Source organism: Colius striatus, chromosome 2 (assembly GCF_028858725.1).
Source record: "Colius striatus isolate bColStr4 chromosome 2, bColStr4.1.hap1, whole genome shotgun sequence".
Classification (NCBI taxonomy): domain Eukaryota; kingdom Metazoa; phylum Chordata; class Aves; order Coliiformes; family Coliidae; genus Colius; species Colius striatus.
The window spans coordinates 65,299,001-65,369,876 of record NC_084760.1 but is presented as its reverse complement, the minus strand read 5'-3'; the positions used below and the strand labels follow the sequence as shown (position 1 = coordinate 65,369,876).

Sequence of the window (70,876 nt, the reverse complement as noted above, 5' to 3'; positions counted from 1 at the left end):
GTATCTGCCTAAGCCTATGACTCTGCTTAGGCACCCACAATGTGAATAAGAAAAACAGCCATTTAGTTAGGTTGGTCTCCCCTGGCTGGCTGGACCACTGCTCCTCTCAGTCACCTCTCAAGCCTTAGTTTAGTTGTAGGAGGTTCACAGGGGCTTGCACAGACTTCTGACTACATTCAGCACTGTGTAGCATAGAAGGTAGCAGAGTGGAGTGAGAAGCCACTGCATGCACAGTGCCACAGCGACAAGAGCTAAACTGGCAGCACTTCATTCTCTTAGAACCTCTTAGCAAGATGATAACCTACCACAAAGTAGGATCTGCACTGTGCCAGGTGCTGTACAGACTCCTGATAAGAAATGGCCATTAGCAAAACAAGCAAAGTGGGGGGAAACTGAGGCAGGGACCATCTGCAGGGTCACCAACCTCTCCTGATCAGTAGTTACGAGCGAAAATGTGGCCTCCAAGTGGAAATGAGAACAAGGTGATTTGAAATACTTTCAGAATAGTTTAGGAGGAGGATAATCCTTCCCTCCAGGCTGTGCTCTAAGAGAAGGTTCAGAGCTAAAGGGACCTTTGCTCTGGGCATCTGTTTATCACATTTGTGTTGGAGGATTTGTTGTTACTGAGGTAGTTGGCCTGCTTTCACATTTAATTTAAATTCATCAGTTCATAAGTTATTGCTGGATAGATGCAACTGCCTGAGCCTTGATCCCTTTGAAAGTCACAGGTTGGGATGTGGATGAGCTACAGAGCACCTGGCAGAAGAAACAAGGAGACAAAATTCTTCAGTTGAGGGCAACCTACCAGTGTCAAACCCTTAATTCCTCCTCTACACGCTATTGCTGCCAAGTGCGTGCACAGACCCCCAGCTCTGGCCACCACTGCTGCCTTAATCTTTCCCAGGGACATGCGCTCTCAACTGTCTTCCTCCATTCCTTGTATCCCATTAAACTTGTTCAGCCACATGCCTACTCAGAAAGGGATCAGTGTCCTGTGCCTTATCTAGGTGACCTTGTGCTGTAAAGCTGCTGCTATATGAACTGCATGGTTTTCCACTTACAGAAGATGGGCTGGCGAGGTGTTCCTGCTATAGCAAGGCAGAGGAGCAGCTGAGTCCTCACTTAAACTCTTTATCCTGATCCTCCTTCCTCGGTCTGAGCTTTCTCTGCAGATTGACATATTTCAGCACCTGTAAAACGCAGGTCTCCAGCATGGAAGAAGACATTGTGCCCACCTCTTTCACCTCTAAGGCTTAAAGTCTGCTCTTGTCACTCTGCCAAAGTAACACATTTTCCCATGTACTAGTCTACCAAAAGCTGAAGTGTGATTTCTCTGTTCCAGATGAGAGTCAAAGAAACATCCTCTTGCTCAGATCCTACATTAAAGCAAAGACAATTAAATTAGCTGCCCTGGGGACCAGATTAAGGCCTGAAAAATGTAAAAATAAATCAATAACTGGCCCTACAACTATGGACACTGCTAAATGGGTCTTAATTGCTGTTTCCAAAGCAAAGGGTGGGAGAGGGAGAGAGCCGGGTGGGGGGAGGGCTGTGGGTGCCGTGGTTGGGAGCCTACCTCCCGTGGCTGTTGGCACTAGAAGGTAACTGACGGTGCTGGAGCCTGTACTTGGCTGGTCCAGTAACCCTGAGAGCATCGGGAGCAGCCTCTGCTGTGTCACCTCAGACCCGAGTGCTGAGATTAGGGGGCCCTTGTGTTACTGAACCAAGTTTGTAGTTCAGAAAGCTGACATTAGTTTAGTACAATGCTAGGTACATGGGGGGGATGTCTCATGCTAACATGCACACCCAAGTTTCAAAAGCTTCATGGACTTACACAGTTACAGGATGCATACCCACACAATTCCCAAGAATTACCCAGATATTTCCAATAAGCCCAATACATATGCAAACTACTTATGCAATGCATGTCATGTATGCTCAGTTAAATGAGGAGGGGCCTATGAGGAGTCTCTGTGGTCATTGGGAGAGATATACCCTCACTCTTCTGGCAGCTTCTGGTTTTGTCACTCTTCCCACAGGACCAGCATGTAGATCTCAGATAGTGTGTACATCTGGTTATTATAACTTGAGTCTCTGTTTCACTCCAGGTGTTCATTGTACTCAAGTTACTTTTCTTGATATGCTTTGCTGGAGTAGCTACTTTGTTAATTCTGTGCTTTGCTGATATCACTGGTGTGGAGCCTCTTTCCCTGTACAGAAGCCGAGTGCAAATCTCACATGGAGCAGAGTTGTCCCCAGTGGCGTGGGGACAGATCCCAGGGGAGCAAGTTTCAGCTTCATCCAAAACTAGCAATGCTCTGGGCTCTCTCCATGCTAAGGAGGTTGCTTGTGGCTTTGACGGAGCAGCTCGTGAGTGCCTGATGGCTGTTGGCCTAGAGCAGAGAGGCTTGTGCTTTTCTCCCAGGAAGTAACAGAGTGCTCCCTAATGAGCAGTAGTATTAATAGTGCTAGGTACTCTTATGGAAAAAAACTCTCTCAATTAACTGAGAAATGATAGCAAACACCACCAAGCCCACCCTATACAAATACTTGCTACTTTTCTTTGGGAATTGTTGTGGTGTGGAGGAATCTGTGAGTGGAAACTGGGACTGCTGTCCCTTTGCCATGTCTCATTCCAACCAGGTACCATCTCCTGGGACACTGCTTTTCTGCTCCAAATCTGGCTGCAGGAGAACTGGAGCAGCATGATGCCTCATCTGGCATCCAAGCCTGGAAAATGAGTCAGATCCTTTTCTCCTTGCAGAGCCCCTGGGGTCACTGATGGGAATTTCATCCACTTTCCCTGGAACGCACGTGTAGGTCACTTCCTTCAGATCAGTACAGATCTGGTATGTGGGGCACTCTGCAAGGCTCTTCCTACTGGCTCTGCTCCACACAGCCCCCTTGGGTAGGTACCCGTAAAACTCCCTATCTCTCTCCCCTAAACCTCATATCTCCACATCAAGGGATGCAAGACAGTGAGTCCATCTTCTCCCCACAGACACCCACATACAAGTCAAGAACATCCTGAGGGGTCAGTGCCCATTTCTTAGGGATTAGATTTCCCCCTGAATCTCCAAGCACATGACTGTTACTCTCCCAACCTCCACACCACTTCCCAGTGTTACATCACATACTTATGTGCCCATCCTTGTGGGCAGTTCCCACGGATCACGGAGCAAAAGTCCCTGTCTGATGCAGGACGTATGTGGCTGTCACTGAGCCAGAGCTTTGTGGCTGGGCTTGGAGATACGTGCTCACCCTCATCAGAAGACAAACTCTGCATCAGAGCTGTGATGATTCAGGGGGGTTTTAGGGTGATTTTCATTCTTTCCTCCCAGCCAATAAGAGCACTCAGAGGCACATCCTCCCAAGCAGGAAGCAGGACAGTCCCTCCTCTCTCTGGCAGGCTCCTCTTCTGAAGGGGCTGAGATGGCAGTGAGCTTCACCTGCAGCTTCGCCGCACTGTGCTGTTTAGCGCTCTGGAGCTTCACCACGACTTCAGGTGGTAAGAGTGGCAAATCATTTCTGTTTTCTTTGTGGTTTAGGTCCTGAGAGTGCTGCTTTGTAACACATTGGTAACTAAGAGCCCATCCCCAACTGCTGTCCATGCTGGCTCAGCACTGCAGGGTTCAGGCTGCAGCTGCAAATCCAACTGCTTAAAAGACATTAGGCCCTTGTAGCAAACCGTGTTATCCAGAGACATCATCTGAGGATTTTAAAGCCAACTGATGGTTTTAACTTATCTGCCAGTGTTTAAACTCTGCATGACCTTGATTATTAAATCTAAAGACTGTGGGTAACAATTTGACTGCTAAGTACAGATGGGCACTTGAGTGCCTATTAGCTGACTTTAATGAAACATTACTCGGTATCGTTTCTTTCTTTGCTGAGCAAGGAAACTCTTCTGATTGCAGCTGGCCTTAAATCTTTCAAATGGGAGCTGCAGACAGGAGTGTTTTCTCTCTGAAGGTTTTAGTTCTTCAGTTGTACTTTGGCTCCCATACACAGAAAGTACTAATGCACTCAGGGATGGTGTTTGGTTAGCCAGTAGCTTTTTGTTTCCACTGCGGTTTCCTTTTTGGGTGGCAGAGGCATGCAGGAACCCTGCTGTGTCTCTACATTTAAGATAAAGCCTAGCCTTGCTCCTACTAATGGGGAGGAAGTTGCAGGCTGGGAGAGGGTATCCACAGGACTGCACTTGCACTGCAGGAACAGGGCCCCCAAATTGTCCCTCAGTGAGGAAGACAATGAGAGCCTCTTAATATAGCATTCAACTTATCTCTGCAAGAACAGCCTTCTCTTCCTTGGGAACAGGCAGTTGCCTGTGAACTCAGAGCAAGAAACTCTCATCCAACAGGAGGAGGGTGGACAGATTTTCCTCCTCTCTCTTCACATTTCCAAGCCAGAAGCAAGGATGGAGTTTAATATACACAGACTCTGGCCCCAAGCATCTCCCTGTAGAGCCATAAGAGCTGTTTTCCCAGGTCATGAGATTGCATACTTCGGGTCTCTGAGTCTTCTAGGTGCCTGGCCAAGTCATGCAGTGCCTCTGCCTCCACCCAGGCCTGGATGACAAGTGTTTCACCAAGACTGGCATGCCTAGAGTCCTGTACCCTTATCTAACCCTCTGGACCATTCTGCTCTGCTCCTGGAGTGGGGGCATCGCCCGACACATGTTCAGCTTTAAGGTAATGGCCCTCAAGGGCCAAGCTAGGGAAAAAGCTGTCAAGAAAGGTGCCTCATAGCAGAGAGCTTCTGGGTTTTGGAAATACAGTGGTGCAAACTATACAAAAACCATGCAAAACTGATTTTGGGCCAGTGACCACCTTGAAAGAGAGTCAAAGCACGTAAAGAAAAGCAAATCGTAGCCTTGAGGAATCAGAGGAAAACAGGGAGGTAAAGTTCTCTCATGATGGGCTCAATAGATTTTTTTTTTACCCACTTTGCTGTGGTACGAGTCATTTTCAATACCGAGGTGCAATATTTCAGAGGCCTTGGCTGGATCTACTAGGCACTGAAGTCAGGAACAAGGGCATTTTAGACTCTGAGCCTTGCTTTGCAGAATATATTTCTTAGTTCTCTGCCCATACACAACAGTGACTTCAGCCAGCCTCACTCACCCTGCCACCTATGCCTCAAAAAGACGTCATTGTCACTCAAGAGGTGTTGAGGGCTATTAAGCAGCAAAGAGACTTTGTGTTAAGATTGAAAAATCCTGTGGTTATCTCCTCCTCCTACACAAGACAGTATCTACTGTCAACACCCTCACCACTGACACATCTGGTTTGCCAACAGGCGTGAGAGAGTAGAGTCAAGCAAAGTTCTGGAGAGCAACCAGAAGAGCCCAAGCCAGTGACCTGCTCTCAGCCTGACGGCCTGTCTCAGTTGCTAGGTGAGCTCAGAAAGAAGCTGTTAGGTTGGTAATTGATGGTATCCCTGAAGAAGACAACAGCTCGCTTTATGGATAAGGCCCAAACCAAGGCCTTGTTCTGCCTCAAGCTTCCAAGTTCAGGCAGGTCCTGCGTGGCCCTCTGGTATCTCCTGTGGGTCCTACTACCTGAACTCCCAGGCAGACTCACTGTTCAGGACAAGGGAACAAATAGATGCTTTGGAAAGTCTTAACCAGGAGCTGAGCACTGGATAAAATGTGCTGCCTGAGAACTACCTGCATTTTCATGAGTTTCTGTGACTCTTGAATCTCAACCTTGCTGCAGGGGGGAAATATCATCCCATACAAAGTAGTCTCAGGACCTGTAAGTGGATTCTGGGCTGTTAGATGAGAAAAGAATTGCAGCTTGCCCAGCACTGGCTGCACACACAGTCCCAACTTAAATCAGGGACATGGGACAGGAAGGCTTGTCACCTCCACACCAGACACAAGGCTAGTTGCAGAGCACCTGCTCCGCTCAGGCACATGGCCTGCGCCTCTCAGCTCCCACTTGCAAGAAAACATGGGGATCATTAAGGTAGCTGGTCTCTCAGCCAGGAAGAGGTGTGGATTTGGACATCCTTGAGTTGAGATGGGTCTTCTTGTCTGATCAACACTTCTAAGCCCTGTGAGGTTTTACAAAGGGGTGCAGCAATCACCACCTGCAGGGGCTGGATGCAATACTGTAACAAGGATGGACATAAGCAACTCCAAAGCTGAATTCTTGCAGCCTCCTGTACTGACAATGGCATTTAATGCTTGCTTGGCTTCCTTTAAATAGACTGGCAGGCCTTGGCATCAGCAGTGGCTGCACAGCAAGTTGCATGGGTTGAGGAAATTTTTTTTGGCTCTTGTTTGTCTTTCAGAAGTGGGAAAATGGAGGAGAAAGCAAATGTAAAAGAGGAGGAAAGAAATGACATCAACTTCTTTTAAATTATTGAAAAAAAACCCCAAGCAAGGTATGGGGAAATTAGCCACACACAGCCTAGTAAGAATATACAGAAGTAAGGGCTGTGTGGAAAGAAGTGCTCAAAGTTGAAAGGTTGTGGATTCCCTCCTTCACCTCCCAAGTCTCCATTTCCTACACACTTTGCTCTTCCACTTCTGGGCTGTGGTAAGACAGTCCTTGGCATTCGGGTCAGGGCAACAGCATTTCAGCATCCAAAGCAGCCCATTCTGCAGGACAGAGGGGAGTTAGTCAAAGTGTGCCCCAGGCCCTTCCCTGCCAAGCTGGAGAACAGGGACATTATCTCCTTTGTCGTCACTAAGGAGGGTATCTTCCCCCCACCTTTACCACTACCTACATCCCCCTGACATAAAAACCTCAAGATGCCATCAAGAGATTAAGGGGAGGTGGGAAAGACTGATGTCTGCATGTTAAACTTAACCATGCCCACTAAGAGCAGCAGGGCTTGTGCTAGCCAGTGTTTAATGTATTATCAAAATTATACTGTACTCAGAGAAAAATATCTAGATTACAACTAGATTCAAAGTTGGGCTTTCTGTGAGGCAAGAGACATTCTAAATAATATTCACAATACCCTGGCTTCTTCTAAGTTACTTAGAGATCTACTACTTCTAGCAGCATTTGTTTTTATATCAGTTCCTTCCACAGGATCATTTCACCATTTTCAACATAAAAAGGAAAATGATTTTGTAATGGGTGCAAGCAGAGTCCTGCCAAAGCACCAGCACATTGGATACATTAGAAAGCTTGGTATTGTAGGGCTGAAGCTGCCACCCTCTCAGGCACCTGAGGTGTTTTGCACTCATGTTTTGTGTTGTTTCAGCTACATATGTACCACCACCACCTCATTCGACCACGAGACCTGGCTTCCCTGTTCCGATGAACACTGACAACCCTGGCGTCCGCAAGGCTGCTCGGTTTGGGGTTTACAGATACAACAACAGTTCCAATGACCTCTTTCTTTTTAAGGAATCACAGATAAACAAAGCCATGGTTCAGGTAAGGAGCCCAGACTCCTGGTGGGCCTCCAAACCTTTTACCAGTAGACCTTCCTACAGAGCACCCAAAAGATTGGAGCTCTGATCCTCCTCAGGACTGCTGCATGTGCACATGCCTCTATCCCATTCAACTGCTGCACAGGAATGTTCTGCCCACTTCCCTTGCAGTAGTTCAACATGAAACACTGCAATCTACACCACCACACACAATCCACAGACGTAGCTCTTGATTCCTGGCCAAAATTTTGGCCCCCATATTCCCTGACTTTACTTTAAAGGAGGAAACGACTTTCTTTAGATTGTCAGAGGGCTGAAATACATGCTCCACGTGGAAATCAGACGCACTGTGTGTGAGAAAAGAGAGCACTCCAGCTTGGACAGCTGCCACTTCCAGAGGAAAAAAAACCTGCAGCAGGTATGTATCCAACTCATTTGGGGTACTGCAGTTGATTCTTGGCCACCTCCAGCTGTATAGTCACCTTCAAAGCAGCTCTGCCATATCCCCACAGAGGTACAATCCTCCTCTGTGCAGAGCCTGCTGAGGTGAGGCAGTTATCAGTATTAAGCAGCATGAGCAGTTTTGCTGCATCCAGAGCCAGCCTGGGTCTGCAAGGAGCTGAACCAGGCACGGCCATCTAGCCCATATCCCTGGGTAACCTGTGATCATGTGCAAAAATGGAGTAGGTGCCAAATAGAGAGATTTCCTGGGTGGGGGATATCTTTACATGGGCTTTCCCACTAAGATATGATTACTTAGCAAACAGCACTTTTCCTAGGATAAAGGAGGCAGACAAAAAGATGCTGTCCTCTCCTGCCCCATCATGGCCCACAATGCTCAGACCAACCACCTCAATTTCAGCACCAATTTCCCTTTTCTTTGCAGATGCTGAGATGCTATTTTGAGGTCTGGATAACACCTTGGTTACATAAAGCATACGTCCCCATTGCTCTCTGTCACTGACTGACCTTTCCCTACGAGAGCTTGATTTCAAGGGGATCTCCCACCACAAGTTTTAAATTGCCTGGACTGTTGAGGCCAAAACTGAAGTGGGGAAGGGCTGCACAGAATCGCTACAGAGCTTTTTTCTCAAAGCATATGGTTGGTTTTGCTCATGGTTGTTGATGTTCAAAAGTGACAAAGAAAAGACCTACCTTGACTGAATGTATCGCTATCCACTTGTGTATGTTTTTTCCAAAACTAAACTGCAGATGATAGAATGTTGTCATTCCTTCAGTAGAGATCCATCCATGCTCTGGCTGAATTTCCAAGCAGTGGGAACACACTCAGGAAGCTCCATTGGTCTTGCTTTATTCTGTGATGAATTTTAACACAGCCCTGATATAAACAAGTCTAAACCACAGCACACGACTGCAACGCTGAGGAAAGCTGTACAACAATGGGATAGTTTGCTGGGGGTACACATGCACCTCCTCCCAAAATAGTCTTGAGAGTCTCTAGTGCTACAGAAAAGGTTAGACATAGCTGTCAGCAATGAGTGAAGTTCTTGAGTTATTCTTTCTTCAAGACAAGAGTATGGATAAAGCTGACTTGAAACACACCCACAACTCAGAAATTACACAGTTCAACTAGGGCTTCTACTTCAATCAAACGCTACTCTGTGCTACGAAAGGGCATCATTGCAAACACCAAGACAAATGAACCCAACCATACTTCCAAAGCATATTTTTTGCTGAGGTTAGACAATGTAGTTTTATTCAGGTTAATATAAGACATTCCATCTTTATCTGACCACAGCTTGTATTCAAGTTTAGTAGAATGGTCTTCCTCAGGTGGACGTCTACCATTCTTTCAGCCTTTGCTCTTCACACATGGGCAGATTATTACTTACACTGGACTAAGGCCTTTAATTGGAAGGATTTGGGTAACTGCTCCCTTAAAACACCAATAAAGTCTAGGCCCATGTTCAGTCATACACAAACCAGCACATATAAATGGACAGGGCCCTGAGCAAACACTTTCTTTCCCCAAATGCCTCTTCTCTTTTGTTGCCCATCTGGAGCAATATTGCAACTCCTATAAGCAATGATACCCTCACTTGCAGCCTTTACAACAACCATTCAGTCAAGAAAGACCAGGGAAGGGCTCCAGGCCAAGGACCTTTAGACAGATGGGTCTATTAAAAGCATAGCTGAAGTCCCTGCTCCAAATAATCCCAAAGCAATCCTTTGCAGGATGAATAAATCTCAAGCTCTGCTTCTTAAACATCACTTTCGATGTGCAGGCAGACCAGCAGCAGCTCAAATTCAGCATTCAGTGCTGGAGAGGCAGCTGTACTGCATCTTTCTTACCTTTTGGGGCAGTGGTCTCTTATCTGGAAAAAACAGGAAATGCTCAAAAGCAACCTCCAGAAGGGCTACAGATAGATGTAGTGTGGTGCTACAGCCATCAATCACACAAGCCACCTTTGACAGCCTGATGCCAAAGATAAGGGAAAAGAAAGCCAACAATGGTGGCTCAAGTTGTTTTACATAAAACTGTGGCCAACGTTACTGCAACACAGATGAGCTCATTGCAGCCAACATGTTGGGAAAGGAGACACACATCATCTGAGAAAGACAAATTTACCTGATGTTTAGCAGCAAAGTGTCTACTGTAACCCTACAAGAAAAGGCACACTGGAATAGCAACATTCATTATTCCCCCAGATAGACAACAGACTTTGATTGGCAGAGCTAAAGTCAATTGAGCTCTTTGTACCACTCCAGAGCATGTTGCTTAGGAAGGATTTGGGCATCTGAAGAGCTAGCACTGACCTAAAGAACTGCAGTTCAGTACCATTTAAGGACAGCGACATGCAGCAGTCAAAAAGACGTTGCTGCCCTCTGCATCTTTCCTAGATTTTATAGCAAGGTTAACTGTTGACCAGTTCAATCCAGGGAGTTCATACCCTTGCATACCCCTTGGAGCAGCTCTGACATTTCTTCCAGGCTATAAAGGCAATTAAACAAAAATAACTATTTATAGTAAAGATATAGGGCCTAAGGAGAGAAAGGAAAGCCCCAGATGCTGGAGAAAAAAGGAATAATACCAGCAGTGTCAGTAAGAGCTTCTGAGAAAAGCAAAACTGGAGTTTCAGGAGCTGTATGTTCACACAGGAGTGCTACAAACAAGCTAAAGACAGCTTCAGATCTCCCTCCAGTGTGCTGGAAGCACCAAGCTCAGTGCATGACACATTCTTGGCTCATCTGCTTGTAATGATACCTTAGCCTCCTCTAAAGAAGTTTCCTAACAGCCTGCCACGTGGAGGGGCTGGCTGCACACTGAGACCTCTGTGCACACGGAGTTACTCAAACCAAGCTAGCCTGAGTTTCAGCAGAGTTTCACAGTGCCCAGTGATTCTCAGGTCAATATCTGCAGTTGCTCAAAAGCTTTGCTATGAAATGTTTCCTCTCACACTCCTAACTTTAACTGCGTAAGAAACAAACTGCTTGCCACCAAAATACAAAGCATTGCTGACGGACTTTCCACTTTTAATTCCTTTTACATCAGTAGGACCTAGAAGGCCTTTCTATTCCAGTTGTATCCTATTTCATAATCTGACTGACTTCCAGGACCCACTGACAGCTGGGAGAGTCATGTATGCAGCTGCACAGAACCAAGACAAGGTTCAACTGGCAACAGCTACAGGAAGATACATTACTTCTGCAAACTGGGAAGGAAAAAACCCTCACATATAACTACCTACAGTCAATTACTGCTATTTTTTTCAGTCCCTACCTCAAACAAAATCAGCAAAAATTAGCTGCCCCATACATTTACTCTTTTACAGCACTCTATTTTGTAAGCAAGCTAGCTGAGAAGGCCCAAGTGTCAGCATCATCAGATCTCTGCTGTGATCACCAAGCAGACAGAAGCTTAGGAGGTCACTGTCTCATCTGCAAAGGTTACTGTCACAGAGCAGACTCAGCTTTAAAGGAATCAGATTTGCAGCAAGGCTTTGCTGTCCCTTTCATCAGGTGTTTACACTGAGATATACCCACACTGACACTGCAGTGTAAGGGGCATACAGAACTTCTGTTTCAGCACCTCTGCTATTAGAAGTTTACTCCAGAAATGGGACAGGGCCATGAGCTGTGGAACAGCACTTTGAATAGTTTCAGCAATATCTTCTTGATACTTGTGCCCTGCAGAAACATCTGTTCCACCAACAAAGCAAACAAAAACAAGTCTCAAAAATGCACAGCTGTAGTGTACTCCAGCTCAGTTCCTATTCCTTAAGCTGTTTTATTGCAAAGCTTTAGGCTAAAGCAACAATTTCCCCAAGCCCTTTAGAAGACAGGGCACTTAGCCTGAGTAAAACACAGAAGCACCCTCAGCCGCCTCTGGGAGTTGTGCAGAGGGTTTCCTCTCTTCTTAGGGAACCACAAACTCTTTCTCCTGCCACCAAAAAAATAAAAACCAACCAAAAAACCAACCAAATCTTGCTCTGACAAGATTTTTTGAATACTGCTGTAAATGCTCCTGCTTCTTCCAGTGGGGTGATGTGTCCACACTAGAAAAGATCCAGCCTCGGAGCTGCAAAGGTGACATGTGCCTGCACTAATACCATCAAAAGAGAAACATAGCTGTTTTTCTCCAAGTCTGACTTGAGTAACACAATAAAGCTGGAACAAGGCAGAGGTGCCTCTATTCATCTGATAACATGACACTAACTGGCTACACTTTGGAAGTGCAAAGAGAATGTAATAGCATGGCGCATAGAAGCACCAAGAGGAGTTTCTGCCAGTGTTCATTCCATAGGCATTCTAATGCTGCTGCACTAATCTGGGAGGACTAGTATTAAAAGCACCTGAGCTTCTGTGAAAACACTGTTCTTAAGCATCCCTTATGCTGAGTAACGAAAAAGCTGTGTGTCACAGTCAACCCATTTCACCCAGGTTCTACAGCAGACCACTCCATTTCAGCATACAAAGCATGGACTGTCAGGTTCCAGCACTGCACCAGAAGCTGGAGCTGACACCATCTGAGCTCTGAAGAGGCACTACTTTCAGCCTCTGCAAACTGTAGGTCTTCTTGGACTGGAGGTATGCAGACCTTGCATTCAAATACAAGTCGTAAGATCTTCAAACTGCACAATGACACCTCTACGTGGTACTGCAGTCCCACCCTGATCCTCCCCCAATGTTGCAGACAATGTGACAGTAACCGGCCTCCTCTCAGTCTGAGTCGTCATGGAGGCATCAGCAGTCTTGGTGCAGACACCTCTCACCAGGAACCATCAAATATACCAACTTTCTCCTAGATCTTGAAGCAGAGTGAGATGGTGGCATGTGAGGCACCAAGTTGAGCTCTAACTTGCAGAGCCAAGCATAGCACTTGAAAAACCATGCAGATAAGTTTCAGATCACTACCAAGACATAAGAGACAGCTAGATCACCTCCTTCTGAGGAAAAGACTGATCCATATTTTTGTCCATGGAGCTCCAGCTAAAATGAAACGTGAGAGTTCTTAAGACAAATGAAATACCAACAGCCTGGTCAAGTAGCCTGTCACCATGCAAAGTTTGTTGCTTAGAATGACATTCAGTTGTGCCAGCTACCAGAGTTTAATTTGGTGCTTTACAGACTTCAATGATTTTTTGGGTTTTTTTTGACAGAACTGCTGACTGACTGGACATGTACCCTGTAAAGCCATTCTGTTTGTAGAGACGGGACATATCAGGTTTCATTCATTCTGAGAAATTAAATTGAGAAGAACTGGACGCCCTGTCCAAAGGCTTAACCTTTAGACAAGCTCATTTAGACTGACAGCTATTCAGCTACCAACAAAGCATAGACAAGAACAATGTAAAATTTCTATTGCCCAGGGCAGACAGAACAGGCAGAAGGAGGTATCAGAAACTATAAAGACTTTTATGGGTACAAATTCCTGCTTGCCTCTGAACCTTACTCCCAGAATTGACCTCCACCTCCTGCCCCCAGTGCAGAGCCTGCCTTTTGCTGTCTGCAGTTATTTCTAATACAGCTGTAGCCAGAGGCCTACACTTCACAGTTGAAAAGGTCTGGACGTACACCACCAGCCAAAGTAGTGCCTGAACTCCCATGGACCAACAAAGAATTCTAGGTGCCCAAAGCATCAGCTCAGCTTCCTCCATGCTACAGCACTAGCCTTCACTACTGACATGCTGCGTTTTATAGGCAAGTTGCTCCCCATTGCAAGACTCCTGTACAGACAGCTCTGTTCTCTTCATGGTGTCCAGCCTCTTTTCCTGACTACGGCACTAAGCAGAACAAACCTTTCCTGCTACCACCAGATTAAAAGAAGAGTTCAGAAGGCAATAGCCCCAGTGATTGAGGGCATTAGCTGTTTTCAGTTTAGGGAAAGCTGCTTCTGGACTTCAGTTCTGCCATGATTAAACATTTATAGTCATCCTACACTTGCCTCGAGACACTTATGACTACTCACTGCCTGACAGTTTGGACTAGATCACTCAAAAGTCACAACAGACAAAGCCACACTCTGTTAGATACCTCTCATATTTGCCAGTCTCTTTTCCCCTTCCACAAGAAAAGCAAGCTATTCATACAACCTCTGGGTCTCTTGTACTACAATGCTCAGAGAGAACTGAAAAAGACTCAAGAATCTTTTGTTGGGACCACGGGATCATCAGTGTTCTGAGTCTCCAACAGTGGCCAGGAAGGAGTGAGGGAGTGAAAGAGCAAAGGATCAGAACTGAAACACTCCCAAGAGACAACTCTTCATACATCTTTCTCTTTAAGCAGTGGCAGCACTACAGCTTACTTTCTTTCCCACTTTGAAACTTCAAGGACAGGGTCTTAAAATGGAATTAGTGACACAAAAGCCATCACATTTGGCATACCAAAATGTGTCTACTTCACTACAAAAGGCAGCACAAGCTAGTCAGCTGGATACTTAGGAAAAGGAATCAACAAATCACTAGAGGTAACTATGCAACAATAGGCAAAGCTGTGCTTGCCCCGTGGCTACTAAAGCACCAGCACGAAACAAGCTCCACAACAGACTTTGCAACCCCAAATTAAGATTCCCATTAAGTTCAACTTTCATATCTGACCAGGATTGGACAAACAGCTGCAAAGTCTGGCAGAGCAGTGCTAATTAGCTGCTGTCTAAACAGCCTGCCCTGTGCTGGGTTTTTCCAGAAAGACACATTGCAAGCATCTCCCATCTCAGCCCTTCTTCAGAGTTCCCACAGCAACAAGTCTGTCCCTTCCCCAGGCAGGTCACGCCTCTCCAGCTTTTCAAACTTACCACACTGCCACTCTATCTCTGTGCACAAATTATTAAGATAGGGCTCACACGGACCAAAGATCAGAGACTGCAGCAACTCATCTACAAGGTTTCTTTCACCTCTTGCTGAACTCCCTCTCAAATCCAGTAACCACTAGGTCAAGCAAAAGGGCTTGCAGTCCCTGGCTTGTACAGGAATAAGTCAGCATGATCCAGCCATCATCAGCTACTTGCCACAGAACTGCTGCAGCGTGGTAGTAACAGAACAATGAGACAGAAGCACTGAGAGAAAAGAATCACTTTTAATTGCACATCCCTCCATTAATAAGGAGAAACACAAAAGGCTAGCAAAAGCGGATGACATTTTTAACATCTTCCTCTTCTCTGGTGCTTTTCATTATATATCAATCAAATCTTGATTATTTCCTTTTCAAAGGTGAGGAAGTTAAGCAATAGAACAAGTTTATGTTTGACTATCACCCAGTGGCAGAAAAAGATAGCGCAGCAGTCTTCAATCCCAAAGCACAAATCAATCCACTAAATCACACAGCTGCTGAAGCAACTTCTTTAGTTCTTCAAGATGCAAACCCTTTTATTTAAAATGTAACAGCACAGCCTTTCCTTTGTCATAGCTGACAGAAAAGCATTCCCTGGATTTACCAAGTAGAGTAACTGCTAATAGATGAAGTAAACCATTTCCTCTGGAGGTGCCAGAAAGCACTCACGAGCTACTACTGCATCCCAAGATTTTTTACTAAAGCATTCCTCACCCACTATTACTAGATTTTAAGGGGCCCTTCTAGTCCACGTCCCTCTTCAGACATCAATGTTCCCCAAAATCTTTACCAGCTCTCCATAAAAAGCATGCTGAAGAGGATTCCTACAGCTGGTCCTCTTCTACACCTCTCAGGAATGGCGACCTGCATAATGGACAGGAGGCTTACAGAACCTGGTAAACACAGAGGAAATACTACAAGAGATCCTTTTTAAACCCACTGCATCTAGCCTTTAATAACATAGAAAATGCAACTTTCAGTCATCATCTGACTATAATGCTATGAAGAAACACAGGAGTCCTCAGATAACCATCATATTTGATTCTGCATGTTGATTAACAGTTAACTGTTGTGGCTGATTTTGATTACACAGGCTGGAATTGAAGAACCCAAATGGCATAACTAGATTTCTAGGTACATTCTGGATCTTGCTGCCTCTACCGAAGTACCATGGTATGCCATTAGAACATGCACTGTAATCATTCCTTAACAGGAGGTTCTAAAACAGAGACACACATGCAAGGCATCCTCTTCGATCCAAATCATACACAATTCAATTCCATACATCTCAAAGCCTTCCAGTGATAGATGACACAGTTGCACTAAAAGTGACGGATGGTGCCTGTTTAAGATGACTCCAAAAAGGGCTGGCCATGGAAAAGCAATGGATTTTCTTTAAGGAACACATAATAACATGAAGATGCCTCACCAGACTCCTTGGATATTAATAACTGTACATGCCAACTCCAAAGCAGGAGCGGTCAAACCAAGGAGGAAGGCAGGCATCAGGACCTGTATGTACTCTTATGGCAACAGAACTGTGCTACTGCACAGTAACAGTCTTTCACTTTTTGTCCTTGGTCACACGCCGCTTCAAGCACATGCTTCCTTCATACCTCTGAATTATTATAGGACAGTGGCACTTTATCATGGATGAACAGTTACACATGCTGAAGATTAAGTCTGCAAATAAATGGAGAGCGGAAGGAGCCCAGATAAAGGTATCCATCATGCTCATGTGCCTCACTAACATATGCTGCTGTCACTCCATTGGGATCATGGAAACTTCTTCTGTAGGATCCCGTCTCACTAAGTTCAACAACAAGGCTGTATTTGGGCACAAACTTCGTCACAGTTTCTTGACTCAGCAACTAAAAAAAAAAAAAGAAAAAGAAAAAAAAAAAAAGAAAATCAATAACAAAAGATTTTGTTCTTCACAGTTATATCTCAGACACTTCCATAGTCAGACCATTCCACAGTCCTTGAAAGAAGCAACTAAGAACATAAGCACACATTTTGAGTAAACACTATTTCACAGGCTTAACAACAGTGTTAACATCTGAAAAGACAACTTTAAAACAAATCTAACAAAAGAGATACAAAGAAATGTACTCTATTCCAGCACTAAGGCTGAAAGGATGCCCAGGCAGGAGACACCTGCTTGTTCTGATGCAGTTGATACAAAGCAACAAGCATCATGCTCTGCTCTCCATAGCATCACTTTAAGGCTCCTAAACTGCACCAGGAGAGCAGGTTTTACAGGGACAGCAGAGTTTGTTTAGCTGAAATAGGACTTTGATCGTAAACATAGCTTATTGATTTTTTTTTTTTTTTGAGAAGTACTTTCAAGTCTTTGTGTTGTTTAAGAAGCACCGTGCCATTTTTTAGCATTAGACATTCCTTACAAACCGCATTACTTCTGCTCATCCTCTTCCTGAAGGGGCAGTGACATAACAGCAGGCATACAGAGTCAGGACAAAGTGGCACCTAGCAGCATACATAACATACAGTCTCCTGGAAAAGCGATTAGAACAGGCTTCCCAAATGCTCTCTAGACAAGTGGCAGTAAGTATTTTAGGCACTTTGGGTACAAAAGGTGAAGTCTTCACATATCCAAATGTAGATCCTGTGTTGCTGCATGGCTAGGGCAAGGATATTCTTTTTCTTTCCTGAGATCAAATGGAAGGCAACTTAAGAGATGTGTACCTGCCACTCAGAGAAGCAAACATTAGTTTTACTGCCTATGAAGATATAAGGACTGTTCTGCTGCCCAATCACAACAGTTTTAACCAGGGCACTAAAAATATTTTTTAAATCTTCCTGTGAAGAATAAGAAACAGGACAAACAAATATTTATCACTTCCATTCTTATACTAAAGTTGTTGGGGTTTGTTTTGGTTTTTTTTACCTTAAATATCATCCTTTTAATCCATGGTTTTTCAGACAAGAAATCCAACATAGAAAATCCAGGATTGGGACGGACAGCTGACATAGCTACCCAATATCCTCCAGAGCTGCTTAATCTGATATTATCTGGAAGACCAGGCATATTCTCAACAAACATATCTGCTCCACCTTTCATTAGCCCAGACACATAGTACCTGAAAATTATAGACAGTAGGATTAGAACAACAACTCTTCTTTATTACTTAGACTTTAACTTAAACTGAAGTCCCAGAAGGAATTAACTTACACATTTTTTTTTCTTCTTTATTGCGGCACAGAGAAATAGAGCACAGTTGCTTTCCTATTCCCAGAAACAGCTTACTCTCTTGTGCTCAAGGAGCCCACAATAGAAAGACTATGCAGTCCAGATGTTTATAGAGAAAGAAAAAGGTATTGAGGAAGGTCACCTTCTTTGCCACTGATAGTTAGGCAAATTAGAGTGTAGGGTTTCTTTTGTCATTCAGCTAACTTATTGAACTATCTCTAAACAGACAGCAATAATAATTTCAGGAAAGCCATACTCACCTCCTGATTCTAGCCATGGTTGTCTCTTGCACCAGAACAAAATCTTCCGCGGGAGAGAGTTGGACACCATTGGGAAACCTCAGACCCACCATTAAGACTTTAACTTCTTTTGTTACTGTGTCATATTCAAGCAAGCTAAAAAAAAAAAAAAAAGCATTATCTATGGGTTGGAGTGAAGACAAATCTTTATTCATCTTGATTTCTTCCTCCAAGCATTCTATCTTCTCTCACATGCACTTCACCTAAGTTAAAAAGGTAGAATAGCCAGGAAGCATTTTATGAACACAGGAGCCACTTGAGATTGGCAGCAGCACTCAGAAGGGACTTGGGCTGAATGGAATGCTAACACCTTCCATTTTAATACAGATGTTCCACACAAATCCTCTTGAAGAAAAAGAGAGGAATATCATTCATTTCACCGCAGATCTCATTAGCAACATCCACACGTTCTCTCACCCTCTCCTGGGCAGTGCAGTGTTTGCACAGGTGGTTTATAAAGAGAAAAATCTTGAAGACCAAGGAAGTCTGGTGAAGTCTATTCCTGCTGCAGAGCTTACGAGAAGTTAAATGCCTCAGAGAGGAGATACTTGCCGCCCATCATCTGTGCCTTCCATAATCAAGAATAAGTAGTCTCGTCTTTGCCATTTGCTACTGGAGTCAGTGAAGTAGATTTTCCTCCCATCCCGAGTCACCGTAAGATCATTCAGAAATGACAGCTTCTGGCCTTCAATTAGTGTCTTGGTTGACACAAGCATTTTTGTTTCACCTGGTTATAAAAAGAAGAATAAAAAAATTAAGACAAGCTTTTGTATGTCCTGCCTTGGAAATGAGTTAAATGCTAACATGAAAATAGCAAGCACTTTACATTTTTTCCATAAGTACTAAGGTTTTGGGTTGTAATGAAGCAAGTCAACAGCAGACATCAACGACCAAGAGTAAACACTCTTCAGAAAAACTGAAACAGTAGATGATGTTCCCTATTAATAAGAGCCAGGCTTTTCACATTTCTGAAGCTCATATGACACCAAGCACAATCCCAGGTCTCAATCTCGTAGACGGATGCAGGTAAACTAATCCCTACTTCCTCTTTCCCCATAAATCTGTAGAAACAAAGAGTAGTACTTTCTAAACATTGAAACAACAGCAGAGTCGCTAAACTGCTCTGGCAGTCAGCTCTGCCACATGTTACCAAACAAATTTTTAAGGTCAAATATCTAAAAATTAACTCAAATCTACTGAAATTATCTTTGGGCACAGAGTTTGGGTTTGTTTGTTTGCTTGTTTTAGTCATGACTGAGCAAACATGACACCTGTCTGACATTAAAAGAGGAGACCTTTGCCTTCCCCTCCCCATCTGAAGCCAAGACAGAGATGCAAGCGGTCAGAAAAATCAACCCTACATAAAAGCAACTACTGCTTTCTAACAGCATAGCTCCCAAAACTGAGATATGGCTCTGGAATGTACAACTAAGGGCACAATGCAACAACGCCTTTCTCAGCAGGAACAAGCCACTTCATCTTCAGTTGCACCAAAACACATCTTCCTTCACTTTCTACAGATTGAGGTTACAGGGAAGTTCAGAGCTCTTTGCCACCACACAGTGAGATCAAGGCAGAAACAAAAGTACAGCAAACATGACAAAGCTTATATAACAGCATTTTTTTTTCTCCTTTATGAAAACTGAAACGGCTACACAGAGCTTTATTTGTGGATCCTGAGGTACCAATTTTGACAACCAAAAGCATATGTCACCAGAAGATATGACTTAAAGGTCTCTTCCAGCTGAAATGGTTCTATGATTCTATGGTAACTCTGATCCTGACAGAGTTGGGGAGGAAGTGAATGCTACAAGAAAGTTCTTTCCTGGCATATTTCGTCCAGACAGCTCCAAACCACATTACAAAGAAGGCAGGCATTGTTTTCCCTGCAGTGTCTGGCAAAACATCAAATGAAGTCCGCATTTGTCAGTGGAAGAGAACTTCTGAACAGAAGAGTCATACCTGTACCAGGATTAACTTCATAGAGCCCGTAATAAGCATCTGCCACAAAAAGGGTGTTATTTGGCCCCACTCTGATGCCAAGTGGTCTTCCACACGTTGGCTCATCTTCACGAGTTCCTTAGGAAACAATTTTTAAATGTTTGCATTATTTTTCCAAATAGAAATAAATACAAGGCATTCAGGCTACCTACACAGGTCAAACTGTAGCTTAACAAAACTCTATTCCAGCACGACACATGTTCATTAAAGAAATGATTCTTACTTTCCTAGGCGCGAGTGAAATATTTTCACCATTCTAGAGATAATCATATAATTTGCCAGGCTGGTAGCTAGTTAATGACTATCCCAAGAAGGGTTAAATGTCAGAAAACTGGTTTTAACTAAATGTTTCTTCTCAAAAAGAATGAGTTTTATTTCAGGTTTATTTTTCTTTTTTAAATTAAAATAAATAACTAAATACATGTACATCTTGGAACAGGGAAAAGGTGATTTTTCATGTCAATCACAACCCATAGTCATGCCTAAGGAGCAGCTGGAAGTCCAGCTTCATATCAACTGGCAGCAGACTTCATTGGCTGTCAGAACAAATGCTGTCCTACCTGTTAGCCAAACCAGTCCAGAGCCTAATCAGCTGTGATGCACTTCATCTTCCTCCCTGTGTTAATATGCAGGATCTTCTACTGACAAGTCACCCACGCTGCAGCCTTATGAGACCACAGGCCTTGTAGTTATTACATAAGAACCCCACATTCCTAGATTTTATCACTGGGAAGTGTCCTTTATTATCAAGGGAACTCATTCCCATTCTTTTGGCCCTTTGCTCTGCTGTTCATTCCAGTGCTTACACACATATTTCCACCCATGCTTCATTCATACAAATATATTAATATGTTACAAATGTCTACAGAGGAAGATATGCACTTGTATGAGCAATCCAGACAGAACACCAGTCTAATCAACACAAGTCCTGACCCAAATGTTTTCAGGTATAGTATATTCAGAAGCTGGCACTCACCACAAGGACCATGGCCAATTCTGGCTATAGTTTGTATTTCCCCATCTTCAATTTTGATAATCTTCCCATCAGCTGTCCCAGTAAATAGCACATCTGCAAAAACAACTGGTGTTATTAGCTTGATTGCAGAACTGTAGTGGCAGACATCCTTCTACATGATTCCTCTACTAGCATAAAATAGAATTAATTCAAGATGTAATGAAACAACAGTCATCTTTAGTCATAACAAAAAGTATAGAGAGGGAAGGGGAAAGATCAAGGCAAATAGAGTATTTGGTTAGATTTCTTCCAACTGAAAAAGAAGAGGAAAGCCTTAAGCCTCAGGAATTATGAAAGTCAGATATGAAGCTTTTCACCCATAAGTGGTCCAAATCCTTGGTTAAAGGTAGAACTAACAACTTCATGGCTACTCATTGGATTTCTACATCATAAAATGTGACCAGGCACTGCATCCACCTTACACTTCAATGAGTGACTGACTAGATAAAACTTCTCACTCTGAAATAGGCCACACAGGCTACTGGACACCTGCCAGTGCTCGTATTTTATCAGTTCTGGACAAGGATTACAAAAGACATAGCGAATGAACAACCACTCAAATCAAAAGCATTGCTCAATTACTGTATTCACACCAAGGCACGTGGATAGCATAAGACACATTCACTGAATATAAACCACACACAAACTTTTCAATACAACCAAATCAAACGAAAGACCATTAGATTAAATAGAGCCCATTGCTTGTGCTTTTCCATCTCCAATTGAACTGCAGCTTTATGTTTGCTAACTACACTTTTAAAAGGGAATAAGAACACTTCAATGTTTATTCATATAAAACTTATTCCCAGTCAGGTTGATTATTTCACCCACAGGTCAGCAGGATGGTTTCCTTAAAGAGTTTTCAATGAGATTGATGAAACTAGGTAACAGAAAAGAATCAGTGGCTTCAAGTAATTGCTTTGGCACACTGCTAACAGAGATAAGCAGAAAAAGCACAGTCTGAGGAAAAAATTAAAGCAGTTTCTTGCTGGGTAAAATAATTTTTTAAAATATTGTCTTAAATTTACTAGAAAAGACAGCAGAAGGAAAGTAAATGACATGGCTGCTGAGCACCTCTTGTACTGAAGGCTATTTCAGTAAGAGCCTTGCTTGCAACTCTCACAACCTTTCCTTTTCACATTGGAACAGTCAAGGATTAATCTAAGCAGTTGTTTCTAGCCTTATACCCTACTTCAGGAGGCACAGGAAAAAAACCCTGCTTAAAGCAGGCTTAATGCTAAGAGAGTATCATGCTGTTACAAGTCTAGCCACCTCATTAGGAAACTGCTCAAAGGTGACACAGGTTTGTGATTTGGGGAGAACACATGCCATGAGAGAAGTACAGGATGACATCTGTAAGGCACGCAACAGCACTAAAATGTAAATTATATTGTTTATAAATTTGAAGAGTTTTTTCTGACATATAAGCACAAGTTAACAGCACCAAACTCAGCTCCCTCAGAGGCAATGAGCATTGCAAGAGCAGGAAGTACCCTGCAAATATTATTTCCCAGTTGAAAGTTAGACATGAAAAACAGGACCACTTCCTCCAACTGTAAGTAGCCGTGAACTACACTGCAGATGTTTTCAGTCCTGGAAGACAGAGATTTTTAATCTGGCAACAAGATTTATTCTATGATGGGGAAAGAGGAGAAAAGCAGCATAGAGCACAGACTTTGCTGCATAACACAAAAATATGCATATTCAGAATAACTTCCACAGCTTGTTATCCAAGAGGTATATTGCTGAACAAACCTTTCTTGATGGAGCAAACTGTCAAGATGCTCCTTTAAAAGCTTATTTTTGTCAGTGCTTACCCCCAATATTGACAATGGACTCCGGTCCCACCAGCTGATTTTCCCATAAGCGCTCGGCTTTCCGTAACTCAGTATTGGGCTCTAGCACACCCGCCAGGAGGGGAGGTTCCTTCAAACTGCAAAACACAACAGACCTCGTGATCCTTCACACACATCTGCAAATGCTCTTGAGCAACCCATCAGATAATTTCTTTCCTAGTTTGCCAGCTCCTGCAAACCTGACCTCTGGTTTACATACAGCGTATTTCAAAAAAAGAAGACACAGATGATAAACTGAGAAATTGACTCTTGTTCATCAACAGTCATAATTTTCTGGTTCTGCTGTTTAGAAAATTTGCAGTTATCTGTTCCTATGGCGTATCTGGAAATCTATACACTTTCAACACTGCATTCCCAGTTCATCTGTCTTACACGTGGGCAAAGGATTTGTGCATTGCCACAAGGCAAAAGAACAATTGCTTTTTTATTTAGCTGAATGAGTTGTTTGTGAAAGTGTATTTTTCCTAAGCAGATATATGCAAATTCCTAAGCAAAAAGGTTTTAACGTTTTAAAGCCTGGCATTTTACAAATTACAAAGATCTGACACTGTATAGCATTTTCATCGTGGGGAAAAAATAATTTGTAATTACTAATTGACATACTACTAAGGGGAAAAAAGTGTTTCAGTGGTTTGAGCACTAGGGCACACATGCCTTCATACAATACTGAAACATATTGCTGATGACTTGAACGCATTCCCATTGAGAAAGAACAACTTATTCCTTTAAGTTGCACGGAAACTTAAAGGGTATTGACCTGAAATCAGAAAATTACAAAATAAGGTCCAGTCTTGCAAGGCCTTATTCACATAATAGCCAGGTTCAAGCTAACTGGAATTCCAAATAACTACAGAGATACAGAGAAGGGAAGCAGTAAGACACCTATACAACTTCAATTCCAGGCTCCAAAGCATTGTGCTTCAAAGCCAGCCTCAATTGTGCTGACAAATTCAAGTATCTTTTGGTCTCTCACGTTTTTAAGAGCACATACATAAGTCGTCTCAGTCTCCATGAGCTAAGGATTTCAAGTTATTGCCATAAGACGCACACATATCTAGGGTGGTAAGCTCATTAGGTGTTCACTCACAAGAGTTTGCTAAAGCTCCCTAGGCCAAATTTGGAGGTAATTTTCCAATTACTTTTTCAAACTAACTCCTTATAAGGCCATAAAGCAAATGCCTTTCACCTGTAGAATCTTAAAAAGCCAACGCTTGGCTCCACAAGTTGCCCAGGTTCATAGGATCCATGACCTACTTGTCACTAACCACACTGCAACTCTATCACTCATACAGCGAAACCATTACAATTTCTAGGGCCTCAGTGACTGTGGGGAAAAAAGTCAAATGAAATTGCAATCTATAAAAGCCATGACAATTGAGGAAAACAGGTTTACAACAGAGATAGTCCAGAAGGAGGAAAACAATACACACTTTTGTCTGTCTGGTTACAGACAGCAAACTTTCCTTTAACTATGTATTGCTGCAGTGGCAAAGCCCCAAGAAGATTTACAGCAGAGTTGTCTTCACAATGCTAACACATTGCCATCCCTTCTTCCAAGCATTAGAGAGTTTCAGATTATGATAACAGGCTTCAGAACTCATTTGCTGGGAACTGTGGACAGTTTTGTATGCAAGCAGAAAATCCTCCCTGGGATCGATATTATCCAACACAGACTCATAGAGAAACTTGGAAATAAACCAGTTGCAGGAATTTTACAGATCATATCTATTTTTTTTTTCTCCTCTATGCCTTGCAATTTCCAAAGGCTTACAGTAATGATATCACTATTGGCAAACAAGACTTCTACATGTTCTTTCACTGAAGAAATTGGTTCAGATGGCATCTACCTGCTTGAGCTTTTTCAAAACATTTCATAAACATCACATGAATCACCCTATCTATTGCACAAGGTGGAACCACTTCTGGCAGTGAAGCTAAGATGCTAATCAAGAATGTACAGCAATATAAGCCAGTGATTTGGGCAGGAAGAATAATTCGCCAGGTCCTATAAACAGGACTGAGAGTAATAAATGTAAGCATGTAGAATACTGTTACCCTGGACAAGAATCAGACCAGGACTGTATAACAGGAAAAGCATGACATCCTACTGGCTTTCAGAATTACAGTTCAGTTTGCAATGCATTTCAGGGAATTAGTTTTTGTTAAACCCAACCACAGTAGAAAGCATTTCATTATGATTTGCAATGAAACAGCCTATGTCTAATAGCCTATTGGCCAGACTTCTAAGTACTACTCTATCACATTTACAGTTTCTTTCAACTCTAGAGATATTTACAGTGGTGTTGTTCCTTCTTAAGAAATTCTTGGGTGTTTAGCAGACTGAGCATTTTCACTTACTTCAAAATACCACACAGGTCAAATCTCACACAGTTGATTCACTATTAAACCACGCATTTGATACAGACCTCAATTCACATGTTTATGAATTCAGGCAGGGGAGAAATCACCTAGCTGCACTGCTTCATGGGATCTGCATTTAAATATAACATCACCATATGATTCCAATGGTACAAAGCACCAAATCAACTCAGTCAAGTTATCCAGTTCAATTTCCATTCTCAGACAAACAGCCTCTCTGTGACAGAACTACAATAGTGGGGGTACAGCTTGGTGCTTAGTGAAAATGGAGCTCTTGCCTCACAGATGGCAAGCGTGTATATAACTAATCACAAGCTTCACTGACAGCTTGGGCATCAGAAAAATAATGTTCTGGATCAAAGTAATTCACGTCTTTCAATGATCAGTAGTGACAAACAACTACACACAAGACGGCTCAGAAGCAAGACTTGGCAACTGCCATCACACTCAATCACAACTCTTAATCCGGTTAGAACCTCTTTACATGGTTGACACTTGTTCCTGAAAAAAAAAAACAACCCAAACCTGCCAAAACCAACAGAACACGTACAAAAAGTTATGCTTTTCAGTAACACTTATTTCAAAACAAAGCAACAATTTACCTTATAGGCTGAGGGTCTATAGGACAATCCAGTAGAACCGTTACTCCAAGCAGGGGCACCGTTAGAGATGCAGCCAAAGCCAAGAAGGTAACACGGAACACTTTGCCGCTGTAAGTACTGCCAAAACCAGGCAAGAGATAGGATTAACACATAAACTGTTTTGAGGTACAAAACTCTTTAGAGATTCTTTAATGGCCCACTTTCTTTACAAAAGAAACTACAACTACTTGCCCATCCTGACTGCCCTTTAAGGTCCCCTTTGAACTTATTAGGATAAGAGATGGGGATATTCATCCAGTCTCAGTGTACTAGCATCATACAAGACAGATTATTCTCACGTACAGGTTTCACACATGCTGCAAGTTACAGCTGACTTAAAACAAAAATAAACAACATCCAAGTAATGGTGGGAGGCAATGTTGTTTGGTTGGGGGTTTTTAACTTGATATTCAGTTTTGGTACTGCTTTAATCCTAAATTTGTGCTGGGATGGAAAAGTTCAACTTAACTAACATCAGAGGAAGTTAAATGAATGTTTGCACAACTTAGTGAACCTTGGTTTTAAACTCAAGCTCCAGCACACAAAAGAGGTTAAGTATCTTCTACTGACCCATCAAATCACAGAACAGAAAAGTAACAGTTCTTCCACAGTAGAAATATAAAGTTTGTCCTCAGCAAGTTCAGAAGCATCAAACAGGCATTTACAGATGAAAGTACAGAGTCAAACTCAACAAATCCTAGCTTTGAATTGGAAAAGCAGTTCCCACAATTTTAGCTACCCTGAACCATTCACTGGCTCAGCCAGCTATCCTCCTTGCACTATCAGTGAAACAATGACAAACAGTGCCTGATGGTTCTGCATTAATCCTTGGACCACTTCCATTGCTTTGCCCTTCATTAGCCAACCATCCAGGCAGTAAGAATATGAACTGCCCCAAACACATATATCACAACTGAGGAGCTAATGACGTGTACTTGCACCAAGGTAACCTTTGGCATTATCATCTGGAACAGCAAGGACAGGACTAAGGCTGGATTTGGTCACTGCTTGCATGCACAGTGCTACAGTGCCCAACGAGCTGTCATAAGCCACCAAGCAAATCCCCAGGCTGTGCTAAAGTAACTGCTACAGGGATGCTGACAGCCTGCTATCACAAGAGGTGCCACTGCTGCTAGCCCAGAGCCCACTGACAGTTCAGCCTGCTCCAAGAAGTGCTATTAGCATTTCTGACGTTCGTCACCAAACTTACCCCAGATCGCCCAAGGCACTCACCACCTGAGGGGACCTCCTTTCCACCAGGGTGCCCAAGTATTTCTGCTCTCAGATATATTAAAAATAACATCCCATTTTGCACACTGATGAGTAGAGCATTTCCATTATGAACTTCAGCAGCGTTGAAACACTCAGCCTGTCTCTACCTGAGCTGGACCAGGCTGGGAAACTGCTTCAAACAAGCTTTCTTATCTGCACTGACCTTTTCATACCTCCAAGAGACAGGCTGCCCTTATAATTAATTAGAAGAATTTGGCACTTCCTACTCTAACAGTAGATGTCTCAAGGAAGCAACAGCCTCACAGTCTGTATTTCCATGGATCTGAAATCAAGAGCGGATGGTAGAGACACCAGGCAATCCCAAAGTATACATAAACACTTCATCTGTCAGTCCTGCCCTTCCACTGTCCTGCAGAAGATGAAAGCTCGATACTACAAGTTTAAAGTACTGTCAGCAGATACCTGAGCATCTTTGTGACAGCTTAGAACAGCTCACACAAAAGGATGCACAGAGATGAATGGGAACTCATCTGCCAAAGGCAACTTAATTAAAGCTCCTGAAAGCATGTTTTAAGTAAAGGTCATGCTTCTGATCCTTATTCAAACTTGCAAGGAACTGACAATGAAGGAAAAATGCAGGAAGAATGAGGTGGCAAGCAAACACAACTTCAGCCTATACACTGCAACGCCTATGTTAGACACTGCTGAAACCATGAGAATTTAAATGAAACACAATTTTTTTTTTTTTAAAAGAAAACTAGAAGGTAGCTGCTGCAAATTCATATAAAAGTAAATAAATAGAACATAACCAATATAGGAGAGCTACAACTATCACATACTGACTGGTCGCTGGAAAGAATCACTGAAGCAATGCTTCACCAACAATGATAAACAAAACTGAAACCCTTAGCTAATTGTGTCTTTGATAATTAATCCCACAAGGACTCCAATCACAAATCTCAAGAATGGGAGCTACCAGGACTACAGCTATACCTGCAGCAATTTAGTTGTCACTACGAACTAAAAAGAGAAGCCATTGTACCAGCTGCTGAAGACAGGCTGGCAAGACTGTCACCATAACCAGCAGTACAGGCTGTCTCATTCTCCTGGCAGGATAGCTGTTGGAGGGCCGTAGGGGAAAGCAACCATTACCAAGAGTTTCTGCCACAGCTCCTAGCCAGAAAAAGGGCTGCCTCCATAATCTTTTCCACTGGTTTCCACTGGTTCCAGGACAGTCTCATGAGAATTGGACCTGTGGATATTCTGTTATGATTGCTGGAGCCCCAGAAATTAAACTGATTTGACCAAAGTTACCAAGAGAGGCTGGAGTCAGAAAGGTCTCTCAAGCTGAGATGCTGATGGAGAGCATTCAAAAACAAGTGCTGCAAGTGCAAGCCACCATACAGTCTTTCATTCTGATGACTCTGAAGGCAGAGATAAAAATCCAAAAGGTACCCAAATCAGAAGAGGCCCAGTGATGGTTAACCCAAAGTACTACAAGTCATCAAATGCTTTATTCAGTGGAAGTAAATACCACGTTATTATTGTAGCTATCGCCTTTAGTTACGAGATTCCTAAACAGAAAATTGTAAATGGAAGTTCCTTTAACTTGGCTACAAACAGATGGACTTTATTTATACGGTTGCTCACTCTCAGACGCATACAGATCAGTCTTCAAACTGCAGATTACTCATTAAACTATTACCAAATATAAACAGACTAACAAGTTATACAGGACTTGATCACACTCCCAGTAAATCTGTGCAAGCCACAAACGGATAACTGTGGTATTTCTTGACTAGCAAAAGATAAACTGTACTTAAACTCAAAGAAAAAACAAAACAAATAAACAAAAAGACCAAACACTATGGGGTTTTTTGTTAAAAGTCCTTCCCGCAGCTCAGCAGAAGCAGATGTGCAGGCCCTGCCCAAACCCCTCCTCCTTTCTGTCAGCCACCTTCGGTAGCAGCACACACACTAGGTAGCGAGGCACCTGCCGTGGAGCCGGGGCGCAGGGAGGCCGGGGGTGCCCACAGCCGGACAGCCATGGTTGCCTAGCATCAGACTATGCCACCAGCCAAGCGAGGGGAACCGAGGCCTGGTTCCCCATGCCCGCGGCAGCCTGCTGAGCCCCCTCCACCCCATCTCGCCAGGACGGCCTCTCCCAGCGTACTCTGACCTAGGCCACGGCCTCCCTCAACCAGGTCGGGTCGGGTCGGTTCAGGTCAGGCCAGGCCAGGCCAGGCCGTTGAAGACTCCACCCCCTCCCACCACCCTTCTCACACACGTTCCCCTCAGGTTGGGGATCCCGGCCCTACAGCCCCGGGTCGGGCCGGGATCCCCAACCCACTCACCGCCAAACCTCCTCCTCGGCTCCCCAGCCAGAGTGAGCCCTCCTCTTCGGTCAAGCTGAATGCTCCCTAACACCGAGACGCCTCGGCACCCCTCGCCACACCGCCCACCGTGGCGCGGCCCTCCTCTCCCCTCAAGCGAGGCCTGCCCCACCCCCACCACAGGCCCCTCTTCCCTCTCCCGCCGAAGGAGCCCGGGCCGAGCCCCACCTGCCCTCCTTAGCCTCCTGCGCCGGGGTGTCCTCAGTGATGACCTGCGGACGGAAAGGCCGCCGCTGCCGTAGTCCCTCCGCCTCATTCATGCTGCCGCTACCGCCGCGACCCAGCGCCGCCGCCCCGCCCTCTCCACACCCCCACACGGAGCCGCCCGCCCGGCCCCCGGGACACGCCCCCGCCGCCGCTCAGGTGGGCGGGAGCCGCCCCTGCGGCTCTGAGGGTGAGGCCGCTCCGTCGCCGCGGCCGCCGCAGGGTCCGTTCCGCCGGTGCGGCTCATGATTAACTCCGCTTCCACGGCGATCCCGGGGGTTCCGGTGGGCAGGGCCGCTGCTGCAGCCGCCTCTCCGCCGGGTACGGCGAGCCCCAGCCTCAGGCGCCCGCGAGATGGCGCCAGGGAACCGCGTGGCGAAGGGCGGCAGGCAGCGGGTGCTTCCCCCGGAGAGACGAGGCGGCCTCCGGGGGTCTGAGGGACGCCGAAAGCAAGGCTCTCGCTGGCTCTCAGAGGCAGGTACGGCCTGTGAGCCCCTCTGGACGTCGTAGAATCATAACAGTTGGAAAAGACCTTTAAGATCGTCGAATTCAACCACTCACACTGCCAAGCCCACCACTAACCCATGTCCCTCTGCACCTCATCTATGTGTCTTTCAAACATCTCAAGAGATGGGGGCTCCACCACCACCCCGGGCAGTGTCTAACCATCCTTTCAGTGAAAAAGTTCTTCCTAATGTCTAAATCTGCATGACACAACTTGAGCCCATTTTCTCTTGTCCCATCATTCATTACTAGAGAGAAGAAACTGACCTCCACCTCACTACAACTCCCTATCATGTAGTTGTAGAGAGTGATCATGTCTCCTCTCGGCTTTCTCCAGGTGAAACACTGTCACTCCCTCAGATGCTCCTCATCAGACCTGTCCCCTTACACAAACCCTGCACCCAGGGGATGGGTTAACTCAGATGGCAATGGGTGGCACCTGCGCCTCCCCGCTTGGTCAGCTCACGGAATCTCTGAGCATCACCTCATCACCTCTGAGCATCATCCTCTCTTGACCTTTTGGGTAAAACTATGTGCTCAGATTTTTCTGTAGCCTTGTCCTTGCCCAGGAGCAGTGGCATTACAGGAAGGACCCTGGGGGCAGTGCCAAGATCAGCCCCATGGCTTTGTTAATGCCACAAGAATCAGCGAGTGCACCTTCACAGAGAAGGGCAGGAACAGGGGACTGCTCCAGAGCCGCGTGCTGCCAAGGCATGCAACAGGCTATTTGGCATCACGCCTAGTAAAAAAACGTGAGGGATTGCCACAGAGAGGGTCTGCAGCCAGTTAAGGGGGTTGGACTTTTCTCTCTTCCCATGTCAGTTTCAGGCAATAAGCCCAGCAGCTGCAAGAGCACTCAGCAGCAATATTCCCTGAAGGCAATCATGTTCCAGAACAACCATCTCACCCCAGGACTTTGTGAGTAATAGTCCCCAATCTCTCCTCCCACCTCTCCAGTGAGGCCACTGTCATTCCAGGGCATGCTGAGGGCTGAGACACAGAGGAGTAAAATGGCATCCCCAAGGTCCAACAGGTAGAAAAATAAATCTTTACTCTTCTGCATGGCCAGGTGCAGGATGACAATGAAAAAAACACTGGGTTTTCACTCTTTTCAGCCTCAACAGACTGCAAAGCCAAAGTAAGCTTTGTCACTGCAGACACAGCGAGTTCAGATACACTCCAATGACAGGAATAGATGCAAGAGCGAAAAAGGTGCTGTGGCAGATCATTTGCCAATATAGGCTGGCAATTTTGTATAGCTGTGACCATGTCCAGCCCAAAAGGTGGTCACATCTCCAAATCCTCCTATCCAGGAAAAAGCAGGGCTAGGCTCACTGCCATGAAAAATATGCTGTGCCTCTAGACTCAGACAGAAGACATTGTCCAGACAAGAAGACCCTGCCTAGAATTGTTTTCAAGCTGAAAATGAATCTTCTGTTCCAACTTAGTGTAAAACCAGAAATTTGCTGCTGAAATCAGTTTCAGTGGCTTTAACTGGCCACAGAGACAGCCCCTGAATATAATTGTGTTAAGCTGGGAAACAGATGCCATTTTACCAATAAATTATCACTAAACAAATCAGGGCAGGTGCAGTAGCAAAACATGAAGTGAGGAGATAGACACCTGCCTTTCTATCTAGCCCTTTCCATGCTTGCCAGATACACTTGCCAGAGGGTTGCAAGAGCTGAGAATACAGTTGGAAGCTTTCTAGAAGCAGCTGCTGGAGGTTAATAAAAGTGGCTGATGAGGATGATCAGTTTCCATCCCTACATTATGACTATAGTGTTATCTATATGGTACACATGAAACACAATCTTCCTCACTTCTTAATGGACAAAGTGCTGCGCAAAGGATGTGTTCCTGGCACTCACAAACAATTCTTGGCACCTGGAAGCAAATTTCTTATCTGCTCTGCTCTGGGACAGCTATACACTGTCTACACAATTTTGTCTCTCATGTTCCCCAAACACATCCTATTTTCACTCTTTTTCTACACTGTGCACAAGAGAGATTAGTAGCTGAACCATCCACATCAACTAATGTTAATTAATTGTTCCCATTAATTGTTCTCTGTATGCATCACACAGGACAAGGAATATAAAGCCTGGGACCTGGGATTTACATGACAGGCAGCTTACTGACCTGCAAATGCCAGTTCTTTAAGTTTTTTAGTTGTTTCGAAGGGGCAGTTTTCTGGCAGTAACTCATTTCCTTTGGGTTCCTGTTTAGAGAAAATCAGCAAAACAAAACAGTAATTTGGAGCACAAGATGGTTCATCCTGATCTCAAACTCCTTAGCCTGTAATTGGTCAGTGCTGGCAGACTAAAATAATTAGGATGTGGCAGAAGCGAGTGCAAAGAACTGAAAAAGTCTCAGACCCCGTGATGCAAAGCCAAGCCATCACACAGAGAGGGATCCTTCCTTTAATGAAAGTATGAATACACAGATCATTGAAGAAACCAGTTTTGGTCAAGGACAATGAATGTGTTTAAAGCATTATTACAATAAAACAAATGAAAGTCTTAACATTAGGCTGTACAACACACACCTCATCTCTAAAAAGACAGACTTTCTCTTTCTAAAATTAGGAAAATCATGGTCTGTATCTCCAGTGAGGGAAAAGGCAGCATGACCAGGTGTCACTGGCAAAACTGAGTGCGGGGGAAAACAACTAAGCACATTTGCCCTTTGCAACAAACTGCCACAAGTAAAATTCTCTCCAGATGTCTCTTAACAAAGCTAGAAAGGCAATCTGACAAATAACCCACAGGTGACTCAGGGCTTAGAAGAATTCAACAGTTCTGCAGTTGCCTCCAATGATGCCACTGTAGAGTACTCCATCTATCATCATCTCTTTCACTGATGGGTGATCAGCTCTTAAGACTACAGGCCTGGGGTCCTTCCAAGCTGCCTCCTCCCCAGCATGTCAAGAACCATAGACATCAGTGCCAGTTCTGCAGGCTGAAGCCCTCCCTGAGCCCCCAAGCCTGGGCAGCATGGGCCAGACTGCTGCACGCAGAGCAGAAAGCACTGTCACCACACACCAGTGCTCACAGTCAGGACATCCAAAGAATAAGGAATATGCTCAATTCAGCCTTCAGAGCAGATGGACACCACAAGGACCACAGCTCAGGTGAGGCAATGGGCAAGGAAGAGAGTGGCCACCATAGCACTGGGATGTCAGGCATATGGTGCTCCAGTCCTGCACATGCTGGTAACATGATTTTAGCAGAAGTGCTTGTAAGGCTTCTGTGGCTCACACCAAGAGGCTTGTTTGCAACTTGGCATGGCTGTGAATTGATTAGGTTTTACTATCTCTCAGTCCCTGAGCAGAGGAATTGTATTGAGACAAACGTCTCAAGGCACCAAAGCACATTGCTCCTCACACAGCTCGTCTTCATGGAACAGCTCAGACGAATTAGATCGTGTGTCTGTGACCACTAGGTCACCCCTGCTTTCTTGACTAAAGTAAAAGTGTGTAATCTTGTTCAAAAGTCTTCTTCCTCCACTCTGTATTTCAGACTGTGTGGAGACAACCTGTTTAAAGAAGGGAGTCTCCTTTTTTCTGTCAAAAGCATCAATTCCTGGCTTTTCAAATCCCAGCTGAAAAAAAAATCCCTGAAGGAAGTGGTTAGTTTTTTTTCCCTTTGCAGTGCCAATAGAGGATATACATAGTGGCATACTCATAGTGGTAAAACATACTGTCAACTCGATCAAACCTCTGATCTTCCACTTCCCACAGTCCACGAGGTGTCTACTTACCTTAGGCAAAAATGGATTGCAATGAGAAGGATGAAAATTTTAATGAAGCCTGATAGTCCCTACTGAATTGCCCAGTCCCTAGAGACATTTAAAAGAAATGTTTCTAAAAAGAATAAGCGAATGCAGCTAGTGTACTCAGAGGAACTCTGGGATCTAAGATAACACGCCTGTCTTTGAGAACACATTGTACTGCCAGGAGCCTGCTTCCCCTGGTACCAGAATTATCTGCTGGCCAAACATCTCATCACTTCTCTCTCAGTCCCCCAGCATCACCTAGCCATTTTTTTCTTGCCTTTCCCCCCAGTTAGGTGCACAGATTGTCTTTCCAGCACACATTCCCGCTGGAAAAGGCAGTGCTGCTCCAGTTAGATTCAGCAATAAGTCACCTCTGAAAAACTAGGGCAAAAATTGGTGATTCTGCCAATTACTGAGGGGTTTACACAGCTCTGTGAAACTAAGCAGACTATCACCTAAGAAAGACAGAGGCAGGACTGCAAGGTTTGATGGAGTGAGCCCAGAAACAGTACTGGAATGGATGGTTAGCAGTTGAAGAATCACAGAATCTTAAGTGATGGAAGGGACCTTTGAAAGATAATCTGCTCCAATCCCCCTGACAGAGCAGGACCACGTAGGTCACACAGGACCTTGTCCAGGTGGGGTCTGAATGTCTCCAGAGAAGGAGACTCCACAACCCATCTGGGCAGCCTGTTCACTTGGCTGTGGAAGGTTAAGATGGAGAAGCTCTGCCTGAGCATCTGTGGCATACACTTCCAGGATTGGCACCATGCAATGCTACACTGGCATATACCTTGAGTTTTTGCACCTATGGAGAGAGCTGGAGTTCTCCCCTATACCTTCCTGGCAGGCTCTGTGGTCTGTCCAACCACCACTTTCAGCCAGTTTGAACCAAATTTAGCAGTGGTGTTCAGCACCTACAGGCTTTTCCATGACCTCCAGTGCTGTAGGAGGACAGGAGACCTACTAACAAATTCTTCTGAAAAACACAAATATAAGAAGCGCTTCAATCAAAATGTGTTAATGATAAAACGAGTCCAGAAATAAAGCACTGAACATGTTAGTTCCAATTTGGAAAGTATATGAAAGACAAAGGCTACTGTTCCCTGCAGTTCTGAGGTTGCTGGTCTGGAATGCTATCATTAAAAGGCACTACCTTCCTCTTCGTGGAACTACCACTTGTAGACCCCCATTGTTAACAGGCAGAATTGAACCACACTGGACAACACTGATTCAGTTGTCATCAGCAATGAAGAAGAGAGCTGTTATTTGAAAAGCCCAGGTAGTGATCTCAGTTTCTCAAGGCAGAATAAAAACATGTGGGACCAGACCCCTCCCACGCAATGCATTGAGGACATGTAGGTAGGCTTTGGAGTTTCCAGATTTGCAGCTGGAAGTGCTAGTGCTGGGTTGCCTAAGTGGGGCATGAAGAGACATAGGTTCACCATCTCTGGCAAGTCCCAGGACATACAGTGGTAGAAATGAATCCTTAAGTGGAAAGTTAAAGGAGGTATTACAACAACCAGGTAAACACAGGAAAGAATTACCAGACTAGTCATGTCCTCCTCATTTCTCTAGTAACATACATGAAACATCTACTGGAATATCCACTATTGCTGGAAAGGCACAACAGTTGCAGTGAAATACAGCTGCTTGAACTCAGATGTCCAAGCTGAAGGAAAAATCGAAGAAGTCTATTTTAAAACAGCAAAAGTATTGTATAAAAACATATCCCTGTACAGTAACATTAAAATGAGAAACATTAACATCTGCAGCTTGCTTCAGCTAGTATTAAATTCCATCAGAGCTATCACCAATGCTCTACAACAGCCCTAAAAGCAATGACAGGAAACTTACTGACTGTGCAAAGCTGCAGATTGCTCCTGACTTTGTGCATCTCAAAATACGTTGTGGAGTGTAAAATCTTGCTCCCTAGAAGGGAACGGTGTTTTTAGAAAACACACCAAGAGACAACTATGTTGTCTGCCTGGTTATTTGAGACGTTCCACATTTCCAGAGGCCTGTTATGAGGAGCTCTTCTCCTTGTATTTCTGGTAAGCATCCAGTATCTCCTTGACAACAGTCGGATCATCAAGGGTAGTGACATCTCCCATGTTGCTTGATTGTTCAGTGACTACTTTCCTCAGTAGCCTTCTCATGATCTTCCCTGATCGGGTTTTAGGAAGACGTTTCACCACCTGCAGAGATGGGAAAGACACATCTGGCTGAACTGTCCCAAGCCTGGTACACTACCTCATGGCCACAGCTCCTTTGAGGCTTCTGGGAATTACTAGACTAGTTTATATCTAAGCACACTAGTTTATATCTAAGAAAAGGAATGTCACTAGCATCCATTCCTTCTGCTAAAAATGTTATTCTTATTTAAGTGGACTTCACTCCCCACTTACTCATTGCTGTGTATCTGCAGGCTGGGTGCTGCAGGATACATAGCTCTTTGGACAACCAGGTCCTCAATGAACTACTGACGCCAGTTAGACTTGAAAATTCAGGTACTGACGATGACACAGTAGGCCAGGAATATAAAGCACAAAATACTGCACACCAGCTACAGGGTCTCCTACTCAAGGGATTACTCCTGTCTGCTCATTATATCTGCCAGCATACACGCCTGACTTTATAACCTGAAGAATGATGAATGTCTTGGCTACACTTCTGGCAAGGGACTCAGCAGCAGGCTCAAAGGCTTTAGCATAAACCTGAGCCTCATACGGAGTTCTCAGGAACTGAACAGAGATGTTAGCAGGTCTCACACTTTGCTACATGATTAGCCGAGCAGGCACAAAACTCCAGAGGGTTAACTAACACATGAGGAAAGAATTATAGGGCTTCTCTGCAAGATCACTCACCACAAACACAGGGAAATAGGAGGTGTTTCCTTGCAAACCTGCAAGTTCTGGAGCTGCATGGAGCAGTAACATTGCTGCATGGTAAATGGGGACATTGAGCACGTCTTGAGGCACAGGGTGGGCCTGGAGGTCCCCTCTGCCAAAGCTCTTGCCAAGCACAGTGTTCTCAATGCTCTCTGTGCAACCCATTTAAAGGGTTGTTCAGCACTTGGCCTACTACAAGAAAGACATTGAGGTACCGGAGCATGTCCAGAGACAGGCAACGAAGCCAGGGAAGGGTCTGGAGTACAAGTCTGATGAGGAGCAGCTGAGGGGGCTGGGGATGTTTAGCCTGGAGAAGAAGAGGCTGAGGGGAGACATGAACACTCTCTGTAACTACCTGCAAGGGGGTTGTACAGAGGTGGGAATCCATCTCTTCTTCCAAGTAACAAGTGATAAGACAAGAGGAAATAAGCTCAAGTTGCACCAGAGGAGGTTTAGATTGGACATTAGGAAGAACTTTTTCACTGACAAGGCCGTTAACCATTGGCCCACGCTGCACAGGGAGGTGATGGAGTCCCCATCCCTAGAGATATTGAAAAGCTGTGTAGCTGAGGGACATGGTTTAGTGGTGTGCTCAGCAGTGTGAGGTTAGTGGTTGGATCTGAAGGTCTTTTCTAACTAAAATGATTCTATGATTCTAAACGGAGCAGCTCTCAAGCTCTGTAACAGCCCCACAGAGGAGGTGCTCTGCAAGCTGAAGCTGCTGTAATATCCCACTGACTCTCTGGTCACCCCTCTGCTGATCTGCACGCATGGGGAGGGAGCAGATGTAGACCACTGCACATGCCCTCCCCTACCTCAGCTAATGCTAGTGCTGCTTTATCCGGCCAGAGAGGGACAACAGCAGCACTCCAGGCAGGCAGGTGAGCTTTTCTCAGTGAGCTATCCCTGCTCCTGGCACCCCTTACAGTCTCCCACTCACCAAAATGTGGTCAGGCACTGCATATTTCGCTATCTTGGAAGCCACTATGGTTTTGAGCTCTTCTTTGACACGGTCTATATGAGCTGTCTGTTCCTTTAGCACTATGAAAGCAAAGGCACCTGGAAGACAAATGAGCAGAATCATAGAATCACAGAATCACAGAATCTTAAGGGTTGGAAGGGACCTCGAGATATCATCCAGACCAATCCCCTTGCCAGAGCAGGACCACCTACAGTAGGTCACACAGGGACTCATCCAGGTGGGTTTGGAATGTCCCCAGAGAAGGAGACTTCCACAACCCATCTGGGCAGCCTGTTCCAGTGCTCCCTCACCTGAACACGGAAAAGATTCTTCCTTGTAGTTCTTTGGAACCTCTTGTGTTCCAGCTTGCCCCTTGTCCTATCATTGGACATCACTGAGAACAGCCTGGCTCCATCCTCCTGACACCTGCCCTTTACATATTTGTAAACATTTATGAGGTCACCCCTCAGTCTCCTCCAAGCTAAAGAGCCCCAGCTCTCTCAGCCTTTCATCGTAAGGGAGATGCTCCATCCCCCTCCTCATCTTGGTGGCCCTGTGCTGAACTCCCTCCAGCAGCTCCCTGTCCTTTCTGAACTGAGGGCCCCAGAACTGGACACATTCCAGAGAAGCCACGACACCTTGTATTAGATCCTGGCTGGCAAGACCAAGGATGGTCACTCAAATGGCAAGACAGACATCTACGGACCAGACAGATCTCAGTGACAATGACAACTCAAAATAAATTGCCAAGTGTCACTGGGATCAAAATCTGCCCAACACAAATTTTGTTCACCTCTGTCACATAGGTAAACACTACATAAAACAAGTTTAGGGAATAACACTTGCACCCAGCCCAGGAAGATGCAGTTATTTTCATGGCTCTCTTTGCCTCTTGGGGCTCAATCAAACTAAGGCTATGTGCCCTCCCATGCCCTAGGCACCTCCTAACATGCAGCCCAGGTTAGAAATTAGGGAAAGTGTACATAAGTGTCATGTCAGGACACTGCTTTTCACATACCTTCTCCTTTGATCTTGTGTGGATACCCAATCACAGCTGTCTCAGGGACCTCTGGGTGATCAGCCTTCACAAAAAGTGAAACAAAAACACATGGAGCGTAACAACTGCTTGAAGCCCTGAAGAGCCTGAGCCAGCTGCTCTAGGAACAAAACATCTCGCCTATCTCACCCTCCCCTTGGCACACCCTGCTGAAAGCACAGCAGGAAAACTGGATGCTGCCTTCCTACTGCATGGTCAGCTGGTGGCTGCAGCTACGGCCATGTCTCTGGGAGTGGCATTTACTCACTGAGTTGGCTCCGCATCTAAACACACCAAGAAGTACCCTGGCATACACTGCACATCCAGCTGAATTTGCACCAGCTGGAAACCTGCTTTCTCTTTGTGCTCTTGTGTGTGCACGTCTACAGGCCTGGGTGGTGACTGGCCATGGCCAAATCACATGCAAAATCAGTCCTGCATTGCTCTGCGCCACAGAGAACAGTTGCCAGCAGAGCAAAACTGAAGCTGCCAACATCACAGTTCACATTTGACTGGTATTTCTAAGTGCCTAAAGCACACCAGAAGGCAGGGAAAAACCAGGCTTCCTCGTCTTCCCAGAAGGGGGAAGGGCTATTTTGCGTATTTGCATTATTATGCTACACAACAGTGCTTTGTTCTGTCACACTTCAGAGTTCAATTTAACATTCTTCTGCAGTAAGAAGACAATTCGGGTGTACAGACCAGAAGAAATTGCATATCTACATCTCACACCAAGGACTGGATCATGCAATCTTCAATTAGATTAAAATATGAAAGAAAACATCACAGGGCAAGCTAAGCATATAAATATATCTGCAGCTATACATACATAAAGTGAGAGGGGAACTGGTTCCTGTATCTACAGTCAGAAACCCATAGACAAAAAATATAACTCAGAGAGGATCCTGTGTGCCATGTGAACACAGTTCAGGTTTATCAAGCATCACATTTAAGTGCCATCTGCAGGCAAGGCACATAATACAGAAATAAACATTCAGGTCAAGCTTTGAAGATAAATGCTGTGAGAACTTTTTGTTTTCAATTCCCTGAGCTAATATTATTTTCTCTAAGAATGATAGGCTAGCTTTGCAGCTGACATGAATCAAGGTTGCTTCATATTTAACCCTGCTGAATTCTCAGGCATACTCAGCTACTTCAGACGAGCAAGAACCACAGATTTGGGAAACAGAGGTTAGGTGTTGGCAGAGTGGAAGGAACAAGCTGTTTCCTTTTGCACATTGCTACATGTTATGCATCAAGCTGTGTGTGTGCAGAGGCAGTGCTTTGAAGGCAAGAGTCCCTGTGCTTGTTTACATTCATAAAGTTGCTTTGAAAGGTCTGCCCTGCCCCACAGGGACAGGGACTGCTAAGAGACCTTTGCCTGCCTGGAACTTACCATTGCATCTTCTATCTCTGCCGTTCCCAGCCTGTGTCCACTGACGTTAATGACATCATCCATGCGCCCCGTTATCTGGTAATAGCCTTTCTTGGTCCTGTAAGCACCATCCCCGGTGAAGTAGTAACCTACAGCAAAGACATGTGGGTGGTCAGCAGCAGGAAGGGTGCCAGCCCGCTGCTTTTTGCTCTGAGGCACAACAGACTATGCTCTAGGACAGAGAGCAGGGTAGGGTGGGTTAGGCAGCTCACAGTACCTCCTGAGCTTCAGCTGCATGACCTGCCACACATCATATCCCATTTCCCTCTGCCATCCCCAGCTCATGAGAACTTCTAGAGACAGTCCAGCAAAGGGCTACAAAGGTGATTAGGGCATCTTACTTATGAGGAAAGGCTGCAGGACCAGGGACTGTTTGGCCTGGAGATGAGGAGACTGAGGGGGGACCTCATTAACACTTATAAGTGCCTAAAGAATGGGTGTCAGGAGGATGGGGTGACACTTTTTTCTGTAGTCTCCAGCGACAGGACAAGGAGAAACTTCTTTGGTGTTGAGGTGAGGAAGCCCTGGCACAGGCTGCCCAGGGAGGGTGTGGAGTCCCCTTCTCTGGAGGTTTCCAAACAGGACACGTTCCTGTGTGACCTGATGGAGGGGAACCTGCTTTAGCAGGGGCTAGGGCTGGATGGTCTCTAGAGGTCCCTTCCAACCCCTACTATTCTACGATTCCCAACCTTTGTCTGTTCTGTCTGGGCTGTGCTGGCTCTCAGTAAGCACCTGAGCAGCACCAACAGTGCTCACATCTCTCCCAAGATGGACAAAATCATGGTAGGTAACCAACAGCAACCAGTGGCTGATATCCCTGTAGTAACACCAAGTCCAGCACCACCACACAGTTAGGTTTTGTTGGACTGACAAAAGCAAGGGGTCTCCTTAGGCTATACACACCTACGGCTGCACAGCAACTGCATGCTCAGGGCTGGTGAATACAGCACTAAGGTAACTTCAAATGCCATTTGCCATCATGCCATGGGCTATTGGTCAAACTCAGTTACAGTGCTAGCTACACTTCAGCACTCATGGAGAACTACAGCTGGTCAGCTGAAAAGGAGCAGTTCTATCACATTTTGTTTGTGGGAACACTGCCAATGTTTTTAATCACTTACCCTAGGACAGATGAAAAGCCATTTTCCCTCCTGGCTAATAAAGATTCAGATCCCAGATCACAGTTCCTCTCCAGCATATGAGCATGGCAGGAAAACTGCTAACAGATTAACTGAAAAAAAGCCCCATGACAAGCATGGTGTCTGGGAGATCTAGAGCATTTGATGAAAACTGAAAAATACACAGTGGGTCCAGGAATCTCATGTCACTGAGGACATATTCAGTGACACAGATTGTGTTGGCTCTTCATCAAAGCCATGTGAATTGTTCCTGTGGCACTTCTGAGTAAGAGGAGGCAGATGGTGCTGGGAAATCTGGAGGTGCTTCTTGCCAGGACTCATTATTGGCCAATTCATGGACTTTCAGTCATGCCTTTCTGCCCTTCCAAATCAATTAAACTACTATCAACTAAACATCAACAAGATTTCAGATGTGAACTTGTAGTGAGTAATACGAGACTACCAGCTCGTTCCATTTCTTTGACAAGTTTCCTATTCTTATTTTCCAATCCGTTCTGTACAATTTGCAGGATGGTCTCTCTAATTCTTGTCTACTTTGTAGTGCTGCTCCTCTGAGTGAAGACAGTGGTCTTCCAACAAAGAAATGTTACCCTGCCACTTCTAATTAGTTGCCAGACACAACTTGACAATGTTTTAAAAAGGAAGGATGTAACATAAAACAGCTCCAGCAAGGGTGAGATGCAGTGATGCAGAAGGTGCTTTCCCATCCAATATGCCTGTTTCCGAGTGAGACACAAATGGCTCCAAAAAAAAGGTAATTGGACTTTAAAGTTTGAGTATTAAAGTTTTCTAAAAAATATATTCCCTTCTGACAGGCAGAAAAGTCAATCCTATCTAAGACCATTAGTGCATGCGTGCAACACCTGAAACAAAACTCCAGGCAACCAAGATCTGTCTGGGATGGAAATACCACAGGTGCTGCTGAAAATATTCACTGGGCTTATACTGCAGTGCAAACTGCCTTCCCTTGGTATTTTCCTTACCTGGGTAGGCTTTGAAATAGGCATCAACATATCGCTGGTGATCTCCATAGATTGTTCTTGCCATGCCAGGCCATGGCTGGGCAATGCAGAGTGCACCAGACACATCGTTGCCCTCTATTACCTTTCCCTGCAGGTTCAAGCATAGGAAGGATGATCAGGTGAATGAAGTCAGAATAGTAAGTGCTTCTGTGTCATCGATTTGGCAAGAGTCACCCTGTTGCTTGCTGCAGACTGCCAGGGGAGGACCTATGACTCTCTGGAGGGCAATGCCAGCAATGATGTGCCAAGCAGTCAGAGGATGCCTGGGATGAGGCTAGTAGAGAAATGTCTGGATTCCTGCCTTCCACTTTCATAGAATTATAGAATTACCAAACTGTACATGGAGGAAACTACATGCTTTACTGTTCAACAGAGCACTGGAGCACAGATGGGGAGCACTGCCTCACAGATCAGCATTAGTTTTCTCAAAGACACACACAGTTGCAGGGCCTCATGCCTTACATCTCCCTTGGAAAGCTCCACCAGTCTCATTGGCTGCTCCAGTCTTGCCACGTCACTGGATGTTGCATGCACTGCTCGAGCTGTTCAGCTCCCTAGTTATTAAGAGTTGTGTAACTTCTGACTTTTCTCATAAATGGAGGCAGCAGCACTTAACCAGAAGCAGCATAAGGCTACAAAAATGGTGCTGAAAATGCAAATGCTCCTCTAGAGATGTGCAGAAGCTTCCAATGCCCTGTTGGCAATATGTACAGATATTTGAGATACGCCAGACACATAAATTGCTCCTGTATTCTACCACTTCAACGGAAGAAAAAACATCCCTCCAAATCCCGTCAGAAAGGTGATTAAGGCACAAACAAACACCAGCTTCTCTTCTGGGCACCCAGCACAGCCTCAACTCACATTCTCGTCCATCAGCACAGGCACAATCCCAAAGAAAGGTCTCATAGCCATAGCCGGGACGATCTCAGCTTTCTCCTCTGAAGGCCGTGGGGCAATGCAGATGCCACCGGTTTCTGGAAGAATAATGAAAAACAAAGTAAATGGATGAAAGCAAATGCCAGCTCTTCTTTGTTAAAGAAGACAATACTGAAGCTACATAACATGAAACCCACTGAGAAGGAATTACTCAGCCCCAAGTAGCACAGCCATCTGAAAGCAGCATGGACCTGATAAGCCAAAAGGTCTTTGTGAATACAAGAGAGGCTTAAACATAGAAAACCAAATGGGAAACCAGGATGACACCATCAAGACCTATTCTGTTTAGAGGGGATCTTGTAGCAGTGGAGTGCTGCAGACACAGTGAAGGCCCCATTGAATCAGTCCATACGCCTTGTTCCTTACATCTGGCCTTAAAGCCAGACAAACCTTCCCCTAGCTATCACCCAGCAGTAAAATACAGGCACCTCTAACACATACTTACAACCTTGCAGGTCCCTCTAGCACCAGCACCATTGCCTACCCCAGAAGTGATTTTACAGGGAAACTATAAACATGTCAGGGGATTTATCTCCTTGTGTTCCTTTTACAGCTGTCTAAGGTTAGCATGAAAAGCACTTCAGGAATCTGAATTACTGTTATTACAGAGTATGAGTTTAACCCACCCCTTAAAGGTAGGTTGGGCTCATCTTCTATTTAAAATGGAACCTTTTAATCATCCTTTCTTATTCCTGCTGGGATTAACATTAAATCATATTCCCACTTTAATCAGGTCTTTGCTGTTCTAAAACTAATTCAGAAACAAAAGAGAGAAACAAAACCAAAAGAGCATGAGGCTTTTAAAAATACAGCTCTACAAATAAAGGTATGTTCTGCCACTTGGAGAGTGCATTCCTCTATCTGCTTTGCTGAGATGTGAAAATTGAAACCAGGGACTGGAAAGGCTGAATTTTATCCAGAATTTGCTTCCAGTTGCCCAGATGTAGCTATGAGGAAGGGTCTCTTTAAGGAACTCTAAGCTCCAGATCTGCAGAAGATAGATTCACATGTGGATTGCACACAAAATTATTTCACATTTCATTCATGGGCATGCATCCATTTCACATATTTCTGTTGATTTTGAAAGGGTCAGAATTGTTTCAGAAAAAAACACCCCAGACACCCGCTGTTCTCAGTTTGCCCAGACAAAATCTGCGTCAGAGCAGGAACCTGATGAAATTGATGGCTGCTCTTCATATACATTCTGGATACAGCACTGCAAGCTAAGTTTTGACATGGCTTTTGCCATCATCCTGCAGCCAGCTGCACATAAAGTCACATTCCAGAGGCAGCTGCATGGTGGCAATGGTCCTTTAAAGATTGTTTGCATGGTAAAGATCTATTAAAATAAAATGGTTTACAAGTAACAATTTTAGCCACTGACAGATGACAGCTAGCAAGGCTTCCAGGCCCTGCATTGCCCTTCTGAAGTCTGTCTCTGGTGCCCAGGCAGAGCTGGTAGAAGAAAAACCATGCTTCCATGTTACTTGTGCCCATGCTGACACCATAGTGCAAATCCACCCAGACTTTAAGCAAGGCCAGCGGTGTCTGAGCAGGAAGGGTGATGCATTGAAACAGGCTCCCTTCTGCTGTGGGTAAATCACCTCTGGCAGTAGAGTGGAGCATGTACTCTCTTGCAGAGTTGCCTTCACCACCACAGATAGATTGGGCTGACTACTTTGGGAGGAATCCATCTCTGAAGCACCAGCTCCATCTATATCGCTGTAGGATGATGACAACAAAAGCTTCCAGAGCCCATTCAGAGATGTCTTTCAAACCCAGCTTTTGTTCACAGCCGTGTAAAACAGCTGAAACTTTTTTATAATACCAATAACAAAAGTAAAATACCTACTGTCTCTTCTGCACTGTGAAGAACTACACCTGAAACTCAAACACAGCTCTGACTCTATTACTGTCAATCACAGGACAGCACTACCTAATATTTTAGCAGTCAGAGCCAGAAGAATTTTTCATGTCGCCCACCTGCACATGCAGCACTACTTAATTTGCTCCTCGTAATTGCTCTCTCACTCATTTGCTCATCCAAAGACTTTCAAGTGGATTCTTAAATCCCCATTTGCTGATCTTCACGCCTACTAGGCTTTATTAGCTGCTTCGGAGAGCAACATACCGTGGAGGACACTGCGTACTACAGTGCAATTAATAAGCTGCATTGGAATTGTATATGAGAGGTGATGCTCCAGGAGCACAACCAGCATCCATCAAACTCTTTCTGTGATCTCTTTCCACGCTCCCTTTACATTCAAATGGCACACATAACGCTTCCAAGATTAATTTGGCTTCCTCTTTACTGTAAGCAGTGACTATGGAGAAAGGCCGATTCTACATTCTACCAAAATCAATTTCATGAATATTTATCATTACATTGTGTTTCCAGGAGCTGGTAACTGTTTACCTGCAATACTACGCCTGGTTCAAGTTAAGATCAAGCACTCCATGCTTTACAGACTGTCCAGCAAATGTTTTTTAATCTCTCACCTGATAGTTCTTGCTCCAAAAAAAAAACCATGGGAAATTACAGTTTAATATAATATCTAACCTCATACTTTGGAGGAAACAGAAGACACTGCATGTACCAGTTAAGTGAAGACAAACAAACAAATATTTGGAAAAAAACCCCATTCTTCTCCATTTTGTCACTGTACAGTAATCAACTGCTTATCCACAGTGTTTTATTTCAGAGCAGTGATGAAGAAAGCATATAGCACCTAGCCAGTCGGCTTTTCTTCTGCTCAGCATGTGAGAATCTACACACAAGAGATCAGTAGCTCAAGTAGATATAGTTGATATCGCTGCTTTGAATTCTGAGGTCGTTTTGTTTCAAATTTGAACATAAAAGAAGAGTCTGCAAGTGTGGCCTGGATTAAATAGAACTTGGTTGTTTGTCAGAAGCCAATTCATTGCACTGAGATGGGCCACAGAGATCCTGAGGAGAGAGTCTGCTAGCTTGGCTGGAAAGGGAACAAATGTTCTGCCCAAAGGCAGCTGGAAATTTTAAGAGTAGGGATGGCTTTTTCTCAGCAAAGGCAGAATGGCAGCAGCTGTGCTGTGCTGAGCATGGACTTAAAAGTCCACGGCTCCATGGCAAACTGTGGCTCAAGACTTGAAAGGGACATATTGCAAGGTACCTTTAGCAACTCTTGAATCTCGGTGCCCAGAAGAGCTGAGCAAGTGCTGGGGAAAGAGGTGGGAAGGATCTGCAGGATTCCTTCAAGTGCATGGCCCTACCAGGCAGCACAGCCCTAGGCTGACTGCAGCACCATGGCCTCCCTCCACTGCTGGCCAGGGAGGCCAGGAAGCAGGTACCAGCTCTGCTCCAACTGGAGAGGGATCTGTGAGAGCCAGTCACTCTGTCTAGCAAGTTGTAAATGGAACACGAGTCTTAACCGATGCATACAGTCGGACCAAAAGTGTTACTGAAACAGAAGTGCGCTGCTTTTTGAGACATCAAAGGCCCAGGGTCAAAGCAATGAGAGCATCTTACTTGACTCCTGGGAGAAGCTGCTCCCAGGCAGTGCTGCTAGGTGACAGCCACAGTCTCCTACCCTCCCAGTGTAGAGCCATCAAGCCTTCACTCACTCCTCTCCAATCCCTTGGAGCAGCTGCACAAGGTCCCTTTAGCTACAGCTTAGTTTTCCACCTTCCTCTGACCGTTCCCAGGAAGGGAAACAAAGCACACCTAAGTGTAGATTGTGGCTGTAGAGTGCCAGAAATGCCTTTTCATGATAAGGCCATATCAAGATCAGTACAGTTGGATAAATAACTGAAAACGAGATTTCCAATTCAAGCTGCCTACTGCCAGCTTTGCCCAGAAATTAAATCTCTGCCTCCTGCTTCTATAACCAATTGAGATTTCCCATCATTCAAAATATCAAAGAACATGTAGAGGGGAAAAGAAAAAAAGATCAACATTGCTACTGCTTTTACATGCTGTTACATTGCTATTATGTGCTGAAACTCCCCAGTGACTTTCAAAAGCTGATCTAAATGCCAGGAGGGGTTTTTAACAGACTTGTGGGATCAAACTGAGATGTATCAATCCTTCTGCACCTATCAACGACCTGTCATCAATCAGGGCCTCCCACTCCACACTCCCCAGGATGTTTTTTACCTGTTTGCCACCACGTGTCGACAAGAGTACAGCGGCCTTCTCCCACCACATAGTAGAACCACTGCCAAGCTTCATGGTTGATGGGCTCTCCCACTAGACCAAAAGAAGAAAGGAAGTAGCCTGAGACTTGGGCTGCAGGTGGTTTTCTCTCCCTTTTGCTGCACAACATGCTGAATGCATGGAGAACACAGCAGAATGCACATGCCAGCAAAAATGCTGTAAGCAATGGACTGCAATATACTTATGTAGCTTGAGGACTGACTTTTTTCCAGATAGACAAAAAGCCAAAGCAATAAATATCACTGAAAGTAACAAATCAGTGCAGGTCATGTACAAGAACCTCTAGAAGCCCAAGTAATGCAGGAAAATGCTGTTTGGGTCACCTATGCCAGGAAAATTCCAAGTGATGTCATTTACCATTGGACAATCTTTTTAGCAAAGAATGTGATCCTGCAAAATAAGCTCAGAAACAGGCAATCACCTTAAAGCTCAATGGCCTCAGCTTCAGTTTATTTCTCCTTCTGCTGGGAAAATATCTGAAAAGCCAGAGAGGAAGCCTGCTTTATCATCTGTTTTTAACCACATCCCATCTGGTCAGCCGAGCTCCTCTGGTTACCTTCATTTCACCAGCTGGAACCCCACATCTTTTTCAGATGAAGACTCCAGGCCCCTTACCTGATCCTAATGTCTTCAAGGAAGATCTGTCGTATTTCTTCACCCATTCTTCTCCATAATTCAACAGCAAACGTATGGCCGTAGGAGCTCCATAAAACTGATTGATTTTCAACCTTTGCACCACTTCCCAGTAACGACCTGCAAAATCATAAATGGGTTTTTCATCTGTCTAGTGTCGGAGAGAGCACCACGGAGAAATGACAGACACCAATATGGTTAGGCCATAACTCAAATTTTACTAACAAGCATCAGACTTTTATAATCAGCAGCAAAGCTGGCATGTTTACACTACTTCTAATTGATCCCTTCTCTAAAAGCCAGCTGCGCTTTTCTGCAATAAGCCTTGTGGTTTCACATACTGCTTCAGCCTCTGCCTTGCTCAAGCTTGTTATCATGTAGGCATTCTTTCTTCTTCTTTTCTCACAGTCGTGAATGGCTCAAGGACAATCCACACCTTAGTTCTCAAAGTATGGGTTGTTCACTATTACCAGGCTGTGGCCTCTTTCAGACAGAAATTCCTCCAGAGTCTAGCACTGCCATACTACTGCAAATGCTCAGCAAGACAACTAACTGCCAAAGCCAAACCCGTGGCTATTGTTGAGTACAGAGCAAAACCAATAGAGCTTTGTTTTCCCCCTCCCCCCCCCCCCCTCCCCCCAGCTCTGGATGCACAGGTGTTCCTCAATGTCGCAGACGTATTCTAAAGAAAAGGAACCTGTTCCAGTTGAGTTTGGAAACCTCCAGAGAAGGAGACTCCACACCCTCCCTGGGCAGCCTGTGCCAGGGCTCCCTCATCTCAACACCAAAGAAGTTTTTCCTTGTGTTTAAATGAAACTTTTTGTGTTCCAGCTTATGTCTATTACCCGTAGTCCTGTCATATGAGACAACAGAAGTGAGATCCCATCCTTTTGACATACACCTTTTAAACACTTGTAAGTATTAATGAGGTCCCTCCTCAGTCTTCTCTTCTCCAGGCTGAACAGTCCCAGTTCCCACAGCCTTTCCTCATATGAAAGGTGTTCCAGTCCCCTGATCATCTTGGTGGCCCGGCTCTGGACCCTCTCTCCAGAAGTTCTCTGTCCCTCTTGAGCTGAGGAGCCCAGAACTGGACATAGGATTCCAGATGAGGCCTCACCAGGGCAGAGTAGAGGGGGAGCAGAACCTCCCTCGACCTGTTGCCCACATGCTTCTTGATGTACCCCAGGATGCCATTGGCCTCTTGGGCCACAAGGGCATATTGCTGGCTCATGGTTAGTTTATTACCAACCAGGACTCCCAGGTCTCTCTCTGCAGAGCTGCTCTCCAGCAGGTCAACCCCCAGCCTGTACTGGTGCATGGGATTGTTCCTCCCCAGCTACAGGACTCTGCACTTGCCCTTGTTGCACCTCATGAGGTTCCTCTCTGCCCAACTCTCAAGCCGGTCAAGCCAGTTACACTGGACAGGTTTCTAAAGGTCCTTTCTTACACTGGTATGTCTAGCCAAACCTTTGCCCTCCACTTCCTTACCTGGGTCAGGGTACACTGGAGTACTTTCAAACAGGACAGAGGTAGCTCCATTGCAGAGTGGTCCATACACAACATAGCTATGTCCTGTGATCCAGCCAATGTCAGCCACACAGCCGAAAACATCGCCTTGCTGGTAGTCAAATACATACTGCAAAGATAAATGTTAGGCTAGCTGATTGCTGGCAGGCACAAAGAGCTCAAAGGTGAGATGTTGGATTGGACATCCATGTGGGAGCAAGAGAACACATAGAGCAAGTGGAGCCAGGCACAGAGGACTCAGCAGCACAAAGGGCAGCTCAAGATGAAGAAGTAAGTCAGACGGCCCAGTACCAGGGCTTCCTGACTGCTTTTGCAAACACACAGGATGTAAACATAGGTGCCCATGAAACATTGTCTGAGAAATGTTCTTAGCTGCTTAGCTTCTCTAGCAGTGCATCACTTGCCAGATGCTACCCTCTCCCTGCTTAGCAGACTCAAGATAAAGGGCACTCATTATCTTGTCCTGGTTATGGAAAATGCTTCCCACTGTAAATCTAAGTCCCCTACTGTATGACTCTCCTAAGTCAGAGTCAGCTTTATGTTTTAAATGAAAGAAGGTGAATCAGAATTAAAAGAAAGCCCCACAAGTGTGTGACAAGAGTGTCACACATGAGTGTTTAAAGACCACAGAGGCCACACAGGTCAGCTCTCTCTTCTAGCTAGGAAAGCCAATTTTCACCTTACTTTTGGAAATGCCTTTCCCTCTCAAGCTCTGAACTACCTCTAAAGGGACTACAGTTGTATATAGTGCCTCCCTGCTTGTCAGCACCACGGTGCAAGATCTATCTTCTGGTCTAAGAAAGAAAGAGATGTCTTGGAGATTACACTGTCACTTAGAAAAACTGATGTACCAAATGCCCTTCCTGCAGAGAAGCCTGACACTTGCACGTTTAAATCTTCTGAAAATTCAGCTGCGTCAGTCTAAAGAAAGAAAATCTCCACTTGAACTGTGTGTGATAACACAGAGGGTGATACCACCAAAACGAGATGGAGATCTTTCACCACAGCCCTCTCTCATTTCACTGTAACCTTCTTATATGCAGAGCTTGGACCAGAAGCTTCAAAAACTAGTGCCTTGACTTTTTTTGTTGTTGTTTTTCATGAAAAAGGCAGTTAAAACAGTTACACTTATCCTAGATCACATAGAAAAGTAGAACAAAGGTGCAGTCACAGGGCATGAATGTAATTTTTAACTTCATGCAAGTGCTATGTGAAGAGGTTAAGAGTCCAGATCCTCTCTGAAATAAAGGTCATCATCCCACTGCAAAATTACTACAGTAATATCCACACTACCAATGCCAGTAGGATAGTTCCCAGAATCTCCCCAGCTGCATCACTTTAATATCTACAAATTCTGGCCTGCCAACACTAGTACATTTTAAATACAAAAGTAGTAGTACTGCAGTTTCTTTTCTTCCTTTCCTAACTCTAGGCTCTGGTTTGCACAGTATTATATTCCCCAGAAACAAATCCTGAAGATTAATTACATGTTTTCAGGCATTTTTCAGATTGTTTACACCCACTGTGCCAACTGGGCAGCGAACACAGAGCACACCACTCCCAGTCCCTCTCATTAGTACTGTCAGAAGGAAAGTGAAGCCTTTCCAGAGCATGTAGCTGAGTTACCTTGTGCGTGAGAGCAGCGTACAGTAGGTATCCAGCCTGGCTGTGAACGATTCCTTTGGGTTTCCCAGTGCTGCCCGAGGTATAAAGCATGAAAAGCATGTCTTCGCTGTCCATGCTCTCTGGAGTGCATACAGAAGATGCCTTGGCCATCTCCTAAGGAAAAAAAGGTGTTAGAAAATACTTTGGCTAAATGGAGCCAATCAAGACTCCATCTGTAAGTGTTTGAGTCCGGAAACAAGAACTGTCTTTGTTTCTGCCCCCTCACAAACATCCATGGATGTTTCATAGGTGATATGTGCTTACCTAGTGGAAAAGTTCCTGTGGACACATAGCATCTGGCCTTTCCCCCAATCCGTCTGCTAGGTGCAGAACTCGGAGGGAATTGGACAGATAAAATAAAATTTCAAGAAAAAAAATAGGTAGGTCATAGCTTACATTTCAAGGCTTTGTAAAACCACTGTAGCTGCAAACACAAACTACCCCTGACAGCAGCAGCAAGGCTGACTGGATATTGTTTAGGACCTTCCTTTTCCTTTTAAAATTGCAGTGCTACAGTTAAACTGTGCATTCATCTCCCTTCCCTGGTCCCAGTGGTGGACTGTCCTGTCCCCATTTGATCCTCAAACGCTAATTGCTCTACCCATGAGAAGCAGAGTGCTTTACTCTCCTGGCTCTGTCACTCTCCTCACACTGCACTGTTTGGCCAGGAGGGTGAGATCCTCACTCCTGCCATCAGAACAATGGGAGGGAAGGATGCAACATCCTACTAGAACAAACTTTTGGTCTAGCTTGTGTGCCTAGTCCAGTAGAGGAGGGGGGAAACAGGTGCTTTGAAAGAGATGCTTGTGGTCACTGAACTTTGTGGCAGGAGAAGGCTTGTCTGCCCAGACTGTCGATTTTGAACATGAACCTGTAGAGGTTGAACATTTTTCTAATCCAAACTTGCAATAACCATTTTGTGTTCCAGATTCTCAACATATGGCTGTAAAAAAAAAGCACAGCTGGCTTGCTTCTCTCAAGCTTTGTGCTGTCCTAGATGAATAACGATTCCTGCAAGGGTTATTAGGTGGCTCTTTCAAGGAATTTCTAGGTATTGCCTTTTTACAAGTACACACTGTAAACACACTGTATGTACAAGTGAACACCACTACCAGCAGGTCCAGTTGCTTAAAAGTGTCTGCCAAACAAGGCTTAATAAAATAGGAAGAGTTGACAGTTATAGCACTCCTGCTCATCTCAGGCATTTCTTGTGACATTTCAGCACTGCCAATTCAGGCTGACTTGCCAGTTTTTGAAACCAAGATGGGTTTCTCATATGCTCCATTACAACATGAGCTTATATTTTGCAGTAAGCTATTGTACAAGAGTTAGCACAACTGCTGAAAGACCAGTAATGACGGAGTTAACAGCATAAATGGTTTCATTCTTGTTGTGTTTTCAGACCCTATAACTGACAAGGGGCTGAGCTCAGCTCTTGGATCACCAAAGCACCTCAGACTGTTTGCAGACTAGGGAAAATCATCAGAATGTGCTTTGTAGAGCAAGGAGTAAGACAATTTCAAAATAAAACCTGCCTTCTCTGTTTAACTTACCCTGGTAATTGCTCCTATCTCATGTGACCAGCACAGGGACTCCTGAGTAATTATTTTGGCTGCAAAAAGGTGATTTCCAGGTGTTATTACAATGAGTAGTTTCTGTTTATTGCTGCCAGCAAACTGATAAAACTATTTCAGCATTAGGCTGCAGTCCCACACGTACCAGCTAAACACATGAAAACAACTGCTCTTTCTCAGGAAGCACAGCTTCCAAATATTCCCAAGCCACTACTGTCCTTCCATCATGGGGTAACCATGACACTGTCCATAGCCTTTATTAAGCCTCTCCAGGAACCTGAATATTTTTGCACTGCACAGTGTCCAGTCTGACAGTGCATATGAGAAACCATAACAGTGTCTGAATGCAGTATAACAACAGCAGCAACGGTATCAGTGCACCTTGGGTCTCAGGAAACACTCATTCCTTTAATCTCTACACTGTTTGCAAGACTACTAAAATGGGACAGCATATCCCCTGTCCATGCTGTAATGAATCAGATGTAGATTGAGCTGCTTTGACTCACAATCCTAGCAGAATGTAAATACAGACAATCCATTTAAGGATGAAGATCCAGATATCATCAGGAGCACCTTTTCATCTGCAGAACTCAGGCCCACAGGGCACAGATGGAGAAAAAGGTGATTTAGCCAACACTCAGGCCTAAAAGGAGTTACCCAGAGTGTCACTGGGCATCTGCAGAGCTACGTGACTACAGGGACGTACTGATGCTGTCACTGCAACAGCGCTGTATCCATTAGCCCACCACTCATTGCTGTGGCAGCACAGAAAGAGCAGCACACGCTGCAGACGTGCACCAGAGGCAGCATAAAGCTCAGCCATTACCAGCAGGCCTGGTGTGGCTACACTGGAGTGCCCAACTGCAGCGTGGCAGCTGCTTCGTAGGCTTTTAGCTTAGCACACATATGCAAGTGAGGTATGGAGACTGCCTGATCTTCCTTGGCTGCCAATTCCCACTGTAGCCCACAGCAGATCAAAGGCCAAAGCAAATACCACGGTGTGCATGATCTACACATTCAGCAAGACCCTGACGCACATGTTCTGGTCAGGCCTGCACTGGGTATCTCAGAGATGTCTGCATTAGCTGACTCTCTATTTATTAGTGTACCATATTTCTCTCTCCCAGAACAGTAAACATCACACACATTCAGTAAACATCAGGGGAAACAGGCAAGGTTTACCAGCACCAACATACCTCCTCAAGGGGAATATCACAGTCACCCATATGGACTTTGTTATCTGTCCTTTGAGCTACAAAGACGTGTTTGATGCTTGGACAGTTCTTCACAGCTTCATCCACGGTCATCTTCAGCTCTACGATTCGGCCTCCCCTGACTCCCTGGTTGTAGGTGATAACTGCTTTGCATTCAGCTAAAAAGAGAAAGAATTAGCAGACGTACCAGTCTGTCTTCCAGGAGAGCATGTGCACCCTGCTTTCATTACTTTTTGGAGATGATGTATAGGGTAATATGTGTGACTAATACTCAGAACTTCTACCCATCAAAAACAGGTGGTGTCATTGACAAAAACACTTTAAAACCTGAGACCCACAGACATGAGAGGCTGGAACCTCCAGAGGTTATCTAGTCCATCACCTCCAACCCATGGCACGGTCCACTCCAGTTAACCTATTTCTGACAGCTCTCAGTCCCCAGTCTTCCTGAAACACTCCAATGGCAGATATTCTACCCTCTCCCCCACCAGTCCACTCTAACACCTACCATGAACATGAGGAAGTCTTTCCCAATGTCCAGCCTAAGCATCACCCACTGCAATTTAAATGTCTCCACTCCTGCCTAGCAAAGCCAACATGCAGAACAGTTATCAGTGTTACAGCCAATACTGCTGCTTTAGCCTAACAGCCCAATGCACTGAAACCACAACCTTAGGGAACAAATACCTTTGTCCCTCTGTCATTCTCTCTCTGAGGCTGCACAGAAGTGTCCATTGCAAACTGAACAGCATCAAACTCAGCAGCCTCTCGGAGGCATTACCCTGTTCCAAGATACAGCCTTCTGGAACTCACTCATACCTTGAGGGAAAACCCCCTGGAAGCCACAGCAGTACTGAGGCAGAGCACTTCATATCGTAAAACACTACATCATTACAGAGCTGTGGTTGCAGAGAAATGGCTCTTTAACCCACCACCTCCACACAAGTGGCCAAAAGTGAGGGAATAACTAAAACATGTGCTTGGTCTCTATAGATTGCCAAAAGATAAAAAAAAAAAAAGAAAGAAAATTGCTGTAAGACTTATTCACTCACATGAGCCACAAAGAAATTGATGTGACTGCCAGGAGATGAGCCACTTGCTAATATCTGCTGGTATTTTTAGCATTACTTTTTACCTAATCACACTATGAGTTCTTTGGGCTGAGAACATCTCTGCCTGCTGGTACAACAGCTAACAGAGGGAGGGGCAGGCTGCCAGCACTTCCAGTGCCACACATAAATCTCAGTATCACAATCAAGACTGCACAATTAGTACTGTGGAGGAGAATCAAAGAAACACTGTGATTATGTTGTGAAAGAACAAATCGGGCCCCATTCCTAAGCTCTGCTTTTCCCTCTGGCTTCACTGCTGTCTGGCAGTAAGCCAGTGCAGTCTGAATATTAAGGAATTTATGAAGTATATTAAGGCCAGAGGACACTGCATCTGACAATAAGAAAAAGGCTCTTCACAGTACTTTGCAAAGGAGAGTGAACCGTCCCAACAGCTCAGAATGAAGCTTTTCTCTTGCTGCCAAGAAAACACAGAATTGGGATGTGTCTTGGAGCCCTGTCCAGAGGGGTTCGTTCCTCAGTCTGCTTCTACTTACAGTCCATGATCCTCCCAGCTAAGGACTCAGCGCTGAATCCAGCGAAGACCACAGTGTGAACGGCACCAATCCTGGCGCAAGCCAGCATGGCTGCCACAGACAAGGGAGACACGGACATATAGATGGCCACCTTGTCCCCTTTCTGTATCCCATATTTCTTCAGGGTGTTGGCAAGACGGCAAGTGAGATCCAGCAGTTCCCTGCGGCACAGAAGCAAGGGTGTCAGGTGACTGCATAACTTGTTTTACATGGGGGAGCAAAGAAAGGATGACCCTGAACCGAGTGAGGCATTGCCATCACCTCTGAGCCTTCTCATCTCAGCAGTATAAGGCATCTGTTTAGTCTGAAGAAGAAAAGACTCAGGGGGCACCTCATCAACACTTACAAGTACCAAAAGGGTGGGTGTCAGGAGAATGGGTGACACTTTTTTCTGTAGTGTCCAGTGACAGAACAAGGAGAAATGGACATAAGATGGAACACAAAAAGTTCCACTTAAACATAAGAAAAAGCTTCTTTGGTGTTGAGGTGAGGGAGCCCTGGCACAGGCTGCCCAGGGAGGGTGTGGAGGCTCCTTCTCTGGAGGTTTCCAAACCCGCCTGGACACATTCCTGTGTGACTCGATGGAGGGGAACATGCTTTAGAAGAGGCTTGGACTGAATGGTCTCTAGAGGTCCCTTCCAACTTAAATCATCCTGTGATTCTGTGACCTTAAAGAATGGTGGCTTGGGGCATGGTGAAAGCCAGGCTGCTCCTGTCATTAGGGAGAGAAGAAAAAGAGAGCAGAGCCATAATTGCTGCAGAAGGACGAGCGAGTAAGATCTGCAGGCACTGTCCAGAGCTGCCAGGCTCTGGCATGGGTAGAACAGCCAGCAAGACAGTGTCTGTCCTCTTGCCTCCAGAAGTTAGTGTCCATTTTAGCCATCCTTGATGCCTTTTTTTTTTTTCTTTACCCAGAAGTCTCAGTCAGAAGCTACTGGGAACATGAGTGGGATAAACACAAGGTGCGATGGAAGCATTGTCCAAAGACTACCAGCACTGTTTATGTCGGGGAACTGTTGGAAATGCTTCACAAATTGCACAGGTAAACAACAGATTTGCATGAATAACGAAGAAAAGGAGAGGTCCAGAAACACTTGTGTGAGTGGCAGATTATATGAGACTCTCAAAGACAAATGACCCAAATTCCTCCGTTATCCCTTCACCCCACCGTGCTGCAGAGTCCAACAGTCCCGCAGGAGAGAGACACTGCTCCAAGGAAAATCACAGCCACTCTTGCACAGGGAAACTCAGGACACAGAGAACAGCAACAAAGGGTCTTTTCACAGGGCTCACTGCTGCAACAAGCTGACTCCACAGCAGAAATGTTCCTCTAAGGAAGGAAAAGGTAGTTCATGGGAAAGACTTGCACATACACTAATGCTGGTACCTGCATGAGGGATAACACAACCCCAGGCATGCCTGGGGCCAAGGTGCTGTCATGAACTGAACAGCTCTGTGTGCCTGCAGTGGAAGGGCTTTGAGAAGAAGAGAGATAACTGTGCCAGGTGAGGAGTGGTCTCATGCCAAAGGAGGAGGTGACCCTCACAAGGGGCAGCAGACCACGCCTTACTGGTGCCAATTGCCAGTTCAGTGAAGACTTACAGAACTCACTAGGAATGAAAACTTTCCTCTGGGTTCAGGAACTTACTGAGGCTGAGAGAGAGAAATCTTCTACTTCCTAGCACACTCATCTTCAACCTGTCACCTTTGAACCCTTAGGAGTCTGTAAGCTACACCACCAGGGACTCCAAAAACTGTCAACAAACAACTGAACTGAGGAAGGCTGCATTTCGTAGCAAGCTGTAAAACATGAGTCTACCCATCTACTATTGTCATGTTCCAGAACTGGCCATAGCTGTGAAAAACCAAACAAATCAACAAAACCAGTTTTCAGCTGGTGGCTAAGCTGCAAATAAAAGCTAGAAGCAGATAAAGCTCAAGTGCTCCACTTCAGGAACGTCATAACAAAAACATGGGCTGATAAGAACTTGGCATCTTCCTTCTTTAGGAGGAAACCCCATCTGCACGAAGGACAGTGAAGTGACACTGTCACAGAGAAAGTATGAAGGCACTGATGACTGGAGGGATATTTCTTCCCTGCCATCTTTTGGCAGGTAAGGAAAACAAGTCATGAATCCCAGCCACAGCATTTTGTGTCATTTTTTTAATATTATTCCTGTAGCATCAAGTAAATAAACCAGGAACTCAGAGAAGTGTTCACACATGCTTACTGCCTGCTCTCTGGCAGTAGCTGCCACCACAGAGATGCCACAACCCTGCAAAAAAGCAGAGATGGAGTGGCTTTAGTCTGGACTGAATTTCCTCCTAATTTCTTACAGCTAGAGATCAGCCTGAACTCTAAAGCACAACAGTCAATACTTCTTCCCAAGGGCTTTATGACCATACATGTTCCTGTTATCTACAGAAGTGCACAGTCTGTTAGCTGTATTATTTTGCTTATTTTTACTAAGTTCATGAACTGAGTGACTGTGAAATAATGAATTACCACACAACATTTGTTGACTAAAAGGTCACATTCTCTGGTCATCCTATGCTGCATTAAGAGAAAAATCTCAACATGGGTAAATATTAAAGAGCCAAAACAAAACTAAGCTCCTCAACTGCAGAGCAGAGGAAATGAAACAAAACCCCAGACAGGCAGTTGTGAGGAAACAAAATAAAAAACATTCACCTGCAACAGAAGATACCCAAGTGCTTTCAGAGCTGCAGCCTCTTGCTCCTGAACAGAAATGCCAGAAGAGCTCTGGTTACACCATCCTTTCTGAGCGGCTCTGTGGTTGATTTGCTTATTCAGAACATCCTGAACTCATTTTTCTTTATGATTAATCCCTATTTGACATTTGCCTCAGAGTGGGAGAGTAAGGCAATAAGGACTAAGTCCTTTCTATCCACTTTTCTTTCTCCTTTGTGCTTTAAAATGTTAAAAAAAGGAAGGTCTTGGAGGTCCCTTGGTGGTCGAGCACATGTGGGAACAGACACATAGGCACAGAGAAGGTGAAGCCAGAACTCCTACAAAGAAATCTACAAATCCCTGAGCATCAGGTGTGTCTTCTGGCTCCTGTAGCAGCAACTCAGGCTTCTCTTCCAATTCAAGAGAGGTAGTTGGCATAAATGCTGTGTCAGGAATCCTTCTCTTGACTCCCTCACTCCTTCACACGTTTCCCCCATCTAACAGGCAGACAATTAGTACATGCCAGCAGCTGACACATTTCCAGTACTTAACCTCTTGGTACTTACAAATTCTGGGGTGAAATGAGCACGTTGCAGCATTGCTGCCCCAGCAAACACACAAGGACAGACCTAACTGAACTGAGCAGGAAGAAACCATGACCATTACCCTCCCCACCTGCTACTGCTGCCAAGCTTGGCATTGTGGGCCCTCCACCACAAAAGGTTAAAAGAGCCAAGAGCAATTCTGGCCTCAAGCCCAGCACTGCCCCACCCCTGGCACAGAGGCAATGCCACCGAAAACTGGAAGGCTGTGCAAAGTGAAGGATCTGCCTCCCATCTATACTCCCATCTAGCCCTGGCATAGGCTGCCTAGGGAGGGTGTGAAGTCTCCTTCTCTGGAGGTTTCCAAACTCATCTGGACACATTCCTGTGTGACCTGATAGAGAGAAACTGCTTTAGCAGGGGGTTGGGCTGGATGATCTCTAGAGGTCCATTCCATCCCCTGCCATTCTGGGGATGCTGTGATTTTGTGATACGACCAGGAGGTGTGTTGATAGCAAGGCACACCTACTGAAAATACACATCAGACACTGACAAAGCTAGACACTGTCACTCTGGAGCTGGTGAAACAGTGCAAACAAAGATATCTTCACTTAGCTTCTCTCTGCATTGAAACATGGGGTGGAGACAAAGGTAGAGGAAGCAGAAGCTCTGAATGAAAATACCTACCCCGACAAGGCTCCATGAAGAACAGAGGGTGGACAGAAGCTCAGAGTAGATGTGCAGAGCTTCTGCAAACCATGAGAAGAGAGAGAAAGGCAAAATCCCAAGCGATGTTCACAGCATTCCCACCTGCCTGCACCCCAAAGGATTTTAGTGTAGATGGCACGGAGCAGGGCACAACAAAGCCATGGAGCACACAGAAAATCCCAGGGCACTCTGCAGCCAGGGAGGATCTCAGCAGAGCCATTGCAGGAGAAGGAAACCTGCTGCAATGAAAGGAAGCGCCCAGCCCCTCTGACCACAGACAGCCCAAAAGCTGCAAAGTTAGTTCATGTCGCAACAGTCTGCAGATCCCCTGCAAAAGTGGATTGCAAGAGCTGAGAGCAAATAAGTGAGTGAACCGGGCACAGTGAACACCACTCCAGAGGGTAAAGCTGAGAAATGGGGAAGCAGCAACCAGTTGGACCAGGAGGCAGAGCCGTTTGCGCAGGAGAAAGAACAGAATTTTTAGTAAGTGCTTTTAAAATAAAGCAAGCCAGGAGATGGTAGGGGCATTAATGTACACAGGCAAGGAAGGTGAAAAAATCCTGACACATGGAGGTGATTCTGGACTTGCTTTCAACTGAACCACATGAACAAGTCCAATCCGTTCATTGTACTGCAAGTAAGAGGGTAGATAGCTGCTGAACTTGGATTTCATGTGACTTTCATGCATCTCAATCCTGCACCTCCAAAACCAGAGGGAAGTACTGTCTTACTGCATATGATATGTGATATGCCTGTTCTCAGTGCAAGTGACACACTGACAAGCTTTAAACACCACGCAGAAGAGCTCTGCAGAGCCAGCTCTCCTCCTGTATCAGCAGGAACTGTGAGCACAGAGAGGCTGGGTTGCACATAAATCCTCCCTCCCCCCTCCATGTTTGTGATTTGCTCTCCATTGCAGAGCTGTTCTTGAGTTTGCTCTCCTGACCTGCTGCCTGCTGACTTCCATCAGATTTGGAGCAAGCCCTTCAGGTAGCTGTTTCATGACACGATCTGCTGGAAACCCATCTCATTTCAGGGACAGGGAAGTCTGCTCTTGCTGTTTCCTTGCAGCCCTGTAACACAGTACTGCCATGGAAAGCAAAATGCCGCAGGCCTTGTACAGAGTTTGCAAGGTCCTTAGAAGGCAGCTTGTGATGCTCTCTTTGTCTGAGCTCTTCTTGACTTCCCTGTTTTATCTGCCTTAGCTGTAACAGCAGTTCTTCTAATTGGCTAGGTAACCATAGTTTTTTTTTGCCCCTATGCATCTTAATATTTTTATGCTACCATCATGGGTTTACAACCCTAACATAATGAGGCATGATAAAGAAATACAAGCCTGGTACAGTAAGAGGCTTTGAGAAGCGGAGGTACAGGACATGGCATGAAAGAGAACAAGCAATCCCAGAGGCACGGGTGGTCCCTCACTGCAAACATGCAGTCAAGAAACATGGAACTTGATGCTGGACAGAAGTAGTGTCTGTGGTAACCAACAAGACCTCTTTCTTTTCTGGAATACTTAGATCTTGAATGTTAAGTGTTTAATTATACTAAGAATAAACTCTGTATACATGAGGTGTGCTTCCTTTTTGCCCTTAAGACTACGCATTACCACTCTTCTTCTAAAGACTCATCAAGCTTTCTGCAGGTATCTCCTCCATTATCACAACATCACTTCTAAGGACCGGACCTGCAAAACTGGCCCTCCAACAGATCACTGTCCAGACCAGCATTTCTGTTTAACAGACACAGCACTTCTCTCATATCTTTACAGCACCTCTCTCCAGAAACTACCAGACCATATTTCTTCCAGATCCCTCCTCAGATACAGTGGTGCCTGTGTTTCCAAAGCCCAGTGATCAATGTCTGGCAAAATGATTCATGTAAAACCCATCACCAATACATGGCACTTCTCTCATGCATGTCAAGAATGCCTGGCAGAAACATTTTGCCAAGGAGTTTGATGCTATCTTTCGCCCCAGCAAGAGAGCTTGCAGCTTTCTGAATAAAGGAAGACTTCTTTTTACATCCAAACAATTGCATCAAGGCCTTCTTTGGGAAGCAGCCTTTTGCAAAGCATTTCTAGACATTTTCCTAATATATTCCGTGCCCTATATGGACTTTGACAGCAGCTGTTCAGGAGGTTCAGCACAAGACATGTTCTCTGCCATCCCAGCATTACACCTGGGTTGAGTATTTCTTGCAGCCACCAGTTGATTTCCTGGAACTAGAGTTTGTATCAGGCTGGTAACTATCTGAAAATTCAGGTCAAGTGGCCCAAACAAGTTACTGTAGAAACAATAAACCACACACACACACACACACACACACACATAGAGAGAACCCCTCAAACAAAAAACCTGTGCATCTGTCAGCCCAAAACCTTCATATATCATCTCCTAGCTGTGGATCTCTATGAATTACTGTGAAGCAGCAGAGTTGCAAGCCTGCCTTTATACCTTGTGATCACAGCACCATGGCTGCTGATGTTTTGAGACGTGGGTTCAAGTCCCCAGGTCTTCACACCCATCCCTTCTTCAACTTTCTGGACAAAAGGATAATGCAGAAACCTAGTCACCCCTCACAGGAGCTTCTGTGACAGTGCCTCAGTTTAACCTTCCATTCCCCTCACTTTTTGCTAAATAGAGAAGATATAGGCTTCCTTTTTTCACCAAAAGGGAAACACTTGCCCCTTCCCCCCATTTTAGAATAACTGAAGAAATGTGACACTCAACATGAGACTTTTTGTCTGCTGGTTCAACTGCTATGCTAAGCATAGTTGTCCAGCCTTCCTGCAGATATCCTGAACCCAAAGGTAAGGAAAAACACTTGAGACCAATTTCAGGTGAGAAGAAGTCCCTTAGCTGCCTTGGATGGGGAAACCAAAGCCTGGGCAAGGTTTATTTGCAATTTCAACATAGGAAGCCAACACTGGAAAGAAAAAGAAAAGAGTTTGCTGTCAATGAGAAACACCTTCCACGCTGCACAGCCTGGTTAAGTACCTATATATGGCTGCCAGCTGCAGGCTTCAGTGGGATCACTAATAGAATTTCAGCCACTTCAGCTCAGGCTGAAGAACCATCTGTTGGCTTGTTAAAGGCATAGCTGTGAGGTGGCAAAGAAGCCCAACTACTACTCTTAACATCTACCTAGGACCCTACGAGGAGCTGCTTAGGCTATTTAGCAAATTATTTCTGGCCCCTCAACTTCTGCTCTCCTCTCTCTACTTTCTATTTTGCATTTTGAACATTCCATCTGCCCACAACATTTTCTGTTCCTTTGTGAATTAAAAACCTTCCACTACACCCAGCCTGTAGCCCTTTGTAAAAACAGGTTAGCTGAGGCATACTGCTGCCCACTTCTTTGCACAGCTCCCTGTGGCAATATCCACAGGATTTTGTAGGGCTAGGAAACACTAGCTCACAGGTGGCTGAACTGTAGAGACAGTGGTAAACAAGCAAACACCAGAGAGAACAAATAAACCCATGTCAGATAGTGGGAGGTCTGGCATAACTTTAGCTACCATCTCTAACACTCCCTGTTGCTGAGCTTACAGAGGCTGCAATCCAACAGCTCCAGCCACCAACTCTGCTTATATACAGCACTTGATAGTATAGTGCCCTTTAAAGCCCAGGCTCAGCAATACATTGGGGGATTCCTCTGCAAGGTTTCAAAACTCCTGAGCCCTGATAAGACCCACAGGGCAGCACAAAACACTCCCAGCTGGATTGGACCTTTCCGTCAATAAATTCAGCTGGCTGCTCACAGCAGCACGCTCCTATGGCTTAACTGCTACTTCACCACCAATGAGTGGTAGGTGGTAAGAGACCAACCTCTTGATAACAGATTGGCATGATTTGCCTCCATTTTGCTGACTACAGCCACCAAACCCAAGGGGATTGTATGCTCTGTTGTCAACAAAACAGTTAAAAAAACCAAGTCTGCCTCTCTATTTCAAACTGAAGATAATCTGAAGCTGAGTTTCTACTTGATAAAAAGGAAACCACAGAGGGATGGAAAAGCATAAGAGGGGCCAGGAACCTTTTCTTCCTGAAAGGCTGAGTTGCATCAGATGGAGAGACAGGACAAAACTCAGCAGTGAAAAATATGATTGCAACTGAGCTTGTAAGGGCAGCAATCATCATCCAAACATCTTTACCAGTAAAAAGATGTTTGGACTCCTCTCCTAGCACAGAGCACTGAATTCACAACCCACCTTGCTGACAAGCGTACAGAGGGATGGAGGCTGACTTTGGGCATGGCCCCACCAGCTCTGCCTGCTGCAAGCTAGGCAGTTAGTGGGGCATCAGAGGCAAACAGTGGCTCTTATTTCTTCCAAGGATGAGCAAGCTGCGACAGTGCTTTCCAGTGTGGCTGCATTTCTTGCCAATGCATGACAGAGACCCCTCTCAGGGAGGAGGAAGCCTGTTCCAGCCCTTTTCCTGCACATCCACTTGCTTCCTTTCCAGGCTGTGATGGGAATATGACCAGCTCTCAGCTGTTTTCTTGCCTCTGGCAGCTCCCCAAAGGAAAAGAGAGCACACCCATACCAGCAGCCATGTATTTCCCTGTGCCTCCCAGGGCTTATCTGTGAGGAGAAGCAGCTCACAGCAGCAAGCTTTGCAAAGCAGATAATGAAAAAAAATGGTGCCTTTTACTTCTGTGCATTTAAGCCCTGGACACCTCTCAGATGGGATTCCAGGACCTCCCTCAAAGCTTGTGGCCAAATTAAACTATTTACCTTCCTAGCACACAACTTAAAGGCTGCTGTCTCATTAACAGTGCATCCAGATCCTAAGGAAAGGGGCACATCTCTTCTGCCACAGGCACCAGAGTTTGAGTGCTTCCTACTCAGAATCCTACTCATCCCCTCTTAACTTGGGCTGGCCTGCAGAGACCACCCTGATACTGAGGGCTCTCAGAGGATTACTCAGCCAGCATCACACCTTCTAGGCCACCTCTTTTTCTGATGTGCTTTCCCTCACAAAACTCTGAGCTAAAAGAAGACACTGTTGCAAAAAAGTTTTCAGCCAAGCCCAGACTGAAAGAGAGGTCAGCGCCAATACACCTTGGAAAACCTTACTGCCCCATTTTAAACCTTTAAAAACACAGCCCAAAGATCACAGAAAAGGAATAACTTCTGATTCTCTCCTTGCATACACACCCACATCATACCACTGTTTTCAACAAAGCTACCTACTGCTGACTTAATGAGATAAGCAGAGAACTAAGTGACTTGTTTACCATGGCGTAGGACCAAAGTCTCTTGGGAAACTGTCACTCAAATGCAGTCACATCTCACCAAGACTATTAGGAAGAAACAGGAACCCAGCTCTCAAAGAGAAGCAGAAGTTTGAAAACAGAGGTTGCCAACTTGTTTTTCACTTGGATGTTCTTCTTTCTGGCTGCTAGTTACCATATCTTTGTATTCAGTTTTCAGATGTGGGTTACTTGTCTTCAAGCTATAGCAATCATAAATCCACAGGTTGAAAATGCACTTTCTTCCAAATACATTTTGGCATGGTCAAGAAAAAAAACGATTCTGTTGCTATTCAGAAAGCTGCCTTATATCTCCAGAGATACTGAAATGGTTTGAGGGTCTGGAGCAGCTCAGTACATTTCAAGTAGCACAGTCTAAAGAGGAGACTAGAGTTGCCCTGAATGAGGCTGCACTACCTGATGAGCTGCACTTCTTCTCAGGTGAATCAGAGCACAATTCCCACCTCTGACCTGCCCCTAGTTTCATGGCTGGGGCATGAAAAGAGCAGCAGAAATACATACACCACCCAGAACTCCAGGAGAAATCTTTGATTCCATCATCTTTTCTACCACCGGAATGACAAAAGCAAAACTCAAAGAATTTAGCCAGGCCACCCAGTCGGTTATAACACATTTGTAATATGCCTCCACAGCTTGCCAAATAATAATACCAAGAATAAAACCAATCCACTTCAGCCTTATATCACATGATGTTTATTTTTCTGTTGCATGGAGCACTAACCTCTCAAAGCTATCTGTACACCACTGCTGACCACCTTCCTCCCTCCAATGAATAATGTCTTCAGAAGCTTTAATAAATTCTGGAGGTGAACCAGACCGCCAGAACTTATTTAGACTTAAAGAGCTTCAAGACTCCTAACTATCAACAAGCTGCAGAAAATATTTTGTAAAAGGGAGATCAGGACTTCCTATGTCTCCTCTGCTTTCTGATCCAGAAGATCAAACATCTAACTCCCTAAAATACATACTGAGGAATGTTCAAATCTGGGAAAGCTTTAACTCATATTGGAGACACAGATGATACAAAAAGCATTTTGCAGTCAGGCATGTCTCCTAAATGAGGGCATACAGCAGAGAGGTAAGAAATATGCTTGAAAGCTGCCACATTCTAACAAACTCTACAGTCTACATCAGCAATTACAAGTCTGCACCATCCAAAGTAGCCTCAACACTGCTATAAATGGCACTGAGGATGAAGAAGAGGAATATAGGGAGCTTCAAATCCCCTATAGACAGGGCTCAGTATCATGCTATTGACCATCAACACAAGATGCTTGTAGCAAGACATTTGCTGCTGTGATGAAACAAAAAATTCCTCATAGAAATTTTACCTCAAACTTCTAATGAGCAAAAACAAAAGCGTCAAGTGAGAACACAAACCAGAGCAAAAAAACCCTAAGTTCTTCTCTTCTAAAAGCCCACACTTTGATAATCTACAGGCAGGGCTGATTAATGCCATAACCAGAAGATGATGAACCAGAAGATCTCAATCTGAAATTTTCAGTTGCTACCACTAATTTGCATCCACTATACCTTTCACCTTGTAATATATTTATTACACAGATGCCTCAGACCAGGGAGCCCTCTCCATGGAGAAGCCAAGGTTAGAATACCATTTCTCAGTGGGAACATGCCTCCGTTTTTCATCATGTCACCACAACCTAGCCACAGCATTATGGCTGCATGTCTTACATGCTGGAGTACCTTGGAAGAAAGCAGAGTTTCCTAGAGGTCTGATTTCAGAGCAGCAGCTCTTCTCCCCACCACACAACCGTAAAGCAGCATGTAAAGGTGCCATACCTGTATGTGACATGCACTGCAGTTCCAGGCTCATCTCTCTCCCAAATCAAAGCCACTCTGTCTGGAGACTTTTCCACATGTTGATCCAAGCAATTCACTGTAAGAAAACAGAGGTTTAAGCAAAGCCTGATCACATGCAAGCTGCTCTGTAAACTCAGCTTGGTCAAACCTCCCCTCTGCTCCCAGCAGCACAAGGACAAGACACTCTTTTGATGTTTCTGCTCCTCAGAGCAGCATTTCGCTATATAAATCTGACAGTCTTCCCCAGCTTGAATGTTTAGCACTGGATCATTTGAATTTTCTAAGTTAAAATCACGTGGAACATATTAATTTCAGGGTTTAACAGAGGAGCTGAATCTCAGCTAACCGAAAATATCTAAAACTTTAGGATCTAGGGCAAGCTCACAGACATCTACACATGACCAGAAATCTGGGAAAGACAAACATGTCTCAAGCTGTGTACTACACTTCCTAAAACTTAAAGGTATAGAATTACCTCCCAAAGGTGTACCTCTCCTCCCAACAACCTGAGGTAGAAGGAACCTGAACAACTAGATGAGATGCTTAAGTGAACTTAAGGAGACCATCTACCCTGAAGAAACTTTGAGAATCCACCCAAGAAACCCACCTGCATGTTAAGCAGCAACTTGCCTGATGGTTAGAGATTAACCTTGTAAAGTAGGAATTCCAAGCCTTACTTATTTTGTTATCATCTTCTAAAGGCAGTAACTTTATTTGAATAAGGAACTATTAAAAACTAGTCAGGCACACTGCTGTATAACTCACAAGAAAACGCTTTAAAAAAAAATGTTCATACTGATGGAGAAAAAAATCATTTTTCCAGATAAATTATTGCAATGAAAGCTGCCTGTTGCTATCATGATTTCTAAAGTTTAAGTAAACTGCAGCCACGGAGTCAGCTTTGGCTGTTCTGTGATCACAACTGATTTACACCACCACACCAAGGGTGGGAATGAGCCTCTAAAGGTGCAAAGAGAGAGAAAGCCCTCAGAATTCAGCACATTTTATTACAAGAACAACTGTCAATCTCAAAAATATGAAAAGGTGCTCTTCAGCTGTTTACAGTCTTGTATTTAGCAGCTCCCACCTCCCAGCTCATTGCAGCAACACCCTCACGTATTGCACCACTCTGCTGTAAATCACATCAACGGGGATTCACTGCCCAAGCTGCATTTCTTGCTTCTGAGCAGCCATAATCGCCTCCAGAGGGAATTTCTGTCACAGTAAGCCCCAGCTGAGCCAAGTGAGAGCTTTAGCTCTTTGCTCAGTTAGAACCAGCACATGAACCAGGGCCAAATCCTATTATTTCCTTCCTGATCTTTGGCTTACAACAGCCTTTTCTTCATTTTATAAAACAGAATTTAGTGACCTTCTCCTTACTATTACACCCTAATGATTTCTCCATATGTTTTCTTGCCTTCTCAACAACACTTGGACATGATTCGTTTCATCACGACATGCTCCTAAGAACCTAGCACTCTGTCTGGAAGTGCAGGATGCTGTCTGGATCAGGGACTAGAATGGTTGCCGTGTTTCTGTAACCAGTGTTCAAATCAAGCGATCAAGGGGCGAAACCAAAGCCTCTCAGCAGAAAAACAGCCACCTGGCTATAGCCAAGTACCAACTGCATCATGCGTTGAAAGAAGAAAACCGGCAATAACAAAACTGTTTAATTCTGTGCATCTATGTTTCAGAGGTCTGTGATTTCTTTCTACTTATGCAAAGGAAACTAAGTGGCATTTACTGACTGTTGAAGAACCAGAACCAAGATGTGATCTAAAATTGGACCCAGCAATATCTGGATTTCAGACACCTGACCGATGTGGGATACAGAAGGTGCTGAACACACTGTACAGCAGAAAGAAACAGATTCCTGAAAGTCCCTGTGCCCAGACAAGATTTTATTTCAACAGGAACAAATGAAAACAGAAGTCTGGCTAAAATCCCTCTGATTGCTGGGTGCTGGAAGTAGGGCTGTACACACACTTCCATCAACCTGGGATCCACTGCTGGGCATCACCTCCTGGGAGGAGACACTTCCCTCTAGAAGACCTGAGGAGGATTTGTTCTTTTGCTGTGAAAAAAAAAGTGGCCAGAGCTGTGACAGTTCTTGCACTACTGAACCAGTGATCCAAGCACTCTCCCAGGAATGGGGAATGAAGGCAAGAAACCTATAATCCCTGTTAAAAGACTTTATCACTGAGTTGTACCCTTGACAGAGGTGGGCTGTACTACTATTGGATGAAGCACAACCACAGCACAGAAGAGTCTTCAAGGCAAATATGGTCAGGAAGAAACTCAGAGGTAGGTAGTTAAGAGTGTCATAGCAAACTTCGTGTGGGTGGTGAAGTTGGAGGAAAAGACCAAGCTTCTTGTTTAAGAGAGAAAACAAGCTGCATATTCCCCTGTAGAGGACTGGGATTCACCCTGTCCATCACCTTAGGTTCACCTTTTCATCAGGGTCCACAACGGGAGCAATCAGCACCCCACAGCCAGTCACTGCGGTCAATGGGGTCGAGGGTGGCACAGCAGCGGTTAAGGCCAGCACAGCCAGAGTCAAGGGCTGCACAGCTGGCATGAAGCTATCTCTGCCGGCATGGCAGCAGGGATGTCACATTCGAGCAGCAGAGCTTCCGCAGAATAGACTGGGTAGCTGCCGGGGAAGCGGCGCCAGGGCAGGAGGCTTAGCCAGGGTTACCCTCGGCTCTTCGGATTTTCTCCCAACTTCCCAGCATTTCGCAACGCCCGGCAGATTTTCCCCGAGCCCTGCCCAATCGAAATCCTCAGGGTTTTCCCCTCAAACAGGGGTGCCGGCGAAAACTTCCCCCGTGGGGAAGCTGCCGGACAGCGCGAAGGCAGCGGCGGGCGGCCCCAGGGCGGCGGGGCGCGGGGAGAGGGCGAGGGCCCGGCGGGACGCCTTACCCGAGACGTTGAGGCGGCCACCAAGGAACCAGCGGACGGCGCCGGCGGCCGGTCCGGTCCGGCAGGCGGTGTGGAAGGGGCTGTCCCAGCGCAGGGTCCCCCGTGCCACCTCCGCCCAGAAACCGGCGGGGTCGCGGGCCGCCCGCTCCTGCCAGGCCCTGTACTCGTCGGGCGGGAGCAGCGCGGCGGGACCCCCCGTGTCGCTGCGGCAGCGCCAGGCGCCCGCTGGCAGCCGCGCCGGCGGGAGCGGGCGGCTGAGGGCGCGCAGCACCCGCGCTCGGGCCGCCGCCAGCGCCATGGGGCACAGCCCTGCTCCGCCGGCGAGGCCGCGCCCGGGACCGCCAGCCCCGGCGCCGCCCCCGGCCGCGGGAACAACCCCCGGTCGCCGGGAGAGACCGCCTGCTGGGAGGGGCTGCCCCGCCGGGACCACAACCCGGAGCTCCGCGGCCACGGGGGCGACTGCCTCCCCCCCCCGAGGGACCCCTGTTCCCACACGGCCCCAGGAGCACCCTAACAGATACTCCTGCACCCGCAGGGCTCGAGGATCAACCCACACCCAGCGACACCCCTGCACTCTTGGAGCATCCCACACACAGGGCACCCCTTGTACACACAGAGACCCAGGATCACCCCACATCCCGGGGCACCCCTGCACCCACAGAGCCCCAGGATCACCCCACACCCAGGGGCACTCTTGTACCTGCAGGGCCCTGAGACTCACCCACACCCAGAGACATCCCTGCACTCCTCCAATTACCTCACATCCCTACACCCACAGAGCCTCAGGCTCATCCCACACCCAGGGCAGCCTTGCACTCCTGGGATCATCCTGCACCCAGAGGCAC

At 45.3% G+C, this 70,876-nt stretch overlaps 3 protein-coding genes across 6 annotated transcripts; 1 reads left to right on the top strand and 2 right to left on the bottom strand.

Moving 5' to 3' along the window:
• The first annotated feature begins 3,395 nt into the window (after positions 1–3,395).
• Positions 3,396–8,558, top strand: CST7 (cystatin F). 2 transcript variants are annotated; one of them, XM_061990487.1, is made up of 4 exons: positions 3,396–3,505; positions 7,222–7,397; positions 7,695–7,811; positions 8,280–8,558. In XM_061990487.1, the coding sequence occupies exons 1-4, from the start codon at positions 3,433–3,435 to the stop codon at positions 8,355–8,357; spliced, it is 444 nt and encodes a 147-aa protein (XP_061846471.1). In that variant the 5' UTR covers positions 3,396–3,432; the 3' UTR covers positions 8,358–8,558. The 2 variants fall into 2 exon arrangements, with proteins under 2 accessions (XP_061846471.1, XP_010204722.1); XM_010206420.2 differs by having other exon boundaries at positions 3,396–3,508.
• Positions 8,559–14,894: 6,336 nt separating this feature from the next.
• On the bottom strand, positions 14,895–29,994 carry APMAP (adipocyte plasma membrane associated protein). The gene is made up of 9 exons (XM_061990869.1): positions 29,880–29,994; positions 26,047–26,163; positions 23,027–23,142; positions 21,171–21,263; positions 20,156–20,272; positions 18,746–18,920; positions 18,155–18,289; positions 17,592–17,784; positions 14,895–16,554 (listed from the first exon to the last, which is right to left on the bottom strand). The coding sequence occupies exons 1-9, from the start codon at positions 29,969–29,971 to the stop codon at positions 16,345–16,347; spliced, it is 1,248 nt and encodes a 415-aa protein (XP_061846853.1). The 5' UTR covers positions 29,972–29,994; the 3' UTR covers positions 14,895–16,344.
• On the bottom strand, positions 26,085–70,329 carry ACSS1 (acyl-CoA synthetase short chain family member 1). 3 transcript variants are annotated; one of them, XR_009818245.1, is made up of 15 exons: positions 70,032–70,329; positions 67,089–67,185; positions 56,031–56,230; positions 54,407–54,582; positions 51,598–51,750; positions 49,933–50,080; positions 48,427–48,564; positions 47,752–47,844; positions 43,545–43,657; positions 42,642–42,768; positions 40,481–40,608; positions 39,067–39,130; positions 38,028–38,146; positions 36,054–36,394; positions 26,085–26,163 (listed from the first exon to the last, which is right to left on the bottom strand). XR_009818245.1 is itself a non-coding variant. In XM_061990868.1 (14 exons), the coding sequence occupies exons 1-14, from the start codon at positions 70,327–70,329 to the stop codon at positions 36,221–36,223; spliced, it is 2,028 nt and encodes a 675-aa protein (XP_061846852.1). In that variant the 3' UTR covers positions 32,825–36,220. The 3 variants fall into 3 exon arrangements, 1 of the variants encoding a protein (XP_061846852.1); XR_009818244.1 differs by lacking the exon at positions 26,085–26,163 and adding an exon at positions 31,551–32,640; XM_061990868.1 differs by lacking the exon at positions 26,085–26,163 and having other exon boundaries at positions 32,825–36,394.
• Positions 70,330–70,876: the final 547 nt, after the last annotated feature.

Excerpts from the sequence above, each read along its gene's own strand:
- APMAP (XM_061990869.1), bottom strand. The coding sequence starts at position 29,971 with ATGAATGAGGCGGAGGGACTACGGCAGCGGCGGCCTTTCCGTCCGCAG. Across the intron at positions 17,785-18,154 it reads ACCATGGCTAGAATCAGGAG|GTACTATGTGTCTGGGCTAA; the intron begins GTGAGTATGGCT and ends TATAATTTTCAG. Across the intron at positions 16,555-17,591 it reads TTAAAAGGATGATATTTAAG|TTGCTGAGTCAAGAAACTGT; the intron begins GTAAAAAAAACC and ends TTTTTTTTTTAG.
- ACSS1 (XM_061990868.1), bottom strand. The coding sequence starts at position 70,329 with ATGGCGCTGGCGGCGGCCCGAGCGCGGGTGCTGCGCGCCCTCAGCCGC. Across the intron at positions 67,186-70,031 it reads TGGCCGCCTCAACGTCTCGG|TGAATTGCTTGGATCAACAT; the intron begins GTAAGGCGTCCC and ends GTTTTCTTACAG. Across the intron at positions 39,131-40,480 it reads CAGAGATAGAAGATGCAATG|GCTGATCACCCAGAGGTCCC; the intron begins GTAAGTTCCAGG and ends CTTTTTGTGAAG.
- CST7 (XM_010206420.2), top strand. The coding sequence starts at position 3,433 with ATGGCAGTGAGCTTCACCTGCAGCTTCGCCGCACTGTGCTGTTTAGCG. Across the intron at positions 7,398-7,694 it reads TAAACAAAGCCATGGTTCAG|ATTGTCAGAGGGCTGAAATA; the intron begins GTAAGGAGCCCA and ends GACTTTCTTTAG. Across the intron at positions 7,812-8,279 it reads GGAAAAAAAACCTGCAGCAG|ATGCTGAGATGCTATTTTGA; the intron begins GTATGTATCCAA and ends TTTTCTTTGCAG.